The following is a 72089-nucleotide window of genomic DNA, read 5'->3' as shown; positions in this document are numbered from 1 at the left end:
GACGTCGGTTTGACGTTTATTCTGCTCCTGCTGTGCCTCACGTGCAGCCTGTGCTCACCAAACGTTTGTTTATTTCATAATCACATCTCTCCAAACCCCCTGCTCACATATTTCTTGCAGCTGTACCATATTTACAGCTGCTGCTAGACTTCTGTCCCGGAGGATGCGCATATTTAATGAGATAAGGCGTCATTTGCGTAATTAGACATTAGAGGGAAATATTTCAGACAACTTGCAAAACGAAAAATGATTGTTTTGATGTCAGTAGTGAAGTGGGGAAGTTGCATGGTGATATATGTTTGTTTAAATGTTTACCCCATTCACCTGTAGTGTGATTTATGCTAATCTGTGCGTACAAGGGATTTGATTGGTTGTGTATTTCTATTGGTTCCTGCATCAGGGACATGCGTGAACAAAATAACTGTCTCGTTATCAGTAATGACCTGGGGAAGTTTCATCGTGATATCTATTAGTTACATTGTGTGTTTCCCCCTTAATGAATCCAGAGCTGTGCGTAAAAGTGACTTGGACGTTTATGTTGTTCCTGCTGTGCCATCAGGTGCACCCAAACTTTTATCTTATTTAATTCCCATCCCTCTCCTTTATGTTTAATTCCTTGCAGCTTCACTTGAGAGACGGTCAAATATCTTTCAATATATCTTATTTGTGTTGTTGTGGTATATACAACATCGTCAGTGTGAGAGTTACAGCAGTGACGTCAGGAGAAAAGCGCAGCAGAGAGCAAGCAGCGAGACGCAACCTGTGCCCGCGCGCATCTTTTACCCAAAACGTCCCGTACACAGAGCGCAGGAAGATAAGGAGAGAGACTGGAGAGAGACTCTGCAGCCATGAACAACAGCACATCCGGGACTCACGCAGATCCGGACCTGCTGATCACCTCCACCTTCGGGACGCTGCTCTCCCTCGTGTACATCATCGGGGTGGCTGGGAACGTGTACACGCTCGTGGTGATGTGCCACTCGATCCGCTTCGCCACCGCCATGTACATCTCCATCATCAACCTGGCGCTCGCGGACCTGCTGTACCTCTCCACCATCCCCTTCGTGGTGGTCACATACTTCCTGAAGGACTGGTACTTCGGGGACGTGGGGTGTCGCGTGCTGCTGAGCCTGGACCTGCTCACCATGCACGCGAGCATCTTTACGCTCACGGTGATGTGCACGGAGCGCTACCTGTCCGTCACCAAGCCTCTGGACACCGTGAGGAGGTCTAAGAGCTACAGGAAGGCTCTCGCGTGGGGAGTTTGGCTGCTGTCCCTCTTCCTGTCCGTGCCCATGATGGTGATGGTGTCGCAGACCCAGCAGCGCGTGCACGGGGGGGGCGTGAAGCGGATCTGCGCGCCGGCTCTGGCCCCCCTGGCTTACAAAGTGTACGTCACGGTGCTGTTTGGCACCAGCATCATGGCCCCGGGACTCATCATCGGATACCTGTACGTGAAGCTGGCGCGCACTTATCTGGAGTCCACGCGCAACCCGGTGATCCACAGAGTCCAGAGGTGGGAAGTTACTCTTGTACTGTACATAAGTGCCATTGTTAAGGTACTTACTGTACTTTAGTATTAACATATAGTGGTGTTAATAGCCACATCATAGACTCTACATTACATGAATGCACACAATGTACACAATATGTTTTTTATTTATTATTACTGCCCAATTGTATTCCATATGTTATTCAATTTTTGTAAATACTGCTATATTTTATTATTTTATTTTTAAATGTTATTATAGTTTTCTTAAAATAGTTTTCTATCTGTGTTTTAAATTGTTGTTTTACTTTTATGTATGCACCACAACATCAAGTCAAATTCGTACGTGTCAACCGACCTGGTGATAAACCTGATTCTGAACATGTAATGCTACTTTACACTTTTACATTTAAAAGGGAAATAATGAAAAAACAGAGGTGGGAAGTTACTCTTTACTCAAGTACTGTACTTAAGTACCATTGTTGAGGTACTTGTACTTTACGTTAGTTTTTCCATGTCCACTACATTTGAAAGGGAAATAATGTATGTATGTAAAACAATTATCTTTTCTGTGCAAGTTTTCTGAAATATTTATCTCTAATCTTTCTGATGTCTAATTATGCAAATGAGGGATCTCTCCACTACATTTACAGCTTTAGCTAAATGCATCTCTAAAAACTACTTATAACTCTTTAAGTCACACAAATGGCTAATTATTGTTATTTTACTTTTTATACTTTAACTACATTTAGCTGAAAATACTTTTGTACTTTTACTTCAGTAAGATTTTGAATGCAGGACTTTTACTCATACTGAATTAAATGTATAATGTCAACATATGTCACATTACGTTCAACCTGGTTATAGATAAATATATATTAATACATAACTAACCTAATACAGTTAAGTATAATTTGTTGACATAAAACATTTAATTTTGGCAAAACCAGCTCGAGTGCGCTAGAATTTGAAAATACACAGCCGGATCAAAATCTGCCACTTCCTCACAGAGCCCCTCCTCCAACACACACGAACGCGCACATGACCAATGAGGGCACGAGATCAGTTTGTGCCCAGATGGAAGGCTGACAGGCAGGTAGGCCATCCAGTTACTTTAGCCGGCTCAGATGATTGGTCGTGCTTTTTACAGAACTACAGCTTCCACAGATGAAGTGTTTCTGAAGTGAATTACACATGAATTAAAGTCTACCTCTCAGTTTTTTCAGTATAGCATAAATGTTTTCTATACTTTAACAACATTTTGCTGATAAAACTTGTTGCCCTTGTACGCTTTTGAATGCAGGACTTTTACTCGAGTAAAGCCTCTGAATAGTTATTTGATTTGATTCATTTTGAATGTGTGAAAAATAATACAACACATAATAATAATAATAATAATAATAATAATAATAATAATAATGATAATAATAATGAAACAAGAGAATTATGATACTGTACAAACTTAAGCAGTATCAAATTGATAAACAAAACTATTATTGACTTGCAAATTATATTCAAACAAAAGATCTACCTAATTATACATCCGAAAAGGGGGGGAAGAAGTTTACACTTATTTAATCCCCCTACTCCCAAAAACTGTAATGGGAACTGGTATCATACTGAGGGAGCGTTTCCACTGCAGCGGGGAAGCCCCGTTTAAGCGCCCCTAAGCGTCCTCGCTCAGGCCTCGGGCTGCCTCGCTGGCCGTCCGAGGCCGTGGCACATTTCCATTACAGTTTAGGACCTGGGGGTAGCAACGCAGTGTAGGCGGGGCGATCGGCTGTGTTGTTCCGTCGAGCTCCCGCTGGATTTGATCATCCCCAATGAGATGTAGGAACGTCGTCACCTCCTCGGTCGACCACGGTGTGCTTTTCTTTGACGTTGCCATTTTTGTAGCTCCTCCGTTTACAAAAATGCTGCAAGCTTGCTTCTAGATATATATGCGACGCTAGGGATGATCTCGCGCGCGATCTTGTGACGATTCTCTCTGACCAATCAGCAGTCGAGAGTGTTGACGTCACTAGTTCAGCCCTGGCCCTGGTCTGAGGGAACCACGATTTTATGAGGCCGGAAAAAGAGGGAAAAAGTACCCGCTAGCCGGTACTAGGCTATATGGAAACGCCACCAAAAACCGGCCTGGCCGATTAAGGACGCTTAAACGGGGCTACCCGCTGCAGTGGAAATGCGCCATTAGGGAGCATTTAAAGTTCACCATCTTTTCTTCTTTTACAAGCTATTTCTATTTAACAGGTAGCAGTAAAATATCCGAACCTAAATGAGTCATAAATGGGTTAGAGCTATTTATTGCTGTAGAGTTAATGGTCTTGTCCTTTTGTGGAGTGTTGATGTTTCTTCATTTGCTAGAAGATGTGTTTTAAAGAATCCTATGGAGAACCGCAGTGACGCATCCTAAAACCAGGAAGTGAGTCAGCATGTCTCCACTTCCTGTTCCCTGGTCTCAGAGCCAATGGGATCTCTCCATAGGGTTTTGGAAAATATCTGAACTAAGGTCTGTGGTTGAGACACATTGAAGAGACGGATCACGTTTTGTTCTACATTAAATCATCAGCAGTGACCCCACTGGTGATTTCTGAAGAGTGGACGTGTCTGAAAAACGATGGTTGTTACCAAGTGGCTGAATAGGACTACAGAAGTCGTGGAGGCCGTTGTACGTCATTACGCCGAACACGTGAACACTCCTCTGAGTTAGTTTCTGTTCTGCTTGAAAGCAAGTCCCTGCCTCCTGCAGAGTGTTCAAACTAACGCTTCAACTTGTTCCATTTAGAATCTGTGTGTTTGAATATGGATCTGAAGTTGGCGTGACGTTGAAGCAGCGACCCTGCTGTAGTTCCTTTATAGCATAACGTTAGCATTTTGCTTCTGGCGACTAGATTTATGATTAGAAAACGATAAAAGTAGACATGTGGAGATATCCGGCTGAACAAAACGTGATCCGTCTCTTAAATGTGTCTCAACCACAGACCTGATTTTGACAGAATAAACTGGCCAGCGAGCCCCCCCCCCCCACACACACACACACACACACACACACACACACACACACACACACACACAAGGGGGGTGGGGGCGCAACACCGGTAATTAAAGTTTAAAAGTCTAAAAAATGCTACAACTACTGTCACAAACTAGATGAAACACCACTCCGCTCCTCCGCTCCCTTCACTGGCTTCCGGTAACTGCTAGAATCCACTTCCAGACACTGGTACTTGCGTACCATGCTGTGAATGGATCTGGCCCTTCCTACATCCAGGACATGGTTAAACCGTACACCCCAGCACGTGCATTCCACTCTGCATCAACCGGCTGCATCAACGGCTCGCTGCACCCTCGCTGCGAGGGGGACCCAAGTTCCCATCAGCAAAAACACGTGGGTTTGCTATCCTGGCTCCAAAATGGTGGAATGAGCTCCCCATTGACATCAGGACAGCAGATAGCTTACACACCTTCCGGCGCAGACTGAAAACTCATCTCTTTCAACTCCACTTCGAGCGATAGAACTATTAACAAAGCACTTATATACTAATAGAGGACTGGCTTATCTAAAGCCAGTTGAGTAGCACTTGAAATGTTTTGGCTCTATGAAACCTGATGTACTTTATGATTCTGTTTTCTTCAAGGTTGTATTTTGTTGGTCGAACGCACTTATTGTAGGTCGCTCTGGATAAAAGCGTCAGCTAAATGCAATGTGATGTAATGTAATTAATGTGAAGTATTTTGTTAAAGGAGGATGAAAGCGTAATTAAGGAGCACTATTGGAGTGACTTTGATGGTTATTGGACTCAGGATTAATTCATTTGGATTCCCGCTGTATGAAGAAATTAAAGGACGGCGCGGAAGTGGAAACAATTCACAAAGGGATTAAACTGTTTAAAACACATGCTCAAAGTAAGCCGGATTTTGCCGATGTGTTTATGTGGATTCAAAAGTCGTAAACAATCTACAAAATGGAGGAGACCGATCTGATCGGAGCAACTGTCAAATAATCCAACTGAAACCGGCATGGACAATGACTATGTTTTAAAAATGCGCTTATCCAGAAAAGCCTGGTTTGGACACTTTACGGGCAGAAGAAACATTTCTATAGAAATAATTATACATTTCAGTCTTTTTATGCCTTTATTACTAACTTGAATTGTTATTCAAATTAATTAATCAATTATTTTTTATATTTTATTGTAATGTAGAGACAAGACTTTTAGTGACAATCATGTATTGCTTTACAATTATATGTAAAAAAAAAAAAAAAAAGTCTAAATATGATATTTGGCCTCAAATCATCTGAGGCCTGGCGCCCCCCCCCTGCGATCTTTGGCGCCCCCCAGGTTGGGAACCACTGCCCTAGAAGACCGTCTTAATCCAAGAATCTTCATTTCAGTATAACAGAAAGGTTTTCTCACCATTTTATTATTATTTACTGGTTTGTCTCGGTACATTTCCACAAAAAAACGATATTATTAACATATTTGTTTCCTTCCCTGACAGAGGTGGGAAGAGGTCTCCGAAGCAGAAGGTCCTGATCATGATCTTCACCATCGTGCTGGTGTTCTGGGCTTGTTTCCTGCCCTTCTGGATCTGGCAGCTCCTGGATCTGTACGTCAACAAACCTCTGAACATGGCCTCTGAGACGAAGAAGTGCATCAACTACCTGGTGGCGAGTCTCACGTACTCCAACAGCTGCATTAACCCCTTCCTCTACACGCTGCTCACCAAGAACTACCGGGAGTACCTGAAGAACCGGCACCGGAGCTTCTACCGGTACACCAGCTCCTTCAAACAGCGGCCGCCCAGCCTCTACTCCTGGGGGAAGTCCTCCAGCAACCAGTTCGAGTTCAACTCCGAGACCCTGGTGATGGGACCCCTGAGGTGACCTGTGGGGGCGAGGAAGAGGAGGAAGAGGAGGAAGGTTTTGGAACCACGATAGGTGCGTAATATTACATTTAAACACAGTTGCACACAGATTTGTGTACCCTTATAATACGCAAATTAGCACATATTTAGTCAATTAATTCCTCATATAAATACTTTTTCAAGTTTCAAGGCTTTATTGTCATTTGAGCTACAGTTAGTTATGACAATGAAAATCTGAGGTCACAGACTCCTCCAACAGTGCAACACAATAAAACAATACATTACAATAGTAGTCAAAATAGTGCAGAATAGTCTACAAGTAATTGGAATATTGATATAAGTTGCAGACAAATGAATGTTATGGATATTCTTTCAAAAGTTCAGGTGTACTTAAACACTAACTAACCCTAAAATAAGGTCTGTGGTGAACACGAGCTGAAGAGATTCCAGTTTTACGACATCAAATAAGTCAGTAAATACCCCACTGGTGAATACAAAAACGGTGGTTGCCAACAAGTGTCTAAATGAGACACCATCACGCCCAACATTAGCCACCTTTAGCTTAGCGGTGGTGACGTGAAGTCATGTGACCGTGCTGTAGTTCCTTTATAGCCCAACATTAGCCTCCTTTAGCTTAGCGGTGGTGACGTGAAGTCATGTGACCGTGCTGTAGTTCCTTTATAGCCCAACATTAGCCTCCTTTAGCTTAGCGGTGGTGACGTGAAGTCATGTGACCGTGCTGTAGTTCCTTTATAGCCCAACATTGGCCGCCTTTAGCTTAGCGGTGGTGACCTGAAGTCATGTGACCGTGCTGTAGTTCCTTTATATTCCAACATTAGCCACCTTTAGCTTAGCGGTGGAGAAGTGAAGTCATGTGACCGTGCTGTAGTTCCCATTATAGCCTAACATTAGCCGCCTTTAGCTTAGCGGTGGTGACGTGAAGCCATGTGACCGTGCTGTAGTTCCTTTATAGCCCAACATTAGCCACCTTTAGCTTAGCGGTGGAGACGTGAACGTTAGCTTTTTACTTCAGAAATCATAAAGTGGTGTTAATATGTGGAGTTTTTCCAGCTGAACAAGAAGTGTAAGCAGTGCCGTTTCTAGCTTTTTGGGGGCCCTATGCAAGATGCTGTTTGGGGGCCCTAGTTTTGACAGTTTTTTAACTACAATGGGGGGGATTCCGACGCCTTTAAGATGATCTGTGGAGATGCATCAATCTGTTACACTTTAATAGGAAAACAGGCTAATTTCACGAAAACCAAGCAATTGAAAATGACAAAAAATGATATTAAAAAGGTAAACAATAAGGCTCCTCTATGTCAATAAATGCAAGAGATGCAGCATTTTCTCAACAAAGGCTATCAGCCAAAGAGTGATCGTTGGACTTTATCGATCACTATCGATCACTATTATATATATATATGCATTTATTGTTTTCCTGCCCTAACTTTTATTTATTTTCTCCTGTTTTCTTTGTACTCCTTCATTTCTATACGTTTTTGACGCAATAATGCCGCTGTATTAGGATGATGCACGGGAGGGCTACTTTCCACACAAGCTATGCTTCAGCCCTCCCGCTTCTACTAATTTTGTTCATCTTTGTGTGTATGAATAAAAGTTTTTTTGTTTTTCAGATGAATACAAAAAAACAAAAAAAAACTTTCAGCTGGGGGGCCCCCTTGTGGCCGCGGGGGCCCTATGCCCCCGCATAGTCCGCCTATAGGAAGAAACGGCCCTGAGTGTAAGTATCGTAAACCTTGAGTTTATTTTATGCAGTAATCCAAAATCAAATGGAGAAATCCCATATACTTTGTATAGAGTAAACCAGGGAGATGCTGCCTTCAGGGTTAAGCTACAAAAATACGTGCCCCACTCTATATCTGGCAGCTTTTAACACCATGTGCAGATTATTTCTTTCGGTTGACTTTCTGATCCCGCCCTGGGCTCAGTTTCTCTTTTTGGATTTGCAAACTCCACTCCCGTTTTTTCCAAGAAAAGCCAGTGGCCTGTAGTGAATGGGTTTATCCTCTGGCAGGAGAAACCTCCACCTGCACGCTCAATCACTTTCACTGATTTTAAACGCATCCTCCCACAGAGTTCCACTTTACTGAAGGAAACTCACTTCTTTGTGTGCTCTGTTATCTCCGTCTGTGGCCTACTTTACCTCCAGGAGGAGGATGGCACCTCTGCAATGCTGGACCTTTATCAAAGCACCCTTTTGGGGCTTTTATATCTTAGTTTATCCATCAATCAAGCCACGCCAATGCTCATTCCCTCCGTCTAAAACTCTTTCTTGTGACTTGAATTTAAATCAGGTGTAATATTACAACCCAGTCTCACGGCATTTCGTGTTCACCAACACGATTTTTAATCTATTGATTCGTGTTCACCAACACGATTTGCCTCTTTTTTTCGTGTTGCACAGCACGATTTTAAAAGCAATGTATTTCTACTGCCTGCAGCACGTATTTTTCTCCGGTCGGGTCGAGGAAGACCGGAAGCTGTGTGGTTCATAAAAACATGTTCTTACTCAATATCAAGCCACAGTTATTGCTTTGATTTGAAATCGTATAATTTCGGACTTTTGTTGCCGTCTGTGGGGAAAATAAATGGGGCTCAGAGCCTCAGGATACTGAAATCTGTATTTTTAAATATTTGTTTCCTTCTAATTCGATATTATTTTCAAAATAACACACTGTTATTTACTCACCAATAACACACAATTATCCTTGCTTTTATTTATTGGTTTAATTCCATAATCTCGGGCTTTTTTGGCGTCCGTCAGGAACTGAATTTCAAAATAAAAATAACCGGAAACAGACGTAGGCCTATAAGGGACATTTCGAACATCATTGCGATTGTCAACATTTCTGAGTTTAGGATGGCTGAAGACACTACACTACCCATAATCCCCAGCTATCGTTTAGGACTACAGTCCCCGTAAGGTTACGCAGAGCGTCAAACAGCTGTGTGAAATGGAACGAAACCACGCCAGACTATCCAAAACTGGAATTGAACGCCCCCCCAGAACTACACATGCTGGCTATTGTGTTTCGCAAAATGTTCTATGGGACGTCTCTACTGAACGTTTTCGTTTTTCCCACAATTAGAAGTTGCCAGTATTAAACACATTGGTGTTATCAAATGTAAAACTCTTATATATTATTTATTATAATGAATAAATGGGTGAAAATCGCTTGTGTCCATAATGCGCAGCATTAATATATACCCACATGACAGCTCATTGTTACTTTGTAATTCTACTCCACTACAATTCAGAGGTTAACCTGGTATTTTTACTCCACTGCATTTATTTGAGTTACTTTGCAGATTCTGATTAATGATGTGAAATATAAACAACCCTTAAATCAGACTTTAGTTACACCTGAGTAAAATTCAGGGAAGGTGATTGTCAAGTGCCAACACTCAGGAGAGATATTTGATAGTTGGTGCTTGAGAAGACTAAACATGTATCTGCAATTGACATGAATGGAAACGAGTAATAAAGTATATTCATTACTCGTTATTCTCTACTAATAGTTAATTAAAGACTGTATATTATGGCTATTTTGCACATCCCTTTCAAGATTTTCTAAGATTTATTGACATATCATATACACAACTACGGTGTAGTTATGCAATGAATGAAACACTTGGGTCACAGGTTCCTCAACAGTGCATTACAAGACATCTATCAATATGTGTGTACCTCCACCATTAAACTGTCATATTCTGCACATTTATTATTCTATCTACATACATAAGAGTATAATTCATATGTATAATATCAGTTAAAATAAGTGCTTCAACATAGTTAACATTGCAGGAAAGCAATATATTAGACGTTAAGTACTTTGTCAGGCTTAATATTTATCTGTAGATAGATACCCCCAAAGCTTTTTTCTTATTTAAAAGAAGACCTTAATCTGTTATTTAATGTTTAAATAAAGGTTAATTCGTTTTTCTGTTTTGCACCTCCTCCTATTAATATCTTTGTACATTCTGCACTAAACTGTTTTATTGTAGAGATCACTTATAGTATCTTCTTGATATTCTATATTTATACTTTCCCCCTATGAAAGTATGTACTCTTAATATTTTTTTAATCAAATAAAAATTCAATAACGTGCTTTAACCACTAGGCGGTGTACACAGCCATATTAACTTTGTATTATTAGTGTAGGACACTTTTGTTTTCGTACAACATCTGAAAATGTGTAGTTGTATTCATGCTTTCACATAATTGTACAGCATATTGCTATACTATTTCACTCAGTATTTACATTCTTACATTCAAAGAACATCAGTAATATCTTTAAAAATGACAGTCCTTTTATATCAGCTGTGCACCGTTATGGTGTAAATATAACCTATCTGTGAATTAGATCAAATGTAAAAGTCAGCCGAATTAGTGTTGATACTGCAAGGAGACGTATTGTGTGAAGAGAAATTGAAGATGTTGTTTAATTGTTGAATATATTTATGATCCACGTCAAGTATTCAGTTTCGGCGGCATTTTCTCAGTTTTTCCAAAGGTCTTCTCATCAGGGCTCTATAAATAAAGAACTACGGCAGATCTGTAATATACAATGCAGCCGAACCGTGTATTACAATGCCGTTATGTGATGACTTTCAAAGAGAAAAGCAAGAGCGCTCGGAATTAAGTATTATTTTATTCTTTTAAAATGTTTTCCGGATTTCATATCATATAAACACCAAATCCCAGCATGCATTGCGGCTAAAACATCCAATAAGCGAGCTTAAAACCATAGCTTAGGATCTTGGGTAATCGCTCGAAATGCCTACGTCTGTTTCCGGTTATTTTTATTTTGAAATTCAGTTCCTGACGGACGCCAAAAAAGCCCGAGATTATGGAATTAAACCAATAAATAAAAGCAAGGATAATTGTGTGTTATTGGTGAGTAAATAACAGTGTGTTATTTTGAAAAGAATAACCAATTAGAAGGAAAAAAAGATTTAAAAAAATACAGATTTCCGTATCCTGAGGCTCTGAGCCATTTATTTTCCTCACAGACGGCAACAAAAGTCCGAAATTATACGATTTAAAATAAAAGCATTAACTGTGGCTTGATATTGAGTAAGAACATGTTTTTATGAACCACACAGCTTCCGGTCTTCCTCGACCCGACCGGAGAAAAAGACGTGCTGCAGGCAGTAGAAATACATTGCTTTTAAAATCGTGCTGTGCAACACGAAAAAAAGGGGCAAATCGTGTTGGTGAACACGAATCAATAGATTAAAAATCGTGTTGGTGAACACGAAAATGCCGTGAGACTGGGTTGAATATTAACCCTCCTGTTGTCTTCGGGTCAAATCTGACCGATTTACTACTTTCATCAATCATAACCTTTTTGTTTTACATTCGATTGCATTCAGGCTCCATGATATCCTTCACAGTAGACATTTGAACATATACAATTGCTGATCACCGCTTTCATTGAATTTTGGATGATTTAGTCAACTTTGAAACATCCATGGTGTTCCCGGTCTGACCGCCATAAAGAAAAGGAATTAGTAACCATCCGGATCAGATAAAACACACACACACACACACACACACACACACACACACACACACACACACACACACACACACACACACACACACACACACACACACACACACACACACACACACACACACACACACACACACACACACACACACACACACACACACACACACACCACACACACACACACACACACACACATCTTTGTATATTTACTGCAGTTGTTCATGTATACCAGTAGTCTGATACAATATGTACAGTTTGAAATGGTGTTAAATGACATTTGGTGGTGATTAATGGTTTTTGTATTAATGTAATAGCAGTTAAAACAGGACCGGTCAAATTTGACCGCGAACACCAAAGTGAGGGGGAAACGAAGACAACAGGAGAGTTAAACAAAATATGAAACATTCAGGTCTTAGTGGAGGAAGTTATTCCTACGTTGTTTGACACAAGGATTCTCTGCAGCTAAGCTAACTAGCCTTACATACATTTGACTGTGATAGTAAGATCATGACACCTCTGCAATGCTGGACCTTCATCGAACTGTTCACATTTCTGTTGAATCAAACGGATAATCTGCTGATCTGCTCGGCGTTCAAAGAGACTTTCGGACAGGAGAAGGTTTGCAGGTTGTTCCTAATGAGCGATGCTTAAAAACCCACCTCATGTTTTATGGAGAGTTCATGAGTCTTTCATTAGGATGGCGCTGATGAGAAGCTCTTTCTCGTTAATCTGAGTTATTAACGATTCATCAGCAAAACGTCCTCTTCTGATTCAGCAGACTGGAACACAAACTGTGATAATATGCAGGAGACAGAAACAACCTTCTATACTGACAACAATGAATAATATGTGCATGATAAAGTGACATTTTAAAACTGTTATCCCATACAGAGGTGGCAAGAAACTAAGTAGATTTACTCAAGTACTGCACTTAAGTACCATTTTTAAATACTTGACTTGAGTATTTACATGTTATATTACTTTATACTTCTAATAATAATAATAATTCCTTACATTTATTATAGCGCTTTTTCAATGACTCAAAGCGCTTTACATATACACACATTACACATATATTACATTACATTACATTTAGCTAACGCTTTTGTCCAAAGCGACTTACAATAAGTACATTCGACCAGGAAGACACAACCTTGAAGAAAACAGAATCATATAAGTATATCAGGTTTCATAGAGCCAAACATTTCAAGTGCTACTCAACTGGCTTTAGGTAATCCAGTCCTTTATTGGTATAAAAGTGCTTCGTTAATAGTTCTAACGCTCGAAGTGGAGTCGAAAGAGATGAGTTTTCAGTTTGCGCCGGAAGATGTGCAAGCTATCTGCCGTCCTGATGTCAATGGGGAGCTCATTCCATATATATATATGATACATGCAATGGTCACTGTGGACAATACCCACAGGAGCAAGTTCAGGTGAAGTGTCTTGCCCAAGGACACACCGGCCTGACGCAGTGGCGGCAGGAGCGGGTTTCGAACTGGAGTTCCCCAGCACTCCCCCTTGATCGGATGCACAGACCACTGCGCCACCCGTCTACTTAAAAAAATTCAATCAGAGCTTTGTTTGTCTCCAGAAGTAAAATGCTCCTTGATGCAACAATGTACATTTTATACAGGGTTCTGTCTAAACCACTGCGCCCTCATACCAACAATGCAGATTTTCCCTCGTAAAATGTTAAAGTGATGCCAGAAAACAATATTTCTAACAGAGCGTCAGACGACAGAGACTGCTTTGTTTTTACGGAGCTCCGACGTCACGTAGTTGCATACGTCCGCGGAGACATCTTGTATACGGGGCCCGGGCGTCATGTTTTCGTGAGAATGTATGTATCTTTTATACAAGATCAACGCCACAGTATTGCCCTCAAACTATATTATATATTATCTACATTATTTGTATATCTGTATACTAGAAAAACCCCTGATACACATACAGGTCATTTTCCTGCTCAATGATTGCTTATATACTTTGAGTACATTATGCTTGTTAGGGAATCATTTGCTTAGGTATTCAACCTTCGACCCAGTTCATCCTTTCCTCCTCTCACTGTCTCCTTTCTCACGGCACAGGTCTACGGCCTTGGTTATTGCTGCTGTCTCTCTTACGGAGGAGCAGCTTGGGCGCATTGCTGTTTCCGGTCTGTGACAGAGCACAAGCCGCCATGAGGTCGTTTACTGTTCAGAGACGAAGGTTCCCTGGCTCACATTCTTTCCTCTGGACGAGAGCTCTAGTTAGATTCAGGGTCCATATTGCTTTAGTCTCGCTGACGAAGAATGTTGATTATTACACTCCGAACTAGTTAAAACCTCGAGCTGCAGAAAGAGTTCTTCAGGATTGGTTTGGTTTCCGCCGTGTCAACTCGTGACACACCACCTGTCGCGTGAATTCTCCGGCCGAAGCTCCAAATAAACCGTCAGTGTTTGACATCAGAGCTCCAGCTCTCCTCGTGTCTCTGAGTCCTGACTCCATCAAAGCTCCAGCTCTCCTCGTGTCTCTGAGTCCTGACTCCATCAGAGCTCCAGCTCTCCTCGTGTCTCTCTGAGTCCTGACTCCATCAGAGCTCCAGCTCTCCTCGTGTCTCTGAGTCCTGACTCCATCAAAGCTCCAGCTCTCCTCGTGTCTCTCTGAGTCCTGACTCCATCAAAGCTCCAGCTCTCCTCGTGTCTCTCTGAGTCCTGACTCCATCAAAGCTCCAGCTCTCCTTGTGTCTCTCTGAGTCCTGACTCCATCAGAGCTCCAGCTCTCCTCATGTCTCTCTGAGTCCTGACTCCATCAGAGCTCCAGCTCTCCTCGTGTCTCTCTGAGTCCTGACTCCATCAGAGCTCCAGCTCTCCTCGTGTCTCTCTGAGTCCTGACTCCATCAAAGCTCCAGCTCTCCTCGTGTCTCTCTGAGTCCTGACTCCATCAGAGCTCCAGCTCTCCTCATGTCTCTCTGAGTCCTGACTCCATCAAAGCTCCAGCTCTCCTCGTGTCTCTCTCTTGCCCCTTTCACACCAACGTGTTTTCAGCTAGAGCCTGAAAAGTGCCGGTTTTTCCTGTTCACACCGCAGAGGCGCCGCCTCTTAGCTCCGGAATCCGGTTCACTTCCAGCTCCAAAAAATTGTCGGTCTAGAGCAGTGGTTCTCAAAGTGGGGGGCGCAAAGGCATAACAGGGGGGTGGGGGGGGCGCGAGAGACCAGGAGGAAAAACGGTTATTAAAAAAAAAAAAAAATTCAATAAAAAAAAAAAAAAAAATCATATTTTGAAAAATTATTGATTCGAAAATAATATGATACAGTGTAGTGCCGTGAAAAGAGAGTCGGAGGCGGTGTATTAAGAATGGAGTTCCAATCTTTATTATCCATTACTTTCAGAGAGGTTAACACATGCACTGCTCTGCCTGATGAGCTAGCAGGAATGGCAGCTAAAGCTACAGGTGTTCGTGTTCCCCACTAAAGGGTCCGTGTGGCAACACAATAAGCAAGGTGAATTATGTCCAATAACGTGTCACCACAACAGTACTATTACGGGTCTCTGTGTTTCATTAAAGCTCGGCTCTGTGTGTGTGTGTGTGTGTGGAACGAGCCATTTTGTGTGCGTGTGCGAGCGAGAGAGAGAGATAGCGCACCCGTACCGGAGATCGTTGATGTTAGCTTCTGGTGCTAGCGAGCTACGCTAACGGATTTTAGGAGTTTTTTCAACAACAAAGTGGAGGAGAGCCCTCTCCTGTCAGACTGAGAGACTCAGTGAGCTAAAGGACTCTCAGTGTTATCTCAGTGGGTCTCAAACGTTTTGGTCACCATTAATGTAAACAATTATTTCCGAGGCACACGTTTATATGATCATTATAGTTATAAAAAAATAAGAGAATAAATGAAAAACAGGTATGAAATACTATATGACATTAAAAAATGAATAAAGTTTAAAAGGGGAGTGATTTGTAAAATATCCATAAAGAAATAGTAAATCTGTTTACAGGTCTGTGTTGAGAGATGTATCCATAGATCTCTTCATTTTGTTCTCAAAGTGCACCAGATTGATGCTTTTAACTTCAATATTTAAAAATCTTCCCGGGGGAGCATGCCCCCGGACCCCCCTATGTGAGGTCCACACACCACCTATAAAAATAGCACTTTACCCCTGCTTACACCTATATGCCGTGAGCTGATTATAACAGTCGCGGGAACATTGTGTATTTGCGTGGGGAGTGTTGCAGTAGAAAATTCCACTGTAGTGCCCGGTACATTAATGGGAAACCCTAAATGTTTGAGCACCCTCTATGAAACGTCAAGCTACCCCACAGCACCCCCAAAATAAATATCTGGCGCCGCCACTGAGCCTGACTATTTGTGTTTGTTCTTTTTTTTTTCTCCAAAGGGGGGGCCTGACAGAAAAAGTTTGAGAACCACTGGTCTAGAGGCAAGAGCTTCGGAGCTAAGAGGCGGCGTCGCTTACGTCTCTCCTACGTCGAGGCGGGGGCAGGGGCAGATTCGTCGTTGATGCTGAAGACCACAAAGAAGTCTTGCATTTCGCATGTGATGTTTGTGAAGTTCCAAGTAAAGTCGTCCCTTGTAAAGTCGTCCGATGCCTTCCATTTCGTTTCGTAAGAGGATAACCAAAGCGAACAGCGCTTCAATACAATCGGCCATTGTTGTTGTTGTCGATGTGAGGGATTTCCGCGCGGTTTGGATTTTATGAAGCAGGCACGTAAACGGTGACGTCATGACGCAGCAGCGGCAGCTCTGGGCGGTGTGAACAGAGCGGGAGCAGAAAAGGGAAACCGGAGCTGAACCAGAAAAGCTCCCGCTCGGAGCTAGAAAGGGAAAAGCACTGGTGTGAAAGCCGCATGAGTCCTGTTCTGAGTCCATTTCCACAGAAGTTTCCCCCACACTGCTGATACTGCATTTATATTTTTACTACAGTAAAATGCAGGACTTTTAGTTGTAATTAAGTATTTTGACAGGAGTGTATGAGTACTTTTACTAAAGTAAAGCATCGGAACACTTCCTCCTCCTCTGATCCCGCGGTGGTTTCACACTTTGTTCCACGTTGACTGTTTCTGTGTATTTGCACGTAAAATATCACAAACTCATGCCTTAATGCAGCCGGTCCCTCGGTGCTACTCAAACATCGTCACAGCAGAGATGTAGAAAACTCATATTTTTCCTCACTTTGCAAATTGTGCAGACGCTCGGCTCGACTTTTCAGCTCATTGAAGATTCATGAGAAATCTTGGAGGGATTTGTTGATTTGTTTCCTGAGCTGCAGCGTCTTTTATCCCTGAGCTGGAGGGAAGCTGCCAGAAGCATTGTGATCCCCAAAGAGAGACATTAGACACAGCTAATAATCCTTAATAGAAAGAGATCGTCAGCTCTTCATCATTTTAACAAACACTGTAATCAAGCTTTTGTTTTCACATGTGAGTCTGTGCATTTAGACAGGTAGCAATTCATGACAGAAAGTAGACAGGCAGGTAGTTTGACAAACAGGTGAACAGGTAGGAAGACAGACAGGTAGTTTCACAGGTATCCAGTTTGACAGGTAGGTAGTTAGATCAGCAGGTAAACAGGTAGGAAGACAGGCAGGTTGGTAGACAGGTAGATAGTTGGAAATTAAAGGTAGCTTGACAGGTAGGCAAACTGGTGGGTAGTTTCAGAGTTTGACAAGTAGGTAGCTTGATAGACAGGTAGTTTACCAGGTAGATAGTCAGGTAGATAAACAGGTAGATAGACAAGTAGGCAGTTGGACAGGTAAGTAGGTAGACAGACAGGTAGTTTCAGAGGTAGACAGGTAGGTAGAGGGACAGGTAGGTAGACAAGTAGGTAGAGGGAAAGGTAGACAGACAGATAGACAGGCAGGTAGGTAGGTAGGTAAGTAGGTAGTTGGACAGGTAAGTAGGTAGACAGGTAGTTTCAGAGGTAGACAGGTAGGTAGACAGGCAGGTAAGTAGACAAGTAGGTAGTTGGACAGGTAAGTAGGTAGACAGGCAGGCAGGTAAGTAGGTAGACAGGTAGGTAGACAGGTAGTTTCAGAGGTAGAGAGGTAGGTAGACAGGCAGGCAGGTAAGTAGGTAGACAGGTAGGTAGACAGGTAGTTTCAGAGGTAGAGAGGTAGGTAGACAGGTAGGTAAACAGGTAGTTTCAGAGGTAGGTAGACAGGTAGGTAGAGGGAACGGTAGACAGACAGGTAGGTAAAAGCAGGTCAACAAGGTTGGTTTGAGTAGTGTGACAGGTAAGTAGTTTCACAGGTAGATAGACAGGTATTCTTGCAGGCAGGAAGACAGATATGAGGATTTCTACAAATATACAACAGGTTTTCTTTCTAAAATGCATCTCCCTCCCTCCTCTAACGTATCTGTTTAATGCTCGGGCTGAACCCTTTCCGATGTTCCCTTGTTTGCACTCAGCTAAAGGTTTCAGAGTCGACCCCCTGCTGAGATATGTGAGCGACGCTCCCTGAAGTTGATTCTGAGATTTAAAAAGAGCCACAGAGAAATCCTACCACAGTTTTTAAAGACAGTATTAATGTTTAAAACAGGGTGCAGACGACCTGCCGCTGGAAACAGTCTTGGTTTAGAGGGACTAAGAGACGGGTCAGAAAATATAAACATACTCGTCTTTCAACCCTGGAGACGTTTGGGAGTGAAATGATATTCACCGCTGCAGGAAGTGACCTTTACAACAACTGAACACCTTCAGTGTGTGCTTCCCCCTCAGGTATTACATCTACAGGAAGCTGCCATGTTTCTTTCATTGGAGACTTTCAGTTTTGCACATAATAGAATATTATTTTACTTTTGAATCCTAGTTTTTCCATGAGTCAAGCCATGTGTGTGCTCAATACCTTCGTCTAAAACTATGACTTGTGTCTTGAATTTAAATGAGCTGTGATACAAACACACGATTAAACATTTAGGTCTTAGTGGAGGAAGTTATTATTAAAACAACACCAAGAATGTTTAAATGATTCTTAGAGTTTGAGGTCCGTTTTGAAAAGCCAATCTAATTAACTACTAGAAGTTTGCTACTACATTCATATTTTTGGTTTATTTTAATACAGAAACAAAAACATATTTGGGGCCATCAAAGGAAAGACAATACTTTATTACAATTTATTTTATTCATGGTTTTCTATTTTAAATATTCTTTTGAAATGCATTTGATAGGATGATGAGTGTAAAAACCTTCGGTTATTTGCACATAAATATCTGCTGCTATTTTAAAATGACTTTTATCAGCTGCCCGTGTAAACAACATGTTTCCAAAACAATGCTGTCAAGTAAAAAAAGAAAGTCCAATACAACAATAAAAAGCAGAACCGAAAAGTGCTCGGTAAATAAAGAAATATTTGTTAAATGTACCCTAACTTTTGACACATTATGCCGTTTAATGTGTTTTTCATACAGAGTCTAACATCAAGAAATGTCCAAACTATACTACAAAGAAAATGCAACTCATTAGAGTGTGTACAACTTAAATGGCATTAACATTTAACTCTTTTAGGTAACGATTGAAACAGCTTTTTGGCGTGGGTAATATATATTGGTGGATTCACAGCTCAAAGTGCAGGATATTAAACGTTTAAAAAGGCGTTTAGTGATCAGTTGTGTGGAAAATAAGAAAAGCTGAGCACGAACAGTTCCTGGCACGGGAAGAAGAGATAACGCTCATCAAAAGAGACAAAGGAATCATTTAATTATTGTATTGAGTTCATCAGGTCACTGAAGTGTGGCCAGAGACTTCGTTTAGGACAATAACAAGAAAGGGACACAACATTCGTTCTAACTAAAGTCTAGAAATCTGAAATCAGGTGTATATCAGTATGTAGTGTCTCTACTTTAAAGAGTCCTCTCCTGCTGATGTTCAGGTGCATATCAGTATGTAGTTTCTCTACTTTAAAGAGTCCTCTCCTGCTGATGTTCAGGTGTATATCAGTATGTAGTGTCTCTACTTTAAAGAGTCCTCTCCTGCTGATGTTCAGGTGTATATCAGTATGTAGTGTCTCTACTTTAAAGAGTCCTCTCCTGCTGATGTTCAGGTGTATATCAGTATGTAGCGTCTCTACTTTAAAGAGTCCTCTCCTGCTGATGTTCAGGTGTATATCAGTATGTAGTGTCTCTACTTTAAAGAGTCCTCTCCTGCTGATGTTCAGGTGTATATCAGTATGTAGTGTCTCTACTTTAAAGAGTCCTCTCCTGCTGATGTTCAGGTGTATATCAGTATGTAGTGTCTCTGCTTTAAAGAGTTCTCTCCTGCTGATGTTCAGGTGTATATCAGTATGTAGTGTCTCTACTTTAAAGAGTCCTCTCCTGCTGATGTTCAGGTGTATATCAGTATGTAGTGTATCTACTTTAAAGAGTCCTCTCCTGCTGATGTTCAGGTGTATATCAGTATGTAGTGTCTCTACTTTAAAGAGTCCTCTCCTGCTGATGTTCAGGTGTATATCAGTATGTAGTGTATCTACTTTAAAGAGTCCTCTCCTGCTGATGTTCAGGTGTATATCAGTATGTAGTGTATCTACTTTAAAGAGTCCTTTCCTGCTGATGTTCAGGTGTATATCAGTATGTAGTGTCTCTACTTTAAAGAGTCCTCTCCTGCTGATGTTCAGGTGTATATCAGTATGTAGTGTCTCTACTTTAAAGAGTCCTCTCCTGCTGATGTTCAGGTGTATATCAGTATGTAGTGTCTCTACTTTAAAGAGTCCCCTCCTGCTGATGTTCAGGTGTATATCAGTATGTAGTGTCTCTACTTTAAAGAGTCCTCTCCTGCTGATGTTCAGGTGTATATCAGTATGTAGTGTCTCTACTTTAAAGAGTCCTCTCCTGCTGATGTTTAGGTTTATATCAGTATGTAGTGTCTCTACTTTAAAGAGTCCCCTCCTGCTGATGTTCAGGTGTATATCAGTATGTAGTGTCTCTACTTTAAAGAGTCCTCTCCTGCTGATGTTCAGGTGTATATCAGTATGTAGTGTCTCTACTTTAAAGAGTCCTCTCCTGCTGATGTTCAGGTGTATATCAGTATGTAGTGTCTCTACTTTAAAGAGTCCTCTCCTGCTGATGTTCAGGTGTATATCAGTATGTAGTGTCTCTACTTTAAAGAGTCCTCTCCTGCTGATGTTCAGGTGTATATCAGTATGTAGTGTCTCTACTTTAAAGAGTCCTCTCCTGCTGATGTCCAGGTGTATATCAGTATGTAGTGTCTCTACTTTAAAGAGTCCTCTCCTGCTGATGCTCAGGTGTATATCAGTATGTAGTGTCTCTACTTTAAAGAGTCCTCTCCTGCTGATGTTCAGGTGTATATCAGTGTGTAGTGTCTCTACTTTAAAGAGTCCTCTCCTGCTGATGTTCAGGTGTATATCAGTATGTAGTGTCTCTACTTTAAAGAGTCCTCTCCTGCTGATGTCCAGGTGTATATCAGTATGTAGTGTCTCTACTTTAAAGAGTCCTCTCCTGCTGATGCTCAGGTGTATATCAGTATGTAGTGTCTCTACTTTAAAGAGTTCTCTCCTGCTGATGTTCAGGTGTATATCAGTATGTAGTGTCTCTACTTTAAAGAGTCCTCTCCTGCTGATGTTCAGGTGTATATCAGTATGTAGTGTCTCTACTTTAAACACAAATAGATAGACATTTTTGGTATCATACTGTATTTGGTCTTTTGGCATCGGACTAATGTTTTTTTACCTCAAATAAGATGAAATTTGCAGAAGAATCAGTCGTACCCATAGACTGTATATAGGTCGTACCATGTGATCAAAGACTTAATATAGTAATACAATAAATACATACTTTTTTAATTGAATGTTTTTACCTATTTTAAAAGTGTTGAGGTGAAGATCATCTCAAATGTGTTATTAATGATGTTTTCAGAGAAGCTGTTGTACAAAAAAAACGAGTCAAAGAGACAAGGTTTATTTTTTACTGTCAGTATTTTATTTCAAAGCGCCCTCCCCGAACACTTTGAAGTAAACGGTAACAAACTAAAAAGAGAAATCCCTCCAGCGGGTTCTTCTCAGAAGAAAACACCTCCTGGGTCAGAGAGTAATGATTCAATCGCCGAATCACCAGTTATCTCTTTTATTCGAGGCTTCGACCGAAACACACAGAGAAAACACACAACCCATCGTTAGCCTCTTTTAAACCGAGAGGCGCCAAACACCGAGGAGACACAGAGAGCGTGAGTTTCAGGATCCAAAGAAACTGCTGTAGAAACATTTGATAAAAAAAAACCAAAAGTCAGCAAGAAATTAAACCATTTCAAAAAGAAAAGGCAGAAGTGTAACAGAAAGGGGAAATGGACGGGTGCAATATTTAAATGGCAGGAAGCACAGTATTTGATAAAGGTGGAAATGCAGAGATATTCCAGCTTGTATTGAGATGTGACCAAAAGAGCTTTTTTTCAAGTTCTGGAATAAAAGTCATAATTCTGAAACCGCGACACAAAGTCAGTTCTGACTCTAATCGCAGAATTCAGAGAAAAAAAGTCAAAAAATTGTTCACAGAATTCTGACTTTTTTCTCAGAACAAAAAAAAACACATCAACTTTTGGTCGGATCTTAAAAGAAATGTCGCTTGACCCTTATTCTCTTCCTAAGAAATCACAACATGAGCATTTTCTTATGTATTTTTCAATTATATTGAGAATAATTATGCAAAAAGTGATTAATCCCTCATCAATCCATAATCGTGCAAAAACTAAAACTGAATTCTAACCTTCTTAACGGTGCAAGAAACACATGGAAACAGCTGTCGAAACATCGATCAGTTAGAAAGTCAGAAATAACACCTTTACAGAGAGAATGATGAAAAGATGATAAATCCCTCGTTTATACTGATCACAAAATCTGTCAAAATGATAGTAATTGTTTCGAAATTGTGCAAAATGAAACCAAAGGAAGGGAAACGGTGAACGCCTGTGTGCTTTTCTCCAGCAGGTCAATATCTGAAAGTGGAAGGAAATGTCAGATATGGACCGTACAGCCGGAGAAAAGTCTCTCTTCCTCTCTGCAGGGTTTGTTGGGAGTAAAACTGAATTCTAACCTTCTTAATGGTGCAAGAAACAATGGAAACAGCTGTAGAAACATGTATAAAACCCAAAAGATCAGTTAGAAAGTCAGAAACAACAGCTCTACAGAGAGAACGATGCCAAGGTGGTCAGAAAATCTGTCAAAAATCATAGTAAATGTTTCTCAATTGTGCAAAATGAAACCAAAGGAAGGGAAACGGTGAACGCCTGTGTGCTTTTCTCCAGCGAGTCAATATCTGAAAATGGAAATGTCAGATATGGACCGTTGAGCCGGAGTAAAGTCTCTCTTCCTCCTCTCTGCAGGGTCTCCCCACCCCCAATACCCACATTTAGGGCATGGCGGGGTCAGCGATGGCGTGCGCGGGGTCGCAGGTGAAGGACACCGTGATGGCGAACCTCGTTCCCCATGAAACCTTCTCCACCCGATGGAGGTTCTCCGTGCCCGAAGAGAAGAAGGAGACTCGTCCTGAGGAGGAAACAGACGGACATTTTAGGAGAGAGGAGATATACACGGAACCATGCTGATAAAGACGGACTTAATATATATAAATATTCAGGATGTGGTACGAGGACTGGAGGCAGGAGAAATAAATAAATAGTAACAGAACTTTTTACTAATTGATGTTGCTTTTTGTAAAAAAAAAAGTTGACATTTCAGGAAATATTTTCTTTCTTTCCAACTTACTATTTCAGTATTATTATCGCTGCACTGAACTGGAGACAAGGCAATCGTACTGGTAGCATTACATTACATTACATGTTAGACGCTTTTATCCAAAGCGACTTACGTACTCAATACTGTGGACAATCCCCACAGGAGCACTTTGGGTGAAGCGTCTCAGGGACACAACGACTGCAGTGGGGTTTGAACTAGGGGTGCAACAACTAATCGACTTAATCCATTACCAAATTAGTTGCCAACTAATTCAGTCGTCGATTCGTTGGTGACGTCATCACATGTGTTTTACGCGCCGTTAAGCTCCAACGTTATCGGTCTTTTTATCGGTACTGGAGACATTTAAAAAAGATATGTCATGTATTATTGCTACATAAGCATTATATCCAGGGCTGCACATAACTGGTGCGCACCTCGGCCAAAAAAAGAGCACCGGGTCATTTGAAAAAAGGCGCATTTGCGTACCAACATTGAGAGAGAGAGAGAGAAGGGAGAAGAGAAAAGAGAAAAGAGAAAAGAGAAAAGAGAGAGAGAGCGAGAGCGAGAGAGAGAGCGAGAGCGAGAGCGAGAGAGAGAGAGAGATATTTGCGAGTTGCATATGAACTCAGGGCCGGCGCGTAGCACTGGCGTTGATTTTCGCCTAGGGCGCCAGATCTGTGGAGGCGCTGCGCTGGTAGTTCTGGGAGGGAAAAAAACATTTTTGACCGTTGGGGCTCATCCTAATTTTCGGGCCTTGATGTAACGATATTCATAATTAAGTAAATGTAACACCCTTTTCACCCCGGGTACACGTTTCATTTGCCCTGTACGATGGGTGCTGTAGTGTAAGTGATGAAAATGGGGGATGTTGGCTTATCTGGCGCCCGCAGCTCACAGCCAAAATGCGAGTGAGCGTGGGAGTGAGCGAGGGAGAAAGGGAGGGAGAAAAGGAGGGCGCTGTTGTTATTAGCATCTGGTGCTAGCTGCTCTAACGGAAGAAGAAGATGTTTCTACAATGATGTGGAGGGAGAGTCCTCTCCAGTCAGACTGAGAGGCTGATAACTACAGCTCAGTGAGGTAAAGGACTCTGAGTGTTTAGATAGTTCACTTTAGTCTAAGTTCAAACGGTTTGGTCACAATTTATGTAAACACATATTTCCAAGGCTCTCCTTTATAATTATTGGGATAAACAGGTTTGAAATCATTCCAATGTATACTATAGGACAGTAACCAAACATATCCTTTAAAACTGGACTTTCGACCCAAACCCAGCTGTTGACTTGTGGATGCAAGCAGCTAATCGCAGACTCAACCAGAGAGGAAAGAAGTAGGCCTACATCATCAGCTACCATGTCTGACAGAGAGGAAGACAGTGAGGAGAACAGTCAGGAGGGGAGTGATGACAGCTTGTAGGATTACTGGTCGTGCTAATGTTGTCTTGTGTTCGCCTCTGTGTGTGTGTTCTGTGTTCACCTCTGTGTGTGTGTTCTGTGTTCACCTCTGTGTGTTCTGTGCCGTGTGTCTGACAAATAAAGACCGGTTTATTTATTTCCATTTAAGGATGAGCACCAAGCAACATCTCCAGGTGCTCCTTTGAGAACCAGGGCAAACAAGTTATGTGCACCCCTGATTATATTGCAGTCTTAGTGTCGCCAACTAGTTTCTAATATGCAAAAAGACAAAAAAATGCGTCTATGATGTATTTTCGATCTTTCTCTCCCGTCTGTGTGCGAGGGGGCGGGGCAGTTCACACACGCAGCTGCTACATGCAGCAACACACTGCGGAGATGGCGGAGAGAACGCGCTCCGAGGTGGTTCAACTTTACCCGTCTCGATGCTCGTTACCTAAAGTGCAATAAAAGTTTAGCATGTGAGGGCGGCAACACGAGCAATTTGTCTAAACATTTATCAAAAGTGCTCCACATCCAGACGGAGGAATGCACCGGGTTCCACTGTCTTTCTAGCAGCTCTGCAGCCCCATCCACGAGTAACGTTTCCACGTCAGGTATTATGTATGCTAGCAGCAACACACAGAGTTAACCACATTATACAAACATGAATGATTAGAGGAAACTGAGTTATTTATTTTGTTAAAGTTTCAGCTATTCTGTTCACAGTTCTGTCATCACATTATTTAATACGATTTGTTAAAACGTTGTTGTTTCTTTTGATGTGAAATATTATTTATTTAATTTAAATAAAAAGCAATGTTAGTTTTGTTCACAATGTGTTAATTTAATAATATATGTATTTTTGAATCAAGTGTTCATCTTTATTGTCTTCATTGTTAGTTTCCACATGCCTAAAACACCTCAAGCTAAATCTAAAAGTTGATAGTTTGAGAAATTGTGCAAGGCATATTAGTCCGAATAATCGTTTCATTAATCGATAGATTAATCGATTATCAAATTAGTCGTTTGTTGCAGCCCTAGTTTGAACCTGTGCCCCCCTGATCCGAACACCAACGCACTAACACACTACGTCACACGCCTCCCACGGTAGCAGGAGAAACATTACAATTGTTTTAAAAAATACATTAGGTTATGAAACAAACCAACAAATATGCTTTATAATTTACAAAATATTTCTTGTTTTTTAAAGAAACATATTGGCAAAAACACTGGAAGCAGGAGAAATGTCTGAATGTTTAGGAAAGTGCACTCAAGTTCAGAGACCAAATACCCCAATCATTTCAATAATGTTTCTTGAAGATAAAAAGAGGATGTGGTTAGCCTAGCTTAGCATAAAGACTGGAGGCAGCAGGAAGCTTAGCGACCAACAGCCAATAGAAATCCTTGATGTTGGTCCATCAGATATTTTTGCATAATGTTTGAAAGTGTCTTGTCGGGTAAAAGTCTAACTTTGGTTTGCTCTATGCTAATTTGAACTGGGGTCAGGGGCGCACCTTGCAGGCAACTGCTTGGGGCCCCCCAAAGAAGGTAGATTAAGAAGGTCCACAGCAACGACAACATGAAACACCCTTTCATTTACTGCAACGACATGTCGGGAAACCCCCTACTGTGCGTGGTGATGAAAAGCTGGTTCGAGGGGCCCCCAGTGAATGTTTGCCTTGGGCCCCCACAGACTCTAGGACCGCCACTGACTGGGGTAAATCCAAAAGGCTGTTTTAGAATGCCCAAAAGTTTCTGCACCAAATGGTTGAAATTCAGCGAGAAAAACAAGGTGTTTCGGCGCTAAAAATACAATTTATTCATGGTTTTACAGCTGAAAAGGTAGCAAGAGAGCCAGAGTTGAAGTACTCTAAAGTGGATTCAAAGACAACGGGGGGACATTTTATCGGGAACATTTTAAAGATTGTTTTATCCCCTTACCCTGAGCCCTAGGTATGTGTACTGTAACTGTAATTTACACCTGATAATCATGGTATAGCCTTACTTTGGTTAGCTCTATGCTAACTTGAAATGGGGTGAATACACTAAATCCAGAGACTTCCTTAAAGTTTCTGCACCGAAATGGTTGAGACTCTGCTAGTCCGTTTGAGAGGGGTTATTCATGGTTTACAGCTGAAAAGGAAGCCAGTGTTGGAGTAGGCTCTAAGTGGATTCAAAGACAACTGGGGGACATTTTAAAGATTGTTGTATCCCCTTACCCTGAGCTCTAGTTAGATGTACCGTAACTCTTGCTAAAATGGCTAATCGTCACATGTACACCTGATTAACAGGGTCTAGGCTCACCGTTTCCATTCATCTCTCTGCTGAACTAGGCTTAACGTGTCCTGATGTGAAGCTATGCTAATCAAGAGGTTAACACGATGGATTAATAACATGACTGACATGGTTTTATCTCCTATCATTATCTCCACTTAGGTGTAACTTCCAATTAAACATGACATATTCTCCAATGACATGTCTGTCCATGACCCTATTTCCTCCAGTCGCTATGCTAAGCATGCCCTGATTTAAGATAACTTGCTTTATACGGTGAAGTAAGGACACATAGTATTAATTAGTTTAAGCTTTTCTCCCGTTTCCCAGTCTATATGCTAAGCGAGGTCCACCTCATCCTCACTCTGTATTTATTCCAGAGACACAAGTAAACATGTTCTCATCTCGTTCTGGGAAAGACAGTAAATAACTCAAAGTAACCTATGCAGACTTGCTTGCAGAAGTGAAGGAAATGAAACGAAGGGAAGCTGAAACCGCGAGGAGATAAACAAGGACAAAACTCCACTTTCTTTCTTTCTCTTGGACAGAAACACAGTGTGAGCTACGGGTGGTTCCTCCGAGTAAATTATCTTTATTTCATTTTATGAGAGGTTTTGATTCTCAAGCTAAGGAACGCAGGAATGCAATCTGCTCTGAAATGTGAGACATTCATGGTGACGTAGCTAGTCCCATGATAACTGTTTTCAGACTGCTTCCAGTTTATCCTCCTTTTGAAGGGGTTATCGTGTTATGTGAATAAAAGCTGGAATCATTCAGCCCTACATGGTTTTTCCTCCAAGAAATACTTACAACTGGTGTGTCTGCGTGTGGGCCTGTGTGTGTGTGGGCCTGTGTGTGTGTCTGTGTGCGTCTGTGTGCGTGTGGGCCTGTGTGTGTGTAGGCCTGTGTGTGTGTGTGTGTGTCTGCTTGTGTGTGCCTGTGCTTGTGTGTGTGTGTGTGTGTCTGTGTGCATCTGTGTCTGTGTGCGTGTGGGCCTGTGTGTGTCTGTGTGTGTGTGGGCCTGTGTGTCTGTGTGTGTATGTATGTGTGTGTGTCTGTGCGTGTGTATATCTGTTGCTGTGTGTCTCTGTGTGTGTCTGTGTGTGCGTGTGTGTGTGCGTGTATGTGTGTGTGTGCCGGTGTGTGTCTGTGTGTGTCTGTGCTTGTGTGTGTCTGTGTGTCTGTGTTTGTGTGTGCCTGTGCTTGTGTGCCTGTGTGTGTGCCGGTGTGTGTCTGTGCGTGTGTCTGTGTGCGTGTGTCTCAGTGTGTGTGTCTCAGTGTGTGTGTCTCAGTGTGTGTGTGTGCGTGTGCGTGTGTTTGTGTGTCTCAGTATGTGTCTGTGTGTGTGTGTGTGTGTGTGTGTCTCAGTGTGTGTGTGTGTGTGTGTCTATGTGTGTGTGTGTCTATGTGTGTGTGTGTCTCTGTGTGTGTGTGTCTCAGTGTGTGTGTGTCTCAGTGTGTGTGTGTCTCAGTGTGTGTGTGTGTGTGTATCTCTGTGTGTATCTCTGTGTGTGTCTCAGTGTGTGTGTGTGTGTGTGTGTGTGCGTGTGCGTGTGCGTGTGCGTGTGCGTGTGCGTGTGCGTGTGTGTGTGTGTGTGTGTGCGTGTGTGTGTGTGTGTGTGTGATGTCAGGGGAAATCAGCACTCTCACACTGGAAACCCAAACAATGAGAATAAAGAGCGTTAACGCACAAAATAAAGTGTTGGTCTGTTTTGTTGCCCGTCATTGAAAAAGAAGGCATTTCCTTCTTAAAGATAAACGCTGGAATAATCTTTGAGAATAATCCTGCGCACGTTTTCTAAAACTCAGTCGGCAGATTAGTGGAAACACATTGAAGGGATATTCACGGAGGAATTCAAACTGCTCCAGAAATAACTCAGGGAAATGTTTGAGTGTGAAAGTCTCAAAGGTTAACAGTAGTTTATATATCGCTGGTTTCCAAATAGCACTTTTCTATCAATTAGTGAACTCACAACCCTCACTTCACTAAGTGACATATCTTATGGATATTTCATATTGTATTCGATGCACAACAATCAACAGCAGAACAACTGATCATTTGTGTAATCAACCCCAATAGTGAATGCACAAGTGAAGGAAACTTGTGTAAAACGAGCGATTTAGGTGCATTTTTAATTGCCCTGTGAATACTGCATAATAGTCATTTATTTAACATTTCTGTCGCAGTTTTCTAAGATGTTGTTTTTTGCAGTATCAGGGCTCGACATTATAAATGGCCCGGAAGCACTATTTAGACACCCCGGGCCAGCATAACGTACTTTCCACTTGCCCGCTCGGGCCACTAAAAATATTGCTTTAAATTATAAAAGTAGGGTAGACATGTGGAGATTATCCGGCTGAACAAAACGTGCATTTATCAAACAGGTTAGTTTTCCACAGACCTTATTTCCAGCTATTTTCAAAAACCCTGTGGAGAAATCCCATTGCCTTTTGTCGAGGGAACCAGCAGCTTACTTCCTGGTCTTAGGACGCGTCACTGGCTGCACCTCTCAATATGATTCCAATATAAACAAGGTCTTCTGTCGGCTCTGTACATCAATGCCGACCTATGCTGACAAGTAAGTGAAGAGTAGACAATATAAAGGTATTGGCTTTAGGGAAATGTCCCAGCAGTTTAGGATAATGAAGGTTCTAATCTAATCTATAGCCATTACATTTCTAACTCCTAATGACAGGAAGGCAGAAAGCGCATTATACAAATAATAATACTCATAATAGCAGACATTTTTTAACAATGACCACAATATCATTATTTTAATAAACCAAATATGAACAATTGAGGGAAATGAGGAAGAACTGATGATTCAAATGTTGTAGTACAAGTAGTAATGTAGTTAGTGCATAAATTACTATTGCAACAAATGTGTTAATTTTCTTCATTATTAGTCAATTTTATTTTTGGTGGACGAATGCTCCGGGCCAGAGGTTACAATGGTGGGGCCAGTGGCTTTTTACCCTTAATGTCTACCTCTGTGTATCACAATTAAAGGTCACCTATCATGCTATGTTTGGGCAAGAGAGAGGCGAAGTCCCTCCCCTTCCGGTGGACCTCCATGGGACCTTATTTCGAAAAAGTTATGCATTGAAGTCAATGGAGAGAGAAAGATTATCTTTCGATCCCGTTTGAATTGCGCCACGAATTACACACATGATGTTTGTCAATTTAAAAGATAATTGTGCAAGTCAAAAAAAAATAATGTGTCGTAAAACTGTGAAGTTTACACTTTTGTTTGTGTGAAACACTCGATGAACAACACACGTCACCAAGATGGCCGTCACTACTGTCTGTCAACAAAAGGATTGACTACCCTCACTATCACCACAATGAAACACGTCCAGAAGAATGTCATGCAAAGCTTGCCTGCCTTCCTTTGATTCTCTCTGAACTGCCTGGTCTTTTTAATGTTTAATGTCAACCATTTGTGCAGATAGCATGAAGTAGAACAGATCGCAGATGCTAATGTAGCGTTAGCATTTCTCCCCCGGGCTTAATGGTGTATTATAGAATGATCACACCGGTGACAGTACTCTTCAAAGGGTTCACGAAATATGACTACTACTCTTACTGTTTAACATGTTAAGTTACTTAATGTTACTTCATATTAAGGCTAATACAAATGACAAGGCTGTAATGCTAACTACCGTGCTAGCTACTAGCTAGGTAGCTAACTTGATCCAGCCACTCCTGGTCCTTTCATCAGACGGGAAGCGAAAGAACGAGCAAGACCCATTGCTGGTATGATAACAGCCTGGTACTAAGCACACACGCATTTTGTTAAAGTTATCTTATCTTAGCCAGCGCCATAGAGATAGATTCTATCTCCATAGAGATCGATTCTATCTCTATGGCGCTGATCTTAGCTATCTCTTAGTGGAGGAAAACAGTTATGACATCACTTACGCGACTCTGGGATGTGTAGTCTTTCTAGTTACGTATTTTTCACAGTCTTATATTTCAACAGTTTTACGACAAACTGTGACTTTTTTGACGTGGAAATGATTTTTTAAGATTGACAAACATCATGTGTGTAATTCATGGCACAATTCAAACGGGATCGAAAGATAAGTTTTCTCTCTCCATTGACTTCAATACATAATTTTTCCGAAATAAGGTCCCATGGGGCGGAAGTAGATGGGCGTGACTTCGCCACTCTATAGCATAGGTCTCAGATATATATATATAAAAAAACATGTCTATGAAGTGTTTTGCTCAAAATACCAAACAGATCATTCTAGCCATGCCTCATATCCCTCTATTTCACTTCCTGTTTCTAAAGTGCTGATTTGGGGATAAAGCTTTAAAAAGGAGGGGTCTGAGCTCATGCGGGACCCGGCAGCTACTGTCTAAACTAAATGCTGCCGTGATGAAACGCCATATCATGGATTATCAAGGATTCTCTCTGAAACAGTTTGGAGCTCAAAGGCTTTCTCTCTTGCCGGTTATACCACAAGGTGAGTTCCTTTTTACTTCCTGCTTCTTCACACACATGCTCTCCAGTACAGGTTAGCTCTGAGTGTTAGCGATGCTAATGTAAACACCGACCATATTACGTCCAGAACAGTCGGGCATTGTTTCTGATAGCAACGTTTCTGATTGGGCCGTGGGTCCACATTTCAGATATTACTAGGGATGCACGATATTGGTTTTTTGAAACCGATACCGATAACTTCCTGCTTCTCAAGACCGATAACAAAAAAAAATGTACGCCACTAATTATTTTAACGCGATTAACGCATGTGTATTTTTTTTTCCTCGGCCGCCCCGTAGTTTCAGAGCGCATCGAGTTTAAAATACCATCTACAACAGGGGTGCCCAACCAGTCGATCGCGCGGTCGATCGCGGGGAGATTCCCAGTCGATCGCGAGATGTGTCTAAAAATAGAACAACAATATTCTGTTTTATCGTTAATGTCCTATAACATAATCTTCCTGTGCCAGAATAATGCACTTGAACGCATCAAAGCTTTGTGATTGGCCGGCTAGACCCCATGTGTTGGGGCGTGGCTGGTCGGCAGGGGGCACTATTTCGCTGACGTTGTCCGTGTCAACAGGAGTGACAGTCCGCACACACACAAGACCGCAATTATGGCAGAAGCAAAAAAGCCCAAAATATATCATTTTCACTCCGAGTGGGAGGATGATTATTTTTGTCTCTATTCCAATTCAAAGTCCATCTGTCGCTACGCTACGAGACGGAATTCCCTCCTAATTCTGCCCTACGCTCCAAAAGGGGAGGGGCCTGAAAGGACAGCTAAATGCACAGCAGTCCATTTCCACCAGGCCCAACAACAAGAGCAAGGCTGATACCAGAGCATCTTATCGTGCCGACGCGCTTTTGGGGGACAGTAAAAATAACAGTAGCATTTCAACAGGTTTTTGATATAATAAAAACTCAAGTTAGATACCATTATTAATCTGCTGTAAGTTTTAGTTTGTTTGAACTTATTCATTATAATTATTGTACAAAATGGTATAAGAATGCAAACTTAAATTGATTATAGTCTATTATCAATTCAGGTTAAGAAACTAGTGTTGCTTGCATCCTATTTTAAAAGGCATTTCTTTTTATACTCGACTAAAATGCAACAAAAAAAGGGTTTGATTCTATTAATTTTGTCTTTTTTATTGCACTTTGGCAGCAGATTCCTGAGTAGCTTCAGATCTGAGTTGTCTTATTAGTAAGCCTCATTTATACTTTTGTAGCAACACTATTTGTATATAATGGCAAAGAAAGGGTTCAGAGTATTTTCTTTGTTCCTGAGTCATATGTGGCAGCACTGTTCAATGCTTCTTGAAAACATTACCCACTGTAGTGACGTGTGAATAAACACCAACTCTGTATCAACAACACTGTTGTGTAACTTCAGTTGAATACTTGTATGTGTGTGTAGATTAGAAAGAGGTAAGATAAAGGATCTGCAGTATTTTATGAAGTATTAATCGTACAAAGGTCAGTTTTATTCAAGTAGAAGTGTGTATTTATACCTGGTAGTAGGCTGTCAGTAATGGCTACGCCTCTCTATTTGGACTGGTAGATCTCGGCAGACTGGCAACTTTAAAAGTAGCTCTCGGTTCAAAAAAGGTTGGGCACCCCTGATCTACAAGCTGATGCTGACAGTCCTGTCGCCCGCTTGTGGCAGACCACACTTCCACGCTCACCAGCAGGCACCGACTGGCCATCTGGAGGACCGGGAGGGTGTGTGTATGTGTGGCCCGAGCGAGCGAGAGAGAGACCTTACGTGCATTGTTGTTGTTAGCATCTGGTGCTAGCTAGCTGCGCTAACGGATATACGGAGCTGTTTAAATGAAAACAGAGGAGCGACATTTCGCCACAACTGCGCCGAGCACTTGACTTTATGCAGGAAGCCAGACAGTGGGACATTGTACGAAAAGTCAGCACACTCAGCACGGATAGTGCGCAACATGATTGCAGCGTCCAGGCAGCTCCGGTTCGAGCATATGCCTTGAGTTGCACATAGCTCCAACGCCCATACCACCGACGACATGTTTGTTTACTGTCCTGGCTTCACGAGTTAGGGAGCGCTGGATTTGTGAAGAACTCCCCTCTTCCTAAACCACTAATACCACAGTACAGGCAAAACGGGAGGAGCGAATGAAAAACAAGCGCCCCTCATCCCAATCCACCCACACCGCAGTATTTTTTTCTTTTTTTTTAACCCAAAAAATATATTGTATATTATCGGGGCTATTAATACTGGTATCGGGTTTATCGGGATGACGTCATAATTCCTAATATCGGACCGATAATTATCGGGTCGATAATTATCGTGCATCCCTAGATATTACGTCATATCGGACGCAAATCTGGATCAGCTCCGTTGTTCCCCCGTTTTTAGAGATGTGGGTACGGAGGAAAAGAGAGAGGGTTTTATTTTCTGACGCTTCATGAGTTCCCTGACGCACCGGGGACACAAGAGTGTAGTCGTTTTAAGTCGACCCTGATGCGTAGCCATGCTAAACAAACACCGTATGGGAGAAAAGGTTCCTTCAAATGTTCAAACTAGCTGATTATCAGTCAAAATATAAGTACTTATAGTTGAACTTATCAGATACGTCCCAAGATAGCATTTGGCAATCCACATTTTAGCCGGTATGCAACAAAAGCCTGCTCAAACGTAATTTGTCAAATCCAACACTTTTAATACCTTAATATTGACCCATTGCCTCACAGATTTATAATTGATTGGAGGGATTTGGAGAGAAGCCCTACAGTGTCTATTGATCTCAAAGTATTTTGCAATAAAAGGGCTTTTTCACATTATAAATCATGGTTAGCAGTTAGCTTTGAAATTCACTGCCTATAGCTTGTTGCTATCATTGAGCAACTTCTAACTCTGTAATCAAAACTTTCTTCTCTCCAGGTCACACCTCTAGTCTATTCCTGCTTTTAATCACAGCCCCATGACGCTGATTTGCACATAACGAGGTCTTTAACTTCAGAGACCGCGACGAGTATACAATGGTAAGAAGATGCTAAACGGTACGTGACTCATCCGATGCCAATACTGAGATTTGCTGCAATGCACAGGACCAACCGTCCAATCGATGCATTGATAACTCCCACAGCCTTTTATATTGAATTACTGCAGGATGAATCACGTATGGAGTCCCCAGGGAGCAGGAAGCTAAATTATGTTAGGAGGACGCTGAATTAACAAAAATAACAATTCTGGGGACATCTCGGGTGGAAAAGTAGTTCCCAAACGCAATTAACTGGATTACTTTGCGACTCAGGCCAAAGCTACAATTTGAAACCCGGGAGCGGATAAGAAAGCATTTTCTATTTGTGTTTATATTCCCAAAGCACCGTGCATCTATAGAGCAGCGCTGAGGCTGTCAGCGGATGACTCGTTTTCCAATTTTATGGGTTTTTCAGAGTTTTAAACGATACTGTAGGAGAGTCTGAGACCAACTCCCAGAACATCCTGACAAACAAATACTACACGAATTATAGAAATGTCAACACCAGAGACCCAGAAAAAGCAATTATGTGTTGTTTTTCTGCAGGTACTATTGATAAGAGTCATGTGCATTAACAGGCAGAGGAAATAACCCCCTGATAATGGCTTCTGGTCAATTATTCAGGGACATGGAGACTGAAAATGTATGGGTACAGAGGTTCAAATATGTTGGGATTTATCAGGGAGGGAAGGTGTTACTAAAAGATTAGACTGGTTGCACCATGGGAAGAGTGGGATCCAGCTTTAGGAGATCCATAATACGGACTTTTTGAAACGTTTGACTCTTTTTTTAGTCAATCCTACATGTCTAAAGTTCGTCTATAATCAAAAAATCCAATCAAGACGTTAACAAATTCCCATGGAAGTGATTTTTGCTTAGGCTTTTCTCCCAGAGAGTTGGGAGGACTACAACTTGTAGATTTATCACTCACAGCCTTCCTGTTCCTTGGATATGTTGTTGCTGCTAACTAGCTGTGTGTTAGCATGCCACTAGTAAAGCTATGGAAACACTGCTGAAGTTTAGGATGTTAGGAAAACCAAAGAACTGTCAAGAGAAAATCTCCTGCTTCACATAAATCATTAAATCCTATTTTTGTCCTCCCCGTTAGTTATGTAAACTAAGAACACATCAGAAAAACGATATTTGGAGGCAAAACAGAAAGAAGACTCGGAAAATAGTTCGGTAAGTTCACCAGAATCTGCCGTCTTATCACACCTACTTTCAGTAAATATTCGGGGAGTTGTCGTTGTACTATTTCAAATTGAAATCTACATCTCCATCTTTTGGTATTTGCCAACAGGGATTTCATGGTGCATTCAGGTACACCTCAACAACTATGAGAAACTCAAGCTGTTGTTGAACCCTAGTGCCATCTAGCTCTTTTTCCTTGACTTTCCAATACAACCAACTCTTTAAATGTGTTAAGAAACAATTTAAAATTTGACAATACGGCCTTCCTGTAGTACATCCCAAAATAAAACATGTTGGTAATATAACACTTGATACCATGGAGCCAATCTAATAAGGAATATTTTGAAAATGTAAATCATTGGTGCTTTAGTGCATACAACCATTGGACTGCTGATCTCTACAAACAGTCATCACAATTTTGCTTTTGTAACAAAAACATTTCCCAAATAGCGATCATTAAATAATATATCTATCTATCTATATTCTATCAATGGCGTACCCTTCAGTCCAGGAAAACAAGGAGATTGTTGATTTGGGGAATATTGAAGCATGTGAAAACATGGCACTTTTAGAACCCAAACAGCCACGTTATATACGCTGTTCTCAGAGTTTTTCTCCATGTTTGCAGAAGGGAATCCACCAAGGTCAGACAGGTGGTTTTAAAGCAGAAGTCTAGCTGAGGTTATCTATTCCTCCCTGTGGTTTTCTAACGGCCGGTTCACCCCCCATCGGCTACTCCAAAGGCAGACGTCTGTCCTTCCTTTGCTCAGTTGGTATCTGCCTTTCCCAGCCAGACACACTATCTCTGCATCACATATCTACTCTTTATCTACACTTTATCTACCTCCAAGCAATTACCTGTCTGTGCCTTCCCCCAAACATCCAAACTGTCTATCTTCTTGCCATATAGTGCAGTGCAGGAATAAGTCCTAAAACCCAGAAAGTTAGAAAGTGTTTACTTCCTGTTCCTTTGTCTGGAAGTCATTGTTTTTCTGAATGTGTAACTTGTTGAGTTGTTAGTCTGAAATAAGGTCTGTGGTTAACACAAGCTGAAGAGATGTTAACGTTTTATTCTATGACACAAAATATGTGAGTAAATACCCAACTGGTGGATTTAAAAACTGCTAACAAGTGTCTAAATGAGACGACTAAACGCCTTCACGCCCAACATTAGCCACCTTTAGCTTAGCGGTGGTGACGTGAAGTCATGTGACCGTGCTGTAGTTCCTTTATAGCCCAATATTAGCCTCCTTTAGCTTAGCGGTGGTGACGTGAAGTCATGTGACCGTGCTGTAGTTCCTTTATAGCCCAACATTAGCCACCTTTAGCTTAGCGGTGGTGACGTGAAGTCATGTGACCGTGCTGTAGTTCCTTTATAGGCCAACATTAGCCTCCTTTAGCTTAGCGGTGGTGACGTGAAGTCATGTGACCGTGCTGTAGTTCCTTTATAGGCCAACATTAGCCGCCTTTAGCTTAGCGGTGGTGACGTGAAGTCATGTGACCGTGCTGTAGTTCCTTTATAACCCAATATTAGCCTCCTTTAGCTTAGCGGTGGTGACGTGAAGTCATGTGACCGTGCTGTAGTTCCTTTATAGCCCAACATTAGCCTCCTTTAGCTTAGCGGTGGTGACGTGAAGTCATGTGACCGTGCTGTAGTTCCTTTATAGGCCAACATTAGCCGCCTTTAGCTTAGCGGTGGTGACGTGAAGTCATGTGACCGTGCTGTAGTTCCTTTATAACCCAATATTAGCCTCCTTTAGCTTAGCGGTGGTGACGTGAAGTCATGTGACCGTGCTGTAGTTCCTTTATAGCCCAACATTAGCCGCCTTTAGCTTAGCGGTGGTGACGTGAAGTCATGTGACCGTGCTGTAGTTCCTTTATAGCCTAACATTAGCCTCCTTTAGCTTAGCGGTGGTGATGTGAAGTCATGTGACCGTGCTGTAGTTCCTTTATAGCCCAACATTAGCCGCCTTTAGCTTAGCGGTGGTGACGTGAAGTCATGTGACCGTGCTGTAGTTCCTTTATAGCCTAACATTAGCCTCCTTTAGCTTAGCGGTGGTGACGTGAAGTCATGTGACCGTGCTGTAGTTCCTTTATAGCCCAACATTAGCCGCCTTTAGCTTAGCGGTGGTGACGTGAAGTCATGTGACCGTGCTGTAGTTCCTTTATAGCCTAACATTAGCCACCTTTAGCTTAGCGGTGGTGACGTGAAGTCATGTGACCGTGCTGTAGTTCCTTTACAGCCTAACATTAGCCTCCTTTAGCTTAGCGGTGGTGACGTGAAGTCATGTGACCGTGCTGTAGTTCCTTTATAGCCCAACATTAGCCTCCTTTAGCTTAGCGGTGGTGACGTGAAGTCATGTGACCGTGCTGTAGTTCCTTTATAGCCCAACATTAGCCTCCTTTAGATTAGCGGTGGTGACGTGAAGTCATGTGACCGTGCTGTAGTTCCTTTATAGCCCAACATTAGCCGCCTTTAGCTTAGCGGTGGTGACGTGAAGTCATGTGACCGTGCTGTAGTTCCTTTATAGCCTAACATTAGCCACCTTTAGCTTAGCGGTGGTGACGTGAAGTCATGTGACCGTGCTGTAGTTCCTTTACAGCCTAACATTAGCCTCCTTTAGCTTAGCGGTGGTGACGTGAAGTCATGTGACCGTGCTGTAGTTCCTTTATAGCCCAACATTAGCCACCTTTAGCTTAGCGGTGGTGACGTGAAGTCATGTGACCGTGCTGTAGTTCCTTTATAGGCCAACATTAGCCTCCTTTAGCTTAGCGGTGGTGACGTGAAGTCATGTGACCGTGCTGTAGTTCCTTTATAGGCCAACATTAGCCGCCTTTAGCTTAGCGGTGGTGACGTGAAGTCATGTGACCATGCTGTAGTTCCTTTATAGCCCAACATTAGCCTCCTTTAGCTTAGCGGTGGTGACGTGAAGTCATGTGACCGTGCTGTAGTTCCTTTATAGCCCAACATTAGCCTCCTTTAGATTAGCGGTGGTGACGTGAAGTCATGTGACCGTGCTGTAGTTCCTTTATAGTCTATCGTTGGCTTCTTACTTCATAAAGTGGTGTTAATATGTGGAGATTATCGTGCTGAACAAGTGTATAACTATCATAAAAGACTTATTTTCTGCTATGATCCAAAATCCGCCTTCCATTGGCTTTTTGTGGAGGGATCCAGGGAGATGCTAACTCCAAAAATACATTACCCTGCAGCACTTTGTAGAGGACACGTTCACATCAGTAATTTCTCTTATTTTAATTCCTCCACATCTCCACAACCCCCCGGCGCTCTCTGTCATTTCCCTCTTCACTTTTAGTCTCTCTGATTCTCGTCCTGGTGTTATAATTACACCGTTTGTGCCGCTGCCACCTCATAATCATCCCAGCGAATTAATCATCCGTCCAAATTTGAGCGTCGGAATCAAAACCTGTCAGTCAAACTGTCCAACACGACTCCAAAGAGCTCCTGAGGTGAGGTGAGTTTCATCAAAACAATTATCTGCACCACTGAGGCGTCATGTGGATCTTCAGGTGCTCCTCTAAATATGTTAGAAGTGACGGGTCTAGATCTTTGAGTTTCCTCCAATGAGAATTACAACAAGACATTCTCCCATCCCTCCTTCGTCTGTCTTCTATGTTCTTTTTAAATGTTCTGTATTTTTCTTCTGCCGTCCTCTTCAGTTTGTCCTCTTTTTGTTGTTCTGTTTTTCCTCTTCCTCCACTTTTCCTACTTCTTTGGTTTTCCATCTTTTTTTAGTTCTGTCTCTTTTCTCTTTACGTCTATCATCTTCTTCTTCCGAGTTTTCCTTCTTCCATCGTCTTTGTCTTATACCGTTTTTCATCTTCTTTCATCCTTCTTCATTTCCTTTCCACACTCGTCTTTTCTTATGAAGCTCAGCGTAAGTTCAACCAGAAAGACCGTCTTTACTCATTCATTTACTATTTCCATGTTACTACTCTCTCTCCTCTCAATAAGTGATCGGGGCGTCACTCCCCAGCTTAACCAATAACTTCGCTCTATTCTCACAAGCCTATCATAGCGCTCCGCTAACCCTTTTAAATCTGCTCTCTTCTCTGTCAGCTGTCATTTCAGGTGACTCGATGCAACCCTCCTCCCCCCCCTTTCACCTCCTGTCCCTCTGAATCCAGGGTCAAGCTAAGCCCCTCCCCTTCAGACCGAACCCAACTACCCATTCACCACCACCAGGGTCAAGCTAAGCCCCTCCCCTACAGACCGACCCCAACTATCCATTCACCACCATCAGGGTCAAGCTAAGCCCCTCCCCTTCAGACCGACCCCAACCATCCATTCACCACCACCAGGGTGAAGCTAAGCCCCTCCCCTCCGACCGACCCCGACCATCCATTCACCACCACCAGGGTCAAGCTAAGCCCCTCCCCTTCAGACCGACCCCAACCATCCATTCACCACCACCAGGGTCAAGACCCCGGGGGGTTTCATTGGATCTTTTCTCCCCTCCCGAATGATACTTCCGCACAACGGGGCATAATCGCCAAAACTCTTACATTACATTAATTTGTGTATCTCTGCAATAAATATGTATTCTTACATTAAGACAGTCTCTCTTGATTGAACTTCCGTCTTGATACTTTAACTGTTGTTGGTCTTCTTCTGTCTACTTCCGTCCTTGTCTTTCCATCTTCTTCCACATTTTGTCTTTTATCGTTCTCGTCTTTTTCCCCTTTCCGTCTTCTTTAGTATTTCTTCACACATAGTTTAAAAAGTGATGCATCATGTGGATCTTCAGGATCCGTTAGAAGTGACAGAAGTGATCAGGACGGTTTCAGCTATGGTTTCAGCAGAGCCTCTGATAGGTCTAGATCTGTGAGTTTCCTCCAATGAGAATTTGAACAAGACATGTTTCCATCCTCTCTTCCTGTCTTTTTTGTCCTTTTATTGTTCCGTTTTTTTTCTTCTTCTGTTTTCTGTCTTTTATATTTGTCTGTAACCGTCCTCTTCAGTTATTCCTCTTCGGTTGGTCCTCTTCGGTTGGTCCTCTTCGGTTGGTCCTCTTCGGTTGGTCCTCTTCGGTTGGTCCGCTTCGGTTGGTCCGCTTCGGTTGGTCCGCTTCGGTTGGTCCTCTTCGGTTAGTCCGCTTCGGTTAGTCCTCTTCGGTTAGTCCTCTTCAGTTAGTCCTCTTCAGTTAGTCCTCTTCAGTTAGTCCTCTTCAGTTAGTCCTCTTCAGTTAGTCCTCTTCAGTTAGTCCTCTTCAGTTAGTCCTCTTCAGTTAGTCCTCTTCAGTTAGTCCTCTTCAGTTAGTCCGCTTCAGTTCGTCCTCTTCTTAATGTTTCCTTCTGCTTTTGTATCTTCTTTATTCCACTTCTTATTTTCTCAATCTTTTTTCATTCAGACTGAAAGATTTCTCCTTCCGTCTTCTTCCAATGTCTTTCGTATTTTTCTTACACAGCTTTTTCCACATTCTGTCTTTTCCCATCTTTACTTCTTCAGTTTTCTTTTCTTTAACTGTATTTGGTTTTCCACATTTAGTATTTTTCCTTGTTTCTTCTCCCACTTTCTGTCCACTTTAGTATTTACTAGGGATGCTCCGATCGCCGGAATCAGTATCGGCCAATACCGATCGAGTGGGCGGGGCCTATGGGGATCTTCCATTTAAAGCAGTGCTTCTCAAAGTGTGGTCCGCGGACCACTGGTGGTCCGTGAGTGCCCCCTAGTGGTCCGTGAGTATATTGGTAAAATGTCACATTTGAAATAAATACATTTCAGTTTTCCGCACTCTCGCGGGAATATCTCCGCAATGGAGCGAGGTTAAGTTTAACTTTTGATTGCATGATATAGCCCAGCGCAACACCTTCATCACACATGTTGCCACTTGTTTGTACCATTTTCAGGCGATTTGTAATCTGTTCTAGAAAAACGATGTGTTTTTTTATATTTGTGGAGTTAGGTGGTCCACGAGTGTTTTTTTATTGGTTAAGTCCTTGGTATGAAAAAGTATGAGAAACACTGATTTAAAGTGATGTTTAAAACTCAGTTAATGCTCATTCACTGGCGCTTCCACAAACAACATAATTATTACATTCAAATGATGTACATTATTCAAGTTTACATTCACTTTGGAGAATAACACGGGAGACATGAGCGGAAGCGCTCTCTTTTCTTCTCTCCCTCTCTCCCTCTCTCTCTCTCTCTCCCTCTCTCTCTCTCTCTCCTGACAGCCTGTCAGTATCTCATGCAGCTCACTGATCCAGTAATGAGTGACCCGACAGTGAAGAATAAATATATGTATAACTAGTTTAGCTTGTTCCAGAGGTAGATGAAATAGCTAAGTGTGTAAGGTCTAACTCTTAGTGTGTGTGTTGCTCCGCTCACCGGTCCGGCGGGCGGAGCTGCAGGATTTCTGCTTCACACACGTTGGATTCCGCTATTTTATTGTTATTTTCGGACACCTTAAAATACTGCCAGACCGGTGAAGCCATTTTGTCAGCTTGTTTTGCCGCACACAGAGAAAAGTGTCATAATTTGACGTCATGTGATCGGCTCTCGCGATCGGCATTTTTAGAGAGCACCGATCGATCGGCAGAGAGTGAGTATCGTCCGATATCGATCTAAGTATTTACGATGCGTTTCTTCCTCTTTGTCTTCTTCCACCTTTTTTTCTGAAATGTTGCCTCTTCTTCTGTCTTCCTTCTTCTTCCGCATTTGTTTTCAATCTTCTTTCAGTCTTTTTCTTTCTCCTTCTCCTTCTTCCTTCTTCTCACAAACTCTTCCTCACCCGGCAGGTGTCATTGGGTTTGAGATCTCTCGGTCACTTCTCTCCCCGTTTCCTGGAAGTCTTCCTCCCCTCCCGAAGCAGGATGGCTGTCAGGGGAGAGGAGGCGGCCGTCGCTCTTTGTCACCAGACGTCCTTCAGAGAGCGCCCCTCACCCCTCCATCACTTCACTGTCAGTGATGTCTCTCTGGTTAAGAGGCTTCGCTCTGATGGCACATGGGGGAGTTTGATGGGAGCGGGAGGGAAACTTATCAAATGGCAAAAGTACACATCCTTCACTCAAGTAGAAGTAAAGATACTCGTGTTTAAAAATACTCTGGTGAAAGTAGAAGTACTGACTAAACTTCTTTACTCAAGTAAAAGTAAAGAACTTTGAAATGTACTTCAGTAAAAAAGTACCCATACCTAGCAGCTGCTTTAAAGAGTACCTGACCTCCCTTTATATTAATAGAACAATAATGTCATTGTTAGCTAATGAATGTTTCCATGCTGAACAACGGCAACATGACAACGTTTCCATTGGTCCCTCTTCTTTAGAGAAGACCAGGAAATGATGGATACACGGATCGTGTTCAAATCAATAGGCACGCAATGACTCTAAATAATAATGATCACGCATCAAACACACATTCAGACTAAAGGAACCAGCTGTTTGGAAAATGAGAGAAGTAGAAAGTACAGGTATTTGAGTTCAACATGTAAGAAGTAGAAAGTACAGGTATTTGAGTTTAACATGTAAGAAGTAGAAAGTACAGGTATTTGGGTTCAACATGTAAGAAGTAGAAAGTACAGGTATTTGAGTTCAACATGTAAGAAGTAGAAAGTACAGGTATTTGTGTTTAACATGTAAGAAGTAGAAAGTACAGGTATTTGGGTTCAACATGTAAGAAGTAGAAAGTACAGGTATTTGAGTTCAACATGTAAGAAGTAGAAAGTACAGGTATTTGTGTTTAACATGTAAGAAGTAGAAAGTACAGGTATTTGAGTTCAACATGTAAGAAGTAGAAAGTACAGGTATTTGTGTTCAACATGTAAGAAGTAGAAAGTACAGGTATTTGGGTTCAACATGTAAGAAGTAGAAAGTACAGGTATTTGAGTTCAACATGTAAGAAGTAGAAAGTACAGGTATTTGGGTTCAACATGTAAGAAGTAGAAAGTACAGGTATTTGTGTTCAACATGTAAGAAGTAGAAAGTACAGGTATTTGGGTTCAACATGTAAGAAGTAGAAAGTACAGGTATTCGTGTTCAACATGTAAGAAGTAGAAAGTACAGGTATTTGAGTTCAACATATAAGAAGTAGAAAGTACAGGTATTTGAGTTCAACATATAAGAAGTAGAAAGTACAGGTATTCGTGTTCAACATGTAAGAAGTAGAAAGTACAGGTATTTGAGTTCAAAATGTGAGAAGTCAAAGTCCTCAGAAAAATAAGTAATGGAGTAAAGTACTGATACCAGACAAATGTACAGTAACAAAGTATTTGTACTCCAATACTTCCCACCTCTGCAAATGATCATATAATCATTTAAAACATAGTCTTATACTCTGTTAAATTGTATTTGTAGTCTTGTATGTTTTTAACAGAGACATATGTTTAGGATTTACATTTCAGGAGGGTTGAGGTGACAACACTTTAACATTAACCTTTCTGTTGGTCGCTTGTTAGCAGACCCTTCACGTGCTGGCAGAGCGAACAGGTACAGGCAGGGCCCATAATGATAGCCTTATAGTTTAAATCTACTACCCACAAAAACCTAGGAACCTATCCATGTGATTTTAAGTGGGGGAGGACCTCAAATCCTCTAGGGGGGTCCCGGTAAGATTTTTTTTTAAATGTTGGACTTAAATGCATCAATCTGGTGCATTTTGAGGGGGAAATAAAGAGACTACACCCATATGAAACAGAAATGTATACATTTAAAATAATCATAAAATCATAAGATCATGCCCATAACCAATAACATCCCATAACCAATAACATCCCATAACCAATAACATCCCATAACCAATAACATCCCATAACCAATAACATCCCATAACCAATAACATCCCATAACCAATAACATCCCATAACCAATAACATCCCATAACCAATAACATCCCATAACCAATATGAAAAAACATTGAAACTTGTTTATTTATTTGTTTTTGGTTAATTTATAGTTGTGAGTGTGTCTGTGCTCCTGAATCAGCCTCTCCTGTCTCCCCCCTCTCCCTCCTCTCCTGTCTCCCTCCTCTCGTGTCTCCCCCCTCTCCTGTCTCCCTCCTCTCCTGTCTCCCTCCTCTCCTGTCTCCCTCCTCTCCTGTCTCCCCCTCTCCTGTCCCCCCTCTCCTGTCTCCCCCTCTCCTGTCTCCCCCCTCTCCTGTCTCCCTCCTCTCCTGTCTCCCCCCTCTCCTGTCTCCCTCCTCTCCTGTCTCCCTCCTCTCCTGTCTCCCCCCTCTCCTGTCTCCCTCCTCTCCTGTCTCCCCCCTCTCCTGTCTCCTCTCCTCTCCTCTCCTGTCTCCCTCCTCTCCTGTCTCCCTCCTCTCCTGTCTCCCTCCTCTCCTGTCTCCCTCCTCTCCTGTCTCCCTCCTCTCTCCCTCCTCTCCTGTCTCCCCCCTCTCCTGTCTCCCTCCTCTCCTGTCTCCCTCCTCTCCTGTCTCCCTCCTCTCCTGTCTCCCTCCTCTCCTGTCTCCCCCTCTCCTGTCTCCCTCCTCTCTCCCTCCTCTCCTGTCTCCCTCCTCTCCTGTCTCCCCCTCTCCTGTCTCCCTCCTCTCCCCCCTGCTCCTCTTTGAGGCAGCAGCAAAGACTAGTTTTAGCTCTCAACAAGTTTTAAAAGTGTATCTTACCTTTTTTCATCTAGTTAACTTTTTATTATTATTATTCATGCATATTTTACTAATCCCCACCCCCTCAAATGGAAATATGTGTTTACATAAATGGTGACCAAACCATTTGAGACCCACTGAGAACTTAGACTAAGTTAACTATCTAAACACACAGAGAGTTCTTCACCTGAGCTGAGGTTATCCCGAGCTTGAATGAGAGACCAATCAAGGGCTCTGATTTATGATCTGTATGGCAGTGGCCATGTCGGCAGGCCACATCATGTGGACAGCCAGTCACCCTGTGTGAGGCAGACCACATCATGTAGACAGCCAGTCACCCTGTGTGAGGCAGACCACATCATGTAGACAGCCAGTCACCCTGTGTGAGACAGACCACATCATGTGGACAGCCAGTCACCCTGTGTGAGGCAGACCACATCATGTAGACAGCCAGTCACCCTGTGTGAGACAGACCACATCATGTAGACAGCCAGTCACCCTGTGTGAGACAGACCACATCATGTAGACAGCCAGTCACCCTGTGTGAGACAGACCACATCATGTAGACAGCCAGTCACCCTGTGTGAGGCAGACCACATCATGTAGACAGCCAGTCACCCTGTGTGAGGCAGACCACATCATGTAGACAGCCAGTCACCCTGTGTGAGGCAGACCACATCATGTAGACAGCCAGTCACCCTGTGTGAGACAGACCACATCATGTAGACAGCCAGTCACCCTGTGTGAGGCAGACCACATCATGTGGACAGCCAGTCACCCTGTGTGAGACAGACCACATCATGTAGACAGCCAGTCACCCTGTGTGAGGCAGACCACATCATGTAGACAGCCAGTCACCCTGTGTGAGGCAGACCACATCATGTAGACAGCCAGTCACCCTGTGTGAGGCAGACCACATCATGTAGACAGCCAGTCACCCTGTGTGAGGCAGACCACATCATGTAGACAGCCAGTCACCCTGTGAGGCAGACCACATCATGTAGACAGCCAGTCCCCCTGTGTGAGGCAGACCACATCATGTAGACAGCCAGTCCCCCTGTGTGAGGCAGGCCACATCATGTAGACAGCCAGTCCCCCTGTGTGAGACAGACCACATCATGTAGACAGCCAGTCACCCTGTGTGAGGCAGACCACATCATGTAGACAGCCAGTCACCCTGTGTGAGGCAGACCACATCATGTAGACAGCCAGTCACCCTGTGTGAGGCAGACCACATCATGTAGACAGCCAGTCTCCCTGTGTGAGGCAGACCACATCATGTGGACAGCCAGTCACCCTGTGTGAGACAGACCACATCATGTAGACAGCCAGTCACCCTGTGTGAGGCAGACCACATCATGTAGACAGCCAGTCTCCCTGTGTGAGGCAGACCACATCATGTGGACAGCCAGTCCCCCTGTGTGAGGCAGACCACATCATGTAGACAGCCAGTCACCCTGTGTGAGACAGACCACATCATGTAGACAGCCAGTCTCCCTGTGTGAGGCAGACCACATCATGTGGACAGCCAGTCCCCCTGTGTGAGGGAGACCACATCATGTGGACAGCCAGTCCCCCTGTGTGAGGCAGGCCACATCATGTGGACAGCCAGTCCCCCTGTGTGAGGCAGGCCACATCATGTGGACAGCCAGTCCCCCTGTGTGAGGCAGACCACATCATGTGGACAGCCAGTCCCCCTGTGTGAGGCAGGCCACATCATGTGGACAGCCAGTCACCCTGTGTGAGGCAGACCACATCATGTGGACAGCCAGTCCCCCTGTGTGAGGCAGGCCACATCATGTGGACAGCCAGTCCCCCTGTGTGAGGCAGACCACATCATGTGGACAGCCAGTCCCCCTGTGTGAGGCAGACCACATCATGTGGACAGCCAGTCTCCCTGTGTGAGGCAGACCACATCATGTGGACAGCCAGTCTCCCTGTGTGAGACAGACCACATCATGTAGACAGCCAGTCCCCCTGTGTGAGGCAGGCCACATCATGTAGACAGCCAGTCACCCTGTGTGAGACAGACCACATCATGTAGACAGCCAGTCTCCCTGTGTGAGACAGACCACATCATGTAGACAGCCAGTCACCCTGTGTGAGGCAGGCCACATCATGTAGACAGCCAGTCACCCTGTGTGAGGCAGACCACATCATGTAGACAGCCAGTCACCCTGTGTGAGGCAGACCACATCATGTAGACAGCCAGTCACCCTGTGTGAGACAGACCACATCATGTAGACAGCCAGTCACCCTGTGTGAGGCAGACCACATCATGGAGACAGCCAGTCCCCCTGTGTGAGGCAGACCACATCATGTAGACAGCCAGTCACCCTGTGTGAGGCAGACCACATCATGTAGACAGCCAGTCACCCTGTGTGAGGCAGACCACATCATGTGGACAGCCAGTCACCCTGTGTGAGGCAGACCACATCATGTAGACAGCCAGTCACCCTGTGTGAGACAGACCACATCATGTAGACAGCCAGTCACCCTGTGTGAGACAGACCACATCATGTAGACAGCCAGTCACCCTGTATGAGACAGACCACATCATGTAGACAGCCAGTCACCCTGTGTGAGGCAGACCACATCATGTAGACAGCCAGTCTCCCTGTGTGAGGCAGACCACATCATGTAGACAGCCAGTCTCCCTGTGTGAGGCAGACCACATCATGTAGACAGCCAGTCTCCCTGTGTGAGGCAGACCACATCATGTAGACAGCCAGTCACCCTGTGTGAGGCAGACCACATCATGTAGACAGCCAGTCACCCTGTGTGAGGCAGACCACATCATGTAGACAGCCAGTCACCCTGTGTGAGACAGACCACATCATGTGGACAGCCAGTCACCCTGTGTGAGGCAGACCACATCATGTAGACAGCCAGTCTCCCTGTGTGAGGCAGACCACATCATGTAGACAGCCAGTCTCCCTGTGTGAGGCAGACCACATCATGTAGACAGCCAGTCACCCTGTATGAGGCAGACCACATCATGTAGACAGCCAGTCACCCTGTGTGAGGCAGACACATCATGTAGACAGCCAGTCTCCCTGTGTGAGGGCAGACCACATCATGTAGACAGCCAGTCTCCCTGTGTGAGGCAGACCACATCATGTAGACAGCCAGTCACCCTGTATGAGCCAGACCACATCATGTAGACAGCCAGTCACCCTGTGTGAGGCAGACCACATCATGTAGACAGCCAGTCACCCTGTGTGAGGCAGACCACATCATGTAGACAGCCAGTCACCCTGTGTGAGGCAGACCACATCATGTAGACAGCCAGTCACCCTGTGTGAGACAGACCACATCATGTAGACAGCCAGTCACCCTGTATGAGGCAGACCACATCATGTAGACAGCCAGTCACCCTGTGTGAGGCAGACCACATCATGTAGACAGCCAGTCACCCTGTGTGAGGCAGACCACATCATGTAGACAGCCAGTCACCCTGTGTGAGGCAGACCACATCATGTAGACAGCCAGTCACCCTGTGTGAGACAGACCACATCATGTGGACAGCCAGTCACCCTGTGTGAGGCAGACCACATCATGTAGACAGCCAGTCACCCTGTGTGAGACAGACCACATCATGTAGACAGCCAGTCTCCCTGTGTGAGGCAGACCACATCATGTAGACAGCCAGTCACCCTGTGTGAGACAGACCACATCATGTAGACAGCCAGTCACCCTGTGTGAGACAGACCACATCATGTAGACAGCCAGTCCCCCTGTGTGAGGCAGACCACATCATGTAGACAGCCAGTCTCCCTGTGTGAGACAGACCACATCATGTAGACAGCCAGTCTCCCTGTGTGAGGCAGACCACATCATGTAGACAGCCAGTCACCCTGTGTGAGACAGACCACATCATGTAGACAGCCAGTCTCCCTGTGTGAGGCAGACCACATCATGTAGACAGCCAGTCTCCCTGTGTGAGACAGACCACATCATGTAGACAGCCAGTCTCCCTGTGTGAGGCAGACCACATCATGTAGACAGCCAGTCACCCTGTGTGAGACAGACCACATCATGTAGACAGCCAGTCACCCTGTGTGAGACAGGCCACTTCATGTAGACAGCCAGTCCCCCTGTGTGAGGCAGACCACATCATGTAGACAGCCAGTCACCCTGTGTGAGACAGGCCACTTCATGTAGACAGCCAGTCCCCCTATGTGAGACAGACCACATCATGTAGACAGCCAGTCTCCCTGTGTGAGACAGACCACATCATGTAGACAGCCAGTCACCCTGTGTGAGGCAGACCACATCATGTGGACAGCCAGTCACCCTGTGTGAGGCAGACCACATCATGTAGACAGCCAGTCACCCTGTGTGAGGCAGACCACATCATGTAGACAGCCAGTCTCCCTGTGTGAGACAGACCACATCATGTAGACAGCCAGTCACCCTGTGTGAGGCAGGCCACATCATGTAGACAGCCAGTCACCCTGTGTGAGGCAGACCACATCATGTAGACAGCCAGTCTCCCTGTGTGAGACAGACCACATCATGTAGACAGCCAGTCACCCTGTGTGAGGCAGACCACATCATGTAGACAGCCAGTCACCCTGTGTGAGACAGACCACATCATGTAGACAGCCAGTCACCCTGTGTGAGGCAGGCCACATCATGTAGACAGCCAGTCACCCTGTGTGAGGCAGACCACATCATGTAGACAGCCAGTCTCCCTGTGTGAGGCAGACCACATCATGTAGACAGCCAGTCTCCCTGTGTGAGACAGACCACTTAACAGGACTGGCCATCGGGAAACCCCCCGGTCATCCCGATGGCCAGTCCGGGACTGGGTATAGGAGGCGTAGAGCAAGGGATCCTTGTCCACAAGTTAATAGATCGCAGATGGCGTCGTGGTCACGGACTAATACAAAAAATAATTATTATAAAAAACAAACAAAAAACTAAATGGGTCGCGAAATATACTTGGGCGGCCATTAATATACCTGGGCAGCCCGCCCAAGTATAGTCTACAGTATGTGTGGGAAACCCCGATTAGCCAATCAGCAACCAAGGAACCCCCCACCCCCCTTATCACCTGAATCTCCTCCTAGAGCACCATTGAGTTCTTTGTAACCAGATGTCTCTCAGAGGGGCGTAGGGAGGGGCTCCTTATTTTCATCTAAAGTAACAGACAGAGAATCAGCACTTTGGAAACAGGGCTGAAACAGAGGGGATTATGGGTAATGCTGCAATGATCTGTTTGGTGTTTCAGCCAATCAGAGACAGGTTCTGTATATATCTGAGACCTGTGAGATATTGGTGAAGAAGAGTATGATAGGAGACCTTTAAGAATTTCCTCCACAAAAGTGAAATACTGTTGGCGAGGGGAAGTGAAGGATTGCTGTTTTTCTGAATAGCCGGCTGATTAAAAGTGTCGGATCGGAGGGCGACAGATGATGGACAATGGGTGAGATAAGGTGAGGCAGGAGGAGTGAGACGGGACAAGGTGAACAGAGACAGAGTCGGGATATGATAAAGTGGAAATAACACTGTCAGCAAGACGAGATGTTGTCCATATTGAACAGATTCACTAAAGCTGGGCTCAGGAGTTTTTGGTGGATTTAAATTCTCTGACAACTGGAGGAGAACTCATTGGTTGATAGTTGGTACAGATGTTCCTGCAGTTTATCTGGCAATGTGAGAGGTTTACAAATGGATTTACACTGACGGTTAAACACCAGACATGCTGAATAAAGATGACTCAAATATGTTTGCAAATATGTTTTACTTCAGCAAGCTGTTGCACTTCTGTCTCCATGTTCTTTACATCTGTATCGTCGACTCTATCCTTTGTTAGTATTTTACAACCATAAATGAAAACCATGAGAAACCTTGTCTCCTTGGGTCTCTTTTGACATGCATCCAACAAAACGTCTTTAAGGTCATTTTTAAACGAGTTTTTCAAATAAAACATGAAGGGAGTTACAGTCGTCTTTGACATCACGTCAGGCGGAATAATATATATCCTCTACATGGGAAGGTCAACAGTATATCCTTTCCCCAACTTATGAGGTACTTAAAGCTCCCATGCTGTTCCGGTTGTTACCCGTCCCCTTGTGTTATGAAGGTTGTTCTGCATGTGAACGGTCTGCAGAGTCACAAACCCTCAAAGTGCACCCTGTAGGGAGTACAACTCTGACACAGAGAAGACCTGTCTGTGCTGCCCCAGAACGCCTCGTTGGACATTTATCTTTTTCCATTGTTTGCTTCCTGGGTATCGTGACGTATTTCGGGTATACGCAGAGCCGTTACGTTTGGACCAATCCGCGGGCTTCCTCACACACACACACTCGGCGGGACGTTGCGAGGCTCGCTGCTGCGAGACCTCAACAATGGAATTATGATCAGTAGAAATGGCCATGACATGGGACCTTTAAATTCACTTGTCGGAGCTCCAGCCAGAGTTTACTTTCTTAGAGGAAGCTATACGATCATTTTTAAGTCAATAAAATCATTTCAATTAATATTGGGAGCCCAGTCGTTCGTGTGTTTAGTATCTGGCCGTGAAATAAGAGGGATAACGGGACATTTCTCTTTTTCCATTGTTTGCTTCCTGGGTTCTGTGACGTGTGAAAACCCAAATCAACAACAAATGACCGGATTGGCCCAAATGGACCAATCCGCGGAGCCCCTCACACACCAGGACCCCTTGGCTCACTAACAGGGAGTCCCATTGACTTGCATAGAGCTCCCTGGTTGGTAATAGTCGAGTTGGGATGGTGGAGAAATGCTCTCCTCAGACCCATTCTCACAGCGTTAGAAACCTTTTTCTTCCTCAATATCAAGCCACACTTATTGTTTTTACTTCGGCTGTGAGTTTCAGGATGAGTTTCGCTTGTTCTCGCTGTATCGCCGACCCGGAAACCTGTCCGCTCCTCGCAGCAGCGAGCCTCGCAACGTCCTGACCAATCAGAGCTGGGCTCACAGGGAGGGGGGGGCAGGAGCTCCAACAAGCCGTGTAGGACAGAGAGTGAAAACACAGACTATACAGAGATGCTGTTTGAGGAAACCAATGTGAGTTTGGAGCATTGAACAATGTGAAATCTATTCTAGTAGACCTCAACTATGGAACTATGATATATATGACATGGGACCTTTAAGAAAAAATAAGTTACACTCATGTTAAAGCATTTAGATGTATTGTTTTCAAGCAAGTTGCACTTCTGTCTCCATTTTCCTAACATCTGTATCCCAACTATTTTCTTTGTTAGGGTAGAGTCACTGAACTGCCAACAACGCAACTCAACATATTTGTGATGGAAACAGATAAACAATGAAAGCTAGCTAATGCATCCACTATTTACAAATTAGTTAGGATTTTGAAAGAGCGTAAACTGCAACAGCATAGTCGTTGTACTATATGAATAAAACTGACGGATATTGTGTTTTTTTTATGTCCTACGAGGAGAATCCTGCATTCTCCCAAATATCTCCAAAAACAAATTGCAGAAGTCTATGAAAAACATATCCTTACTTCTCACGTGATTTATTACCTTAGTAAACATTTCCCTGATGATTTGATGGTTTCAATCGCTAGGTTTGATTCCTCTTTGATACAGCATGATGTTCCTTTAGTAAATTATGATCACATTTAGAGTCAAATACAAGATAAAGAGGTCCTTCTGGCTCTAAGATGGCGAAAAATACCAAACTCAAGGACTCGAAACACCAAAATAGACTACATCTTTAACACAGTATTTGCATTGTTTTAGCTATTTTACCAGGAAAAGTAGTTTCCAACAACTTCTGTCTCCCCGCCTTTGCTTTGTTGAATTTGGCATCTCAAGATAGAGGGCGTTGTGTGATGTACAGACAGCAAAGCCCCTTCAGACGCATTTATGATCTACAGTAGATAAATAACGTTGACTTGAAACACACAAAACTGTTGGCCCTCGTTTAAATTCCTCTCAACTTCCAAGTCGACAAGATTCCTTTCATGACCTTTCAATGTTGATCAAGAACACTGTTAAGGTGATACATTAAGCGTTGGAGGGAAATGAAGGGAGAAAGTGTACAAAGAAAAGGAGAAATCAGTCAAAACAGAAGAGCAAAGAGGCGGAAAATAGATCCTAATCTCCTGCCAAGTCCAATCGTACTCCAGGGAACATCACTCCCTGTAAAGGTTATTTTGCCATGTGGGATTTGCAAAGAAAATATCCATTAACTTTCCTATATTTTCTTTCAATTCTATACATACACACTCCGCTGTATTTCCTTTGAGATCACGATGCGTTTAAGTCAAACCCCACAGGTACTAAATACCGGATAAAGCCTAATCCTCTTCTTACACACAGTAAAACCTCTGGATTATTGAAGCAGCAATTATAACTCTAAGTATAATAAAACCCCTTATCTCTCTGACTTAACCTACTAAGTGTGGGTTCAGAGGATTACCAGACAAAGCCAGGGTGTTACTACTGATTACTAGCGACTGGATTTACTATTTTTAACGGTTACCTGCTCGTGGCTCCACGGTCCGGTTGCCATTAGGATCCATGAAGATGAATCTTCCTCCGGAGAAGTCAGAGCCGTAGTCGGACAGATAGAGGAGTGAGGTGTAGTCGAAAGAGCCGTACGTCACCTGGCAGACAGAGAGAGGAAGACATTACTCTCACATGCTGAAGTTAAACAGGTTGCTGCACCCATTAGAATGGTTTATGTGTTTTGTTATTTGATCACTAGATGGCGTAATGGGGCAACAGCATATAACTGGTTGTCAGGGAATAATTCTGTATACATGTTTACCCTTCGCCCTCTGACGCAGCTGACCAGCCTCGAGCAGCCGCTATCCCCCTGAAGGAGGGGCTGCTCTAGCAAGTTGTTGTTACCAGTTTGTGAGCGGGCAGCTCTCGGTCAGAGATAGTTGTTGTTGTGGGACACCTGGAACACATCCTTCTCGGGTGCAGATGACCCCGAGCCATAAGAGACAACGAATGTGATTCAGTTTCCTCAGCTGTTTAGTCTCTCTATTGAAGAATGTTGGTGATTACACTCTGAACTAAAACCTGGAGCTACAGGAGGGGTTTCAGAATTGATTGTGGCATCTCTGCTGTGTGGTCAGACCGTGGCCCGTGACATGTCTCGTGAATTCTCCGGCCGAAGCTCCAAATGAACCGTCAGTGTTTGCCATCAAAGCTCCAGCTCTCCTCGTGTCTCTGAGTCCTGACTCCATCAGAGCTCCAGCTCTCCTCGTCTCTCTGAGTCCTGACTCCATCAGAGCTCCAGCTCTCCTCGTGTCTCTCTGAGTCCTGACTCCATCAAAGCTCCAGCTCTCCTCGTGTCTCTGAGTCCTGACTCCATCAGAGCTCCAGCTCTCCTCGTGTCTCTCTGAGTCCTGACTCCATCAAAGCTCCAGCTCTCCTCGTGTCTCTCTGAGTCCTGACTCCATCAAAGCTCCAGCTCTCCTCGTGTCTCTCTGAGTCCTGACTCCATCAAAGCTCCAGCTCTCCTCGTGTCTCTCTGAGTCTTGACTCCATCAAAGCTCCAGCTCTCCTCGTGTCTCTCTGAGTCCTGACTCCATCAGAGCTCCAGCTCTCCTCGTGTCTCTCTGAGTCCTGACTCCATCAGAGCTCCAGCTCTCCTCGTTATCTCTGAGTCCTGACTCCATCAAAGCTCCAGCTCTCCTCGTGTCTCTCTGAGTCTGACTCCATCAGAGCTCCAGCTCTCCTCGTGTCTCTCTGAGTCCTGACTCCATCAGAGCTCCAGCTCTCCTCGTGTCTCTCTGAGTCCTGACTCCATCAGAGCTTCCAGCTCTCCTCGTGTCTCTCTGAGTCCTGACTCCATCAGAGCTCCAGCTCTCCTCGTGTCTCTGAGTCCTGACTCCATCAGAGCTCCAGCTCTCCTCGTGTCTCTGAGTCCTGACTCCATCAGAGCTCCAGCTCTCCTCGTGTCTCTCTGAGTCCTGACTCATCAGAGCTCCAGCTCTCCTCGTGTCTCTCTGAGTCCTGACTCCATCAAAGCTCCAGCTCTCCTCAGTGTCTCTCTGAGTCCTGACTCCATCAAGAGCTCCAGCTCTCCTCGTGTCTCTCTGAGTCCTGACTCCATCAGAGCTCCAGCTCTCCTCGTGTCTCTCTGATCCTGACTCCCTCAAAGCTCCAGCTCTCCTAGTGTCTCTGAGAGTCCTGACTCCATCAGAGCTCCAGCTCTCCTTCGTGTCTCTCTGAGTCCTGACTCCATCAGAGCTCCAGCTCTCCTCGTGTTCCTCTGAGTCCTGACTCCATCAAAGCTCCAGCTCTCCTCGTGTCTCTCTGAGTCCTGACTCCATCAGAAGCTCCAGCTCTCCTCAGTGTCTCTCTGAGTCCTGACTCCATCAAAGCTCCAGCTCTCCTCGTGTCTCTCTGAGTCCTGACTCCATCAAGAGCTCCAGCTCTCCTCTGTGTCTCTCTGAGTCCTGACTCCATCAGAGCTCCAGCTCTCCTCGTGTCTCTCTGAGTCCTGACTCACATCAGAGCTCCAGCTCTCCCGTGTCTCTCTGAGTCCTGACTCCATCAAGCTCCAGCTCTCCCTCGTGTCCTCTGAGTCCTGACTCCATCAGAGCTCAGCTCCTCCTCGTGTCTCTTGAGTCCTGACTCCATCAAGCTCCAGCTCTCCTCAGTCTCTCCCCCTCGTGTCTCTGAGTCCTGACTCCATCAGAGCTCCAGCCTCTCCTCGTGTCTCTTTGAGTCCTGACTCCATCAAAGCTCCAGCTCTCCTCGGTGTCTCTTGAGTCCTGACTCCATCAGAGCTCAGCTCTCCTCGGTCTCTTTGAGTCCTGACTCCATCAAAGCTCCAGCTCTCCCTCGTGTCTCTTTGAGTCCTGACTCCATCAAGCTCCAGCTCCTCCTCGTGTCTCTTGAGTCCTTGACTCCATCAGAGCTCCAGCTCTCCTCGTCTCTTGAGTCCTGACTCCATCAAAGCTCCAGCTCTCCTCGTGTCTCTGAGTCCTGACTCCATCAGAGCTCCAGCTCTCCTCGTCTCTTTGAGTCCTGACTCCATCAGAGCTCCAGCTCTCCTCGTCTCTTTGAGTCCTGACTCCATCAAAGCTCCAGCTCTCCTCGTATCTCTGAGTCCTGACTCCATCAGAGCTCCAGCTCTCCTCGTCTCTTTGAGTCCTGACTCTATCAAAGCTCCAGCTCTCCTCGTGTCTCTTTGAGTCCTGACTCCATCAAAGCTCCAGCTCTCCTCGTGTCTCTTTGAGTCCTGACTCCATCAGAGCTCCAGCTCTCCTTGTGTCTCTCTGAGTCCTGACTCCATCAGAGCTCCAGCTCTCCTCGTGTCTCTCTGAGTCCTGACTCCATCAAAGCTCCAGCTCTCCTCGTGTCTCTCTGAGTCCTGACTCCATCAGAGCTCCAGCTCTCCTCGTGTCTCTCTGAGTCCTGACTCCATCAAAGCTCCAGCTCTCCTCGTGTCTCTCTGAGTCCTGACTCCATCAGAGCTCCAGCTCTCCTCGTGTCTCTCTGAGTCCTGACTCCATCAAAGCTCCAGCTCTCCTCGTGTCTCTCTGAGTCCTGACTCCATCAAGCTCCAGCTCTCCTCGTGTCTCTCTGAGTCCTGACTCCATCAGAGCTCCAGCTCTCCTCGTGTCTCTCTGAGTCCTGACTCCATCAAGAGCTCCAGCTCTCCTCGTGTCTCTCTGAGTCCTGACTCCATCAGAGCTCCAGCTCTCCTCGTGTCTCTGAGTCCTGACTCCATCAAAGCTCCAGCTCTCCTCGTGTCTCTGAGTCCTGACTCCATCAGAGCTCCAGCTCTCCTCGTGTTCTCTGAGTCCTGACTCCATCAGAGCTCCAGCTCTCCTCGTGTCTCTGAGTCCTGACTCCATCAGAGCTCCAGCTCTCCTCGTGTCTCTCTGAGTCCTGACTCCATCAAAGCTCCAGCTCTCCTCGTGTCTCTCTGAGTCCTGACTCCATCAAAGCTCCAGCTCTCCTCGTGCTCTCTGAGTCCTGACTCCATCAAGAGCTCCAGCTCTCCTCGTGTCTCTGAGTCCTGACTCCATCAAGAGCTCCAGCTCTCCTCGTGTCTCTCTGAGTCCTGACTCCATCAAAGCTCCAGCTCTCCTCGTGTCTCTCTGAGTCCTGACTCCATCAGAGCTCCAGCTCTCCTCGTGTCTCTCTGAGTCCTGACTCCATCAGAGCTCCAGCTCTCCTCGTGTCTCGAGTCCTGACTCCAATCAGAGCTCCAGCTCTTCCTCGTGTCTCTCTGAGTCCTGACTCCATCAAGAGCTCCAGCTCTCCTCGTGTTCTCTGAGTCCTGACTCCATCAGAGCTCCAGCTCTCCTCGTGTCCTCTGAGTCCTGACTCCATCAGAGCTCCAGCTCTCCTCGTGTCTCTCTGAGTCCTGACTCCATCAAGCTTCCAGCTTCCTCGTGTCTCTCTGAGTCCTGACTCCATCAGAGCTCCCAGCTCTCCTGTGTCTCTGAGTCCTTGACTCACATCAGAGCTCCAGCTCTCTCGTGTTCTCCTCTTGAGTCCTGACTCATCAGAGCTCCAGCTCTCCTCGTGTCTCTGAGTCTGACTCCATCAGAGCTCCAGCTCTCCTAGTGTCTCTCTGTAGTCCCTGACTCCATCAGAGCTCCAGCTCTCCTCGTGTCTCTCTGAGTCCTGACTCCATCAGAGCTCCAGCTCTCCTCGTGTCTCTGAGTCCTGACTCCATCAGAGCTCCAGCTCTCCTCGTGTCTCTCTGAGTCCTGACTCCATCAGAGCTCCAGCTCTCCTCGTGTCTCTTGAGTCCTGACTCCATCAGAGCTCCAGCTCTCCTCGTGTCTCTCTGAGTCCTGACTCCATCAGAGCTCCAGCTCTCCTCGTGTCTCTCTGAGTCCTGACTCCATCAGAGCTCCAGCTCTCCTCGTGTCTCTTGAGTCCTGACTCCATCAGAGCTCCAGCTCTCCTCGTGTCTCTCTGAGTCCTGACTCCATCAGAGCTCCCAGCTCTCCTCGTGTCTCTCTGAGTCCTGACTCCATCAGAGCTCCAGCTCTCCTCGTGTCTCTCTGAGTCCTGACTCCATCAGAGCTCCAGCTCTCCTCGTGTCTCTGAGTCCTGACTCCATCAAGCTCCAGCTCTACCTCGTGTCTCTCTGAGTCCTGACTCCATCAGAGCTCCAGCTCTCCTCGTGTCTCTGAGTCCGACTCCATCAGAGCTCCAGCTCTCCTCGTGTCTCTCTGAGTCCTGACTCCATCAAGCTCCAGCTCTCCTCGTGTCTCTCTGAGTCCTGACTCCATCAGAGCTCCAGCTCTCCTCGTGTCTCTGAGTCCTGACTTCCATCAGAGCTCCAGCTCTCCTCGTGTCTCTCTGAGTCCTGACTCCATCAGAGCTCCAGCTCTCCTTCGTGTCTCTCTGAGTCCTGACTCCATCAAAAGCCTCCAGCTCTCCTCGTGTCTCTCTGAGTCCTGACTCCATCAAGAGCTCCCAGCTCTCCTCGTGTCTCTCTGAGTCCTGACTCCATCAGAGCTCGCAGCTCTCCTCTGTCTCTCTGAGTCCTGACTCCATCAGAGCTCCAGCTCTCCTCGTGTCTCTCTGAGTCCCTGACTCCATCATAGCTCCAGCTCTCCTGTGTCTCCTGAGTCCTGACTCCATCAGAGCTCCAGCTTCTTCTCGAGTCCTGACTCCAATCAGAGCTCCAGCTCTCCTGTGTCTCTGAGTCCTGACTCCATCAGAGCTCCAGCTCTCCTCGTGTCTCTCTGAGTCCTGACTCCATCAGAGCTCCAGCTCTCCTCGTGTCTCTGAGTCCTGACCCATCAGAGCTCCATCTCCTCGTGTCTCTTTGAGTCCTGACTCCATCAGAGCTCCAGCTCTCCTCGTGTCTCTGAGTCCTGACTCCATCAAGCTCAGCTCTCCTCGTGTCTCTCTGAGTCCTGACTCCATCAGAGCTCCAGCTCTCCTCGTGTTCTCTGAGTCCTGACTCCATCAGAGCTCCAGCTCTCCTCGTGTCTCTTGAGTCCTGACTCCATCAAGCTCCAGCTCTCCTCGGTCTCTCTGAGTCCTGACTCCATCAGAGCTCCAAGCTCTCCTCGTGTCTCTCTGAGTCTGACTCCATCAGACTCAGCTCTCCTCGTGTCTCTCTGAGTCCTGACTCCATCAAGCCCAGCTCTCCTCGTGTCCTCTGAGTCCTGACTCCATCAGAGCTCCAGCTCTCCTCGTGTCTCTCTGAGTCCTGACTCCATCAGAGCTCCAGCTCTCCTCGTGTCTCTGAGTCCTGACTCCATCAGAGCTCCAGCTCTCCTCGTGTCTCTGAGTCCTGACTCCATCAGCTCCAGCTCTCCTCGTGTCTCTGAGTCCTGACTCCATCAGAGCTCCAGCTCTCCTCGTGTCTCTCGAGTCCTGACTCCATCAAGCTCCAGCTCTCCTCGTGTCTCTCTGAGTCCTGACTCCATCAGAGCTCCAGCTCTCCTTGTGTCCTCTCTGAGTCCTGACTCCATCAGAGCTCAGCGATTTCAATCATATTCAACTGCTATATATATTTGTTATGTTATTATAGTTTCTTCAAATAGTTTTCTATCCGTGTTTAAAATGTTTGTTTTATTTGTATGTATGCACCACGACATCAAGTCAAATTCTACACATCTTTTTCTACAGGATCATCGTCACAAATGAACATCAATTGACAGAATAAATTACATTTAAAGAATCCCAACAGTGGTTTCTGGAGTTGTTGCTCTCCGGTCGTGTTCTATAGGTTTTAGTGCATGTAAACGGTCTGCAGAGGCTAACATCCCTGTGTTCCCTGCAGAGTTTCTTTGCCCCACAATATTTTGGTCAATTTAGTCAAGCCAAACCATCCCCGAATGTCTTCCTCAGAATCTCCTTGTAGTGTTTGTCTCCTCTTCTAAAACAAATTGAGTTTTTGTAAAGTTTGTATGTCTTAAACGTCATTTCAGTCTGCTCTTTGTTGCATGTTGGTATATTCACAGTGAGTGACGTCTTGTCTTAGTCATAGAAAAAAGCTTGTTTTTTAGTCATCATTTCCGTTGACAATTAACACTGTTGTGCTCAGCGACAATCTGTTTCCCTAAATATATTCAGTGAGAAGAAACCCAGCACCTGAAAGCTTGAGCAGAGCTGCATGGGGATCCCTGGAGGTGTTGCTATTATACTGTATGTGGAGCAGCAGCTGTTAAAAACACACAGGCTGCACTCTGCAGCGTCGCAGACTCGTTTACACTCAGGGTTTCTTGTTGGAAAGAGAATTGTTAACAGGCTCTGCTGACTCCTCACCTGAAACGCTCCCTCACAACACCTGAGGGACGGATTAAATATAGCTTCTGCACTAACCAGACGCTCATAACATCCAGAGGTGATATACGGACCTGTGAACTCTACTGTGGTGACGAGATATGAAACCTAAATCATGTTGGGGTTCCCTGGACGACGGTTTTAGTACTTATTTATACAGAAATGTGTGTTTTGAGACTGATTAATACACAGATATGTTGCAAAGCATAATAATATACAGTATATAAGACATACAAATGTGGATTTTGCACAATAGGTGACCTTTAAAAGGCTGTTTTCCACTTTAAAGGTCACCCATCATGCTCTTTGTAGGCAATAGCATAGGGCTCGGATATATAAAAATATATAAAAATGAAGTGTTTTGCTCAAAATACCAAACAGATCTCCCATTCTAGCCATGCCTCATATCCCTCTGTTTCACTTCCTGTTTCAAAAGTGCTGATTCTGGAGGGGGCTCATGCGGGACCCGGCAGCTACTCTCTAAAGCAGGGGTGCCCAACCTTTTTTGAACCGAGAGCTACTTTTAAAGTTGCCAGTCTGCCGAGATCTACCAGTCCAAATAGAGAGGCGTTACTGACAGCCTCCTACCAGGTGAATACACACTTCTACTTGTATAAAACTGACCTTTGTACGATTAATACTTCATAAAATACTGCAGATCCTTTATCTCACCTCTTTCTAATCTACACACGTACAAGTATTTAACTGAAGTTACACAACAGTGTTGTTGATACAGAGTTGGAGTTTATTCACACGTCACTACAGTGGGTAATGTTTTCAAGAAGCATTGAACAGTGCTGCCACATATGACACAGGAAAAAAGAAAATACTCTGAACCCTTTCTTTGCCATTATATACAAATAGTGTTGCTACAAAAGTATAAATGAGGCTTACTAATAAGAACTCAGATCTGAAGCTACTCAGGAATCTGCTGCCAACGTGCAATAAAAAAGACAAAATTAATAGAATCAAACCCTTTTTTTGATGCATTTTAGTCGAGTATAAAAATAAATGCCTTTAAAATAGGATGCAAGCAACTAGTTTCTGAACCTGAATTGATAATAGACTATAATCAATTTAAGTTTGCATTCTTATACCATTTTGTACAATAATTATAATGAATAAGTTCAAACAAACTAAAACTTACAGATGATTAATAACGGTATCTAACTTGAGTTTTTATTATATCAAAAACCTGTTGAAATGCTTCTGTTATTTTTATTACGCGTCGGCAGCCTCCAGGAAAGCTTCTTTCACAACTTCGCCGTCTTTGAAAGACTTCATGTGTTTCTCCAGAACGTGACTGACACGATAAGATGCTCTGGTAGCAGCCTTGCTCTTGTTGTTGGGCCTGGTGGAAATGGACTGCTGTGCATTTAGCTCTCCTTTCAGGCCCCTCCCCTTTTGGAGCGTAGGGCAGAATTAGGAGGGAATTCCGTCTCGTAGCATTTGTGCACTGTTTTGAAATGCCGCTCCTAAATGACCCTTCTTCGATAAAGCCACGCTCGCATTGCAGATGAGACAGATGGACTTTGAATTGGAACAGATACAAAAATAATCATCCTCCCACTCGGAGTGAAAATTATATATTTTGGGCTCTTTTGCTTCTGCCATAATTGAAGTCTTGTATGTGTGCGGACTGGCACTCCTGTTGCCACGGACAACGTCAGCGAACTAGTGCACTGCCCACCAGCCACACCCCGACACAGGGTTCACGCCGGCCAATCACAAAGCTTTGATGCGTTCAAGTGCATTATTCTGGCACAGGAAGATTATGTTATAGGACATTAACGATAAAACAGAATATTGTTGTTCTATTTTTAGACATCTCGCGATCGACTGGGAATCTCCCCGTGATCGACTGGTTGGGCACCCCTGGTCTAAACTAAATGCTGCCGTGATGAAACGCCATATCATGGATTATCAAGGATTCTCTCTGAAACAGTTTGGAGCTCAAAGGCTTTCTCTCTTGCCGGTTATACCACAAGGTGAGTTCCTTTTTACTTCCTGCTTCTTCACACACATGCTCTCCAGTACAGGTTAGCTCTGAGTGTTAGCGATGCTGATGTAAACACCGACCATATTACGTCCAAAACAGTCGGGCATTGTTTCTGATAGCAACGTTTCTGATTGGGCCGTGGGTCCACATTTCAGATATTAAGTCATATCGGACGCAAATCTGGATCAGCTCCGTTGTTCCCCGTTTTTAGAGATTTGGGTACGGAGGAAAAGAGAGAGGGTTTTATTTCCTGACGCTGCGTGAGTTCCCCGACACACCAGGGACACACCAGGGACGCACCGGGGACACAGCGGGGACACACCGGGGACACAGCGGGGACACATGTTGATGTAGAAAAGACATCAACAAGTGCATTTCGCATGATAGGTCCCCTTTAAGTTCTCTATCTTAGTTTAGCACGTTAGCATGAGTGGATATTTTTTTGGCCAAACCAGATCTTACCATTGTGTTGACGAAGGCCAAAGGGATTATTTTATAAAACAGCAAACTTTTATGATACTACACATCTTTTTCAGCCCGATAATCTTCACAAATGAACTTCAATAGACAGACGTAACTACGTTTTTGGAGTTCTCCCTTTCCTTTAGTGTGTGATATAGGTTTTAGTATATGTCAATGGTCTGCAAAGTCTAAAAAGAGGTGTTCCCTCAAGAGTTTCTTTCCCCGACAAGATTTTAGTCGAGCGAAAAAAATCCCCTAATGTCTTTCTACCAATCTCCTTATAATGTGTTGTCTCCTCTTATTAGCAAATAAGTTTAGTTTCTATGTTTAAACTTCATTTTATGCGTGTGTTGAACTCCAGATGGACGTTATTTATTAGCACCATTCGTAAATCAGCTTCTGTTGACTCTGCTTCCCGTGGAGTATTCCTCTCCTTTATTAATATTTGTCACCTCATCCCCTCGACAGCTGGGAGGATATACTCTGGAAGGACCCTCCCCTCTTCCTCCATCTGTCTGCAACGCCAGCTTTGGAACTAATTGGCGAACCCAACCCTCATTTAAATGTCGTCTGACGTCTCTCCTCATCGATCATATTCCTGATGCGATGTCACCGTGTTTTCATCTCATTAGCGGCAGACTTCTGCCTCTCTGGTTGCTGATGGAAACACTGTGTGAACACCAGCTGGTTAAAAAAGCAATCATGCATTTAAAGAGTAGAACAACAACCCAAAACTCTTCCACCAGGAGAAACACGCTGCAGCTTCAGAAAGGATGCAGGTATACAAACCCAAAGGTTCCACATGAAGAAACATCTTGAGGAGACATGCAGCGTTTACTAAAAGCTGCAGAAACCAAACGCTGAAGAAGCTCAAACACAACGGAGACCAGGGGACGCTAAAGAGTGACGCACACAGCTGGGAGACCAGGGGACACTAAAGAGTGACCCACACAGCTGGGAGACCAGGGGACACTAAAGACTGACGCACACAGCTGGGAGACCAGGGGACACTAAAGAGAGACGCACACAGCTGGGAGACCAGGGGACACTAAAGAGTGACCCACACAGCTGGGAGACCAGGGGACACTAAAGAGTGACGCACACAGCTGGGAGACCAGGGGACACTAAAGAATGACCCACACAGCTGGGAGACCAGGGGACACTAAAGAGTGACGCACACAGCTGGAGACCAGGGGACACTAAAGAGAGACGCACACAGCTGGAGACCAGGGGACACTAAAGAGTGACGCACACAGCTGGGAGACCAGGGGACACTAAAGAGTGACGCACACAGCTGGGAGACCAGGGGACACTTAAGAGTGACGCACACAGCTGGGAGACAAGGGGACACTAAAGAGTGACGCACACAGCTGGGAGACCAGGGGACACTAAAGAGTGACGCACACAGCTGGGAGACCAGGGGACACTAAAGAGTGACGCACACAGCTGGGATACCAGGGGACACTAAAGAGTGACGCACACAGCTGGGATACCAGGGGACACTAAAGAGTGACGCACACAGCTGGGAGACCAGGGGACACTAAAGAGTGACGCACACAGCTGGGAGACCAGGGGACACTAAAGAGTGACGCACACAGCTGGGAAACCAGGGGACACTAAAGAGTGACGCACACAGCTGGGAGACCAGGGGACACTAAAGAGTGACGCACACAGCTGGGAGACCAGGGGACACTAAAGAGTGACGCACACACCTGGGAGACCAGGGGACACTAAAGAGTGACGCACACAGCTGGGAGACCAGGGGACACTAAAGAGTGACGCACACAGCTGGGAGAACAGGGGACACTAAAGAGTGATGCACACAGCTGGAGACCAGGGGACACTAAAGAGTGACGCAAACAGCTGGGAGACCAGGGGACACTAAAGAGTGACGCAAACAGCTGGGAGACCAGGGGACACTAAAGAGTGACGCACACAGCTGGGGGAACAGGGGACACTAAAGAGTGACGCACACAGCTGGGAGACCAGGGGACACTAAAGAGTGACGCAAACAGCTGGGAGACCAGGGGACACTAAAGAGTGACGAGACCAGGGGACACTAAAGAGTGACGAGACCAGGGGACACTAAAGAGTGACGAGACCAGGGGACACTAAAGAGTCACGCACACAGCTGGGAGACCAGGGGACACTAAAGAGTGACGCACACAGCTACACTGCGCATTTGCCATGCTATAGGTCTATAAAAATCCGTCTACAAATATATTTAAAACGTTTCCTGTGGTACTTCCTGCTGCAGTAGGTTTCTCCAGCTTCTCGTAATGAAGTTAAATACATTCCCAGTATCCCATTAACCCCAGTCTCTATCAGTTGAGGATGTATCCTCCTTTATATTTCTCCACTTTTAACTAAACAAGTATTGAAACTTTCTCACTGAAATCCCATGTGTTTAAAACTCGCCTCGGGGTCTTCTCTCGATCCCAGAACAACTCCAACGTCCCGACAACGAACAAAGAGCAAAGCAGGGAGTGAGTAAAGCTGCATGAATATTTATAACTTTCATATTATATTCACTATGTGTGCATGAACACAACAGAGGGGCTGCAGGAAATTAAGGGTCTGCCTTAAAGGGGAATACAACTTACTCAAAGAGATGCTTGAAGAGAAGCTGTTTCTAAAACTTTCTAAACTTCTGCAGTGCCATTTTATTCAGCGAAAACAAGTTTCAAAGTTGGTCGCAGTGCAATTAGCGGCTAATTAGAGGAATTTACATCATCACGCATAAACTCAACTGGGCTCATTGGATCCACTGAGTCTAAGCTTTCCAATTAGACCCAATTCATGCAAATCCAACACTGTTTAGGGATGCAGAAAGGAAACGTACAATTAAACCATTCTTTGCAAAATACAAAAATCTGCATTTTAAAGAGGACATATCAGTATGAAGTGTCTCTACTTTAAAGAGTCCTCTCCTGCTGATGTTCAGGTGTATATCAGTATGAAGTGTCTCTACTTTAAAGAGTCCTCTCCTGCTGATGTTCAGGTGTGTATCAGTATGAAGTGTCTCTACTTTAAAGAGTCCTCTCCTGCTGATGTTCAGGTGTGTATCAGTATGAAGTGTCTCTACTTTAAAGAGTCCTCTCCTGCTGATGTTCAGGTGTATATCAGTATGTAGTGTCTCTACTTTAAAGAGTCCTCTCCTGCTGATGTTCAGGTGTATATCAGTAAGTAGTGTCTCTACTTTAAAGAGTCCTCTCCTGCTGATGTTCAGGTGTATATTAGTATGTAGTCTCTCTACTTTAAAGAGTCCTCTCCTGCTGATGTTCAGGTGTATATCAGTATGAAGTGTCTCTACTTTAAAGAGTCCTCTCCTGCTGATGTTCAGGTGTATATCAGTATGTAGTGTCTCTACTTTAAAGAGTCCTCTCCTGCTGATGTTCAGGTGTGTATCAGTATGTAGTGTCTCTACTTTAAAGAGTCCTCTCCTGCTGATGTTCAGGTGTATATTAGTATGTAGTCTCTCTACTTTAAAGAGTCCTCTCCTGCTGATGTTCAGGTGTATATCAGTATGAAGTGTCTCTACTTTAAAGAGTCCTCTCCTGCTGATGTTCAGGTGTATATCAGTATGTAGTGTATCTACTTTAAAGAGTCCTCTCCTGCTGATGTTCAGGTGTATATCAGTATGAAGTGTCTCTACTTTAAAGAGTCCTCTCCTGCTGATGTTCAGGTGTATATCAGTATGTAGTGTCTCTACTTTAAAGAGTTCTCTCCTGCTGATGTTCAGGTGTATATCAGTGTGTAGTGTCTCTACTTTAAAGAGTCCTCTCCTGCTGATGTTCAGGTGTATATCAGTATGTAGTGTCTCTACTTTAAAGAGTCCTCTCCTGCTGATGTTCAGGTGTATATCAGTATGTAGTGTCTCTACTTTAAAGAGTTCTCTCCTGCTGATGTTCAGGTGTATATCAGTATGTAGTTTCTCTATTGTGATACTGCCTGCAGCACCTCTTTTCACCCTCTGTCTGAAACCAGAGCTGCTCTGATTGGTTAGCTGGTCGGCTCTGTTGTGATTGGTCAACAGCTTAGAGATGTCCCGCCCCCTTAGCCTATCACTTACAATGTGTTGGTGCTCCCAGTACCATTTCTAAAAATCTAACTGTAGTGAATAAATGATCTGTTTGATGAAGCCACTTTTAAAGACTAGTGCTTCTCTCAAAGTTACCGAGGTAGAAGTGTGTTTTTATTGCATTTCTCGTCACCTTGTCGATGTGCGGGTGCCAGTACTCGTCGTGTTGGGTCTGGGCGATGGTACTGTTGATTCTGGAGAAGAAAGTCGGCTTAGTGAGGAACATCAGAGCCGGGTTCAAACCAAACGTCTCCGCAATCACCGCCTGGATCCGCCCACGCACGTCTCTGGAAAAACAATGTCAAAAAAAGTTTAATAAAAGGATGATTTCAACTGCACTTTAATAGTTTGGGATTTATAAGATACCGCAATAAACCGTATTGAATTTAGTTTTAATTTACATTATTTAATTTCATATTATATTGACATGTATATAGACTTTTTGCACTACTTTTTATTTTGGGGACACTAAAGAGTGACACACACAGTTGGGAGACCAGGGGACACTAAAGAGTGACGCACACAAGGGGACACTAAAGAGTGACGCAGGGAGTCCAGGGGACACTAAAGAGTGACGCACACAGCTGGGAGACCAGAGGACACTAAAGAGTGATGCACACAGCTGAGAGACCAGGGGACACTAAAGAGTGACGCACACAGCTGGGAGACCAGAGGACACACACAGCTGGGAGACCAGGGGACACTAAAGAGTGACGCACACAGCTGGGAAACCAGGGGACACTAAAGAGTGACGCACACAGCTGGGAAACCAGGGGACACTAAAGAGTGACGCACACAGCTGGGAGACCAGGGGACACTAAAGAGTGACGCACACAGCTGGGAGACCAGGGGACACTAAAGAGTGACGCACACAGCTGGGAGACCAGGGGACACTAAAGAGTGACGCACACAGCTGGGAGGCCAGAGGACACTAAAGAGTGACGCACACAGCTGGGGGACCAGGGGACACTAAAGAGTGACGCACACAGCTGGGAGACCAGGGGACACAAAAGAGTGACGCACACAGCTGGGAGACCAGAGGACACTAAAGAGTGACGCACACAAGGGGACACTAAAGAGTGACGCAGGGAGTCCAGGGGACACTAAAGAGTGACGCACACAGCTGGGAGACCAGAGGACACTAAAGAGTGATGCACACAGCTGAGAGACCAGGGGACACTAAAGAGTGACGCACACAGCTGGGAGACCAGAGGACACACACAGCTGGGAGACCAGGGGACACTAAAGAGTGACGCACACAGCTGGGAGACCAGGGGACACTAAAGAGTGACGCACACAGCTGGGAGACCAGGGGACACTAAAGAGTGACGCACACAGCTGGGAGACCAGGGGACACTAAAGAGTGACGCACACAGCTGGGAGACCAGGGGACACTAAAGAGTGACGCACACAGCTGGGAGGCCAGAGGACACTAAAGAGTGACGCACACAGCTGGGGGAACAGGGGACACTAAAGCGTGACGCACACAGCTGGGGGACCAGGGGACACTAGAGAGTGAGGCACACAGCTGGAGGACCAGGGGACACTAAAGAGAGACGCACACAGCTGGGAGACCAGAGGACACTAAAGAGAGACGCACACAGCTGGGGGAACAGGGGACACTAAAGTGTGACGCACACAGCTGGGGGACCAGGGGACACTAGAGAGTGACGCACACAGCTGGGGAACCAGGGGACACTAAAGAGAGACGCACACAGCTGGGAGTACAGGGGACACTAAAGAGTGACGCACACAGCAGGGAGTCCAGGGGACACTAAAGAGTGACGCACACAGCTGGGGGACCAGGGGACACTAAAGAGTGACGCACACAGCAGGGAGTCCGGGGACACTAAAGAGTGACGCACACAGCAGGGAGTCCAGGGGACACTAAAGAGTGACGCACACAGCAGGGAGTCCAGGGGACACTAAAGAGTGACGCACACAGCTGGGGGACCAGGGGACACTAAAGAGTGACGCACACAGCTGGAAGACCAGGGGACACTAAAGAGTGACGCACACAGCTGGAGACCAGGGGACACTAAAGAGTGACGCACACAGCTGGAAGACCAGGGGACACTAAAGAGTGACGCACACAGCTGGGAAACCAGGGGACACTAAAGAGTGACGCACACAGCTGGGAGACCAGGGGACACTAAAGAGTGACGCACACAGCAGGGAGACCAGGGGACATTAAAGAGTGACGCACACAGCAGGGAGTCCAGGGGACACTAAAGAGTGACGCACACAGCCGGGAGACCAGGGGACACTAAGAGTGACGCACACAGCCGGGAGACCAGGGGACATTAAAGAGTGACGCACACAGCAGGGAGTCCAGGGGACACTAAAGAGTGACGCACACAGCCGGGAGACCAGGGGACACTAAGAGTGACGCACACAGCCGGGAGACCAGGGGACATTAAAGAGTGACGCACACAGCAGGGAGTCCAGGGGACACTAAAGAGTGACGCACACAGCAGGGAGTCCAGGGGACACTAAAGAGTGACGCACACAGCAGGGAGTCCAGGGGACACTAAAGAGTGACGCCTGGCCCCTTAATGCTTCAAATAAATCATAATGTTTGCGGTCACTGTGAACTAAGTGCCATTGTCACAAAGGTTAAGACAGAGTTTGCCGTGACGGATAACAGACATTAAGAACATATTTGTATGTATTTGCAAACACAGGGATTTGAGCCTTTGCAGACCGTTTACATGCACTAAAAACCCCTTCTTTAAGATTCTGTACTCACTTGTACAGCTGGAAATCCTCCTCTGTGAACACCTCCCCGATCTGTTCCCCAAAATACCTGCAGCAGTGAGACATTAGAATGAGCTCCAGCGTTATCACCTGTGACACATTGATGCATCAAAACCAAACTCCAGTACTTGAATTTATAGGAATATGAAAACGAGTAACAGGTGCTGTCTGTTAGCTGTAACACTAAGTATCTGCTGTCCGTTTGCTGTAACACTAAGTATCTGCTGTCTGTTTGCTGTAACACTAAGTATCTGGGACACATCCTCACAGGTGAAATGGCTGATGATGATGATGATGAAGATGAAGATGAAGATGATGATGATGATGATGATGATGACGACATGTATAGACAGCGGCGTGTCTTACAAGCTAACATGTTGACTAGAACATTCTCTTGGTGTTCAGATTTTTATTATTAGTCAATTTATTGAACATGTCAGAAACAAAAACATACAACAATAATATATTTATTAATGCTGTCAAAATTATCGCGTTAACGGCGGTAATTCATTTTTTTAATTAATTAACTTAAAATATTTAACGCATACAGAATGGCCCGCCCCATACATCCCACCAGTGGCAGCGCCAGGGTATGGCTGGGGTAGGCTACACCCATACCAAGAGATGGCTTAGCCCCACCATGAAAAATGATGTTAAAGGAAGTAAAATAAAGTCTGCCAACTCTCGCGGAGTAAATTGCACAGACAGCAGTTAGTCAGATTGATTTCAGCCTCTTGTCTGGAAATACCGAAGACCAGAAACGGTTTTGAAAACTTTTGTCACGTAGTGATCGTCTTCTCAATAGAACATCTTTGATAATGTCTTCTGGCCAATCAGAATCAAGATAACGGCGTGGTGTTGTTGCAGGAAGTCCCGACGGAGAATACTTTTGCTGCATCTCTATACATCGATACAACATTACGTGTTGATAGAAATCAACACGTAATGAATTAAGACCCCACGGTTTGATGATTGATAGGTGTGTGGGCTTCTTTCATTTTGACACACAGAACAATGTTATAATAAACAGATACTGTATGTTAAATGGATATATCCGCCTTCTTTCATTTATCTTTCCATTCCCAACAATATACATCAAGAAATGGCATATTTTGGACATAGTTCGAACGGTGATTAATCTGATTACAAATTGTAATCGTTTGACAGCCCTAATTATATATATATATATATATATATATATATATATATATATATATATATATATATATACACACTCTTTTTTTCTCACTCAAATTAATAATTATAACAAAGTACAACAAAATTCTAATAATAAAAATAAATAAAAACAGCAATAATTCTCAGATAGTCTGTCATGTTCAACAGGGTCAAGAAGAAGCTTGGGGTCCTCCCCCCTCTAGCATATATGTTCCTTATAAATAAAACATTAGGTCATCAGCGACATGTTTGTCTTGTTAATTTGTTTGCTTTTTGTTTTTTTACAAAACTATCAGAAATAAATTACTTTTACAAGAAATAACAACAAATGGGATTTCACAGGTCCTGTTCGTAACCATTCATGATTTGGCTCCTAAATAATACTTTCAGTTTAGACTTGTACAACATTTCAGTGCATCGTTGCAGTTATTCCACAGACTAACAACTTCTGATGAGATGCAGAAGGCATTTGTTCGTACGGGTGGTTTTTTGAAAATGCAGTTTCCTCTCAACATGTGCATGCTTTCTCTCCGTGTGAAAAGTCCCTGGATATGAGGTCATTGTTGATTTGCGGCTTTGAACTTCATTTGAATAGTTTTATAGTCAACCAGGTCTTGTAGTTTTAGTGTTTTTAGTTTGATGAATAATAGATAAGGTTAAGGTGAACCACTTGAGCGCTTATAGAGAGGCGAAGTCCCTCCCTCTCCTCCATGGGACCTTGTTTCAGAAAAAGTATGTATCAAAGTCAATGGAGAGAGAAAGATTATCTTTCGATCCCGTTTGAATTGTGCCACGAATTACACATATGATGTTTGTCAATTTAAAAGATAATTTTGCAAGTCAAAAAAATAATGTTTTGCCTTAAAACTGTGAAGTAACACTTTTTTTTTGAGTGAAA

The 72089-nt window shown here is 44.4% G+C and overlaps 2 protein-coding genes across 3 annotated transcripts; one reads left to right on the top strand and one right to left on the bottom strand.

Annotated features, from left to right (window-relative positions):
* Positions 1-758: 758 nt before the first annotated feature.
* On the top strand, positions 759-6423 carry LOC117558208 (urotensin-2 receptor). The gene is made up of 2 exons (XM_034234232.1): positions 759-1516; positions 5993-6423. Exons 1-2 carry the CDS (start codon positions 849-851, stop codon positions 6375-6377), a joined length of 1053 nt encoding a protein of 350 aa, XP_034090123.1. The 5' UTR covers positions 759-848; the 3' UTR covers positions 6378-6423.
* Positions 6424-21800: 15377 nt separating this feature from the next.
* uts2r2 (urotensin-2 receptor 2) lies at positions 21801-70064 on the bottom strand (the record flags this gene model as incomplete). Of its 2 annotated transcripts, XM_034234233.1 has the most annotated exon segments (4): positions 21801-23382; positions 53971-54094; positions 67392-67545; positions 70008-70064. In XM_034234233.1, coding segments are annotated over 4 exon segments (472 nt in total), but the record flags the coding sequence as incomplete, so codon positions are not given.
* Positions 70065-72089: the final 2025 nt, after the last annotated feature.

Source organism: Gymnodraco acuticeps, unplaced genomic scaffold (genome assembly GCF_902827175.1).
Source record: "Gymnodraco acuticeps unplaced genomic scaffold, fGymAcu1.1, whole genome shotgun sequence".
NCBI classification, from domain to species: Eukaryota; Metazoa; Chordata; class Actinopteri; order Perciformes; family Bathydraconidae; genus Gymnodraco; species Gymnodraco acuticeps.
This window is presented reverse-complemented; position numbering and strand designations above follow the sequence as displayed.

Excerpts from the sequence above, each read along its gene's own strand:
- LOC117558208 (XM_034234232.1), top strand. The coding sequence starts at position 849 with ATGAACAACAGCACATCCGGGACTCACGCAGATCCGGACCTGCTGATC. Across the intron at positions 1,517-5,992 it reads GTGATCCACAGAGTCCAGAG|AGGTGGGAAGAGGTCTCCGA; the intron begins GTGGGAAGTTAC and ends CTTCCCTGACAG.